Here is a 72,089-nt window from a genome sequence, read left to right as displayed (position 1 = left end):
ACAATCGGATGAACCAAAAGCGTCCAAAAAAAAGCCAATATTTAAAAAAAATTGGATTTTTGACTTTTTCTTAACTGCAGTAATAAGCTCTGATCGAGAGGTTTTCTACGATATATCGTAAGCGGTACTTGTTTTCATCGGTTCCAGAGTTATAGCCCCCAATAAAATTTTAATTAATGAAAGAAAGCGACCCCACGCACTCGTGGGTAAGATTACCCTTTGCGGGCCCAGTTAAGGGTTAAATTAAAAAGTTGATTATATATTTAATAATGTGTACATCACGCGAATTTATTTTATTTGTTTTTCCGATTTACATTTAAATTACGGGTTCGTTTATTAACTTCATGTAGTTTTTAACTCTTAAGTAATTAACCGTTTAAAACAATATCTTTTTCACGTGTAAAGAAGGATATATTTTAGGTAAGAGGGCCGTATTAAAACCACGTGTTTTCGCGTCCCTCAGTTTTCTGTTTTTATTAAATATTTATTAATTAAATATTTACTCTATTAGTATTAGGACATAGAGTATATTTCTGTGAACATTTTCAAGTGATTTGATCAATTTTAGGACGATTCTGTGATTTATTGTAGAATTTTACGGTTTTTAATTTTAATATTAATTTTTAATAGCCATTTAAATGTTTATAATAAATGACGTATAGCTACTTCGATGACGCCATCTTTCTCGTTAAGTGTGTGTGTGTGTGTGTGTGTGTGCTGCCAGGCCTAGCTGCGCTTCCCTACTCTGTTGCTATTGGTGCAGAGGGGACACGTGATGCGCCATGCTGCTCTGCGCATCTCAGTCACTGCTATGTAGTTAGTGCAAGAATTATATAAAAATAAAAAACCTAGACTTTAACGTAATATCTGTTAGAATTACTACCATTCCAGGAATACGCTTGCATATGCTAAATACTAACTCCTCCTTCACCCAAAAATACCCGGGAGCTGCTGATTACAATACAACACATAAATACGAGCCTTATAAAAATTTAATTCGCTAACGTCTAAAAATCTGGATTCCTGCAACTCTTTCTTGCGTAAAGTAGTGGGTTATTTCTATATAAAATTTTACTATTATTGGGGTCGATGAGATAGGTTCCTATTCCTTAAAGTCTTTTCGTTATCGTTTCCTGATGGTCTGATCGGGTAGCGGTTACGTAAGATAAAAGAAAAACATAATAAATCGCTTAAACGCTATTTAAAGTTTGTTAAATTTATAATTATATACCAGACGCAAGAAGAGTTTACGCGTCAACTATAATAAAGGAAAACAATACGGTAAATAACATTTACGCTACAAGAACAGAAGACTAAACAGAAAATATTACACTCTGCATCGAATACAATTACATTCGCAAATACAAAAATAATAAAATCTAATTTTACCTTTTTTTATTATATTCCGGCAATCCAGAAACAGCCGCGAACCGTAAGTAAGAATTAAATAAAATATTTATATAACGTAAATCTTGTAAAGAGCATAGCGCAATGATTTATCGATAACAAAACATTTACACTGCACAACCGACGCTTACGTACTCACGAACACAAATGCTCGATAGATTGGTAACATCGTCTTCCCCACCCATATTATTATTAACAATAATCTTGCGTGTGTAATTCGTTGGTAAGTTCACGTTTGTTGACAAATTCTAGCCGGTATTGCGAAATCGACAAAACTGCTGTCTGCGACGTGTGTCCTTGACCACAAAATCTAATAATTTTTATTTTTTCCTTTTGCGGCACACTTGACAAAAAATACTGTATCTCTGTTATATCCGTTTAATTAAATTTTCATTAACATCTAAAGAAACATATTTACAATTCTTATTTGTATCGCTAGATTAAATAATAAATCTTCACAATTTATTTCTCGATCGATATTATTTCAAATGAGCATAAATATTTCCATTACTTTTTGTTAACACTAGACTAGATAGGGAATCTTGGAGAACTGCATCAAACCAGTCAAATGACTGAAGACAAAAAAAACTTGTTTTTCCTTATTCTAATTTTTGTCGATACTATTCCAGTCGCATAAAATATCAGTTACATATTATTCATACAGTCGATAATCCTACTCTGTTAGCCCTACTTTTTCTAAATAAGATACATCCCATATATCGTTTATTTTTTGAATTTTTAGAACTCAAAATCGTATTTTGAAATTTTAAAAATTAACTGAGATTACTAATTTTCCCTACTCCATACCCTGATGTTAGAATATTCCTGATCTGTGCTTTTCCCCTTATCGACCTAGTATCTATTAACTCTCTCTCCTGATCGAGCGATTTTTCATCCGCGTGTTTGTTACCGATGTACTGAAGCTTCATTTCTTCAAAATTTTCTGTTCGTTTTCGTTGCGGTACATCATTATGGCCGATAATGATATTTTTCTGTCGATTATCGTTTCACCTTGGACGATCTTAACTTTGCCGTTCTTCATTTTTCTATTAATTTTATTTCAAAATATCTATATACAGTACATCGCCCGTAAATTTTTAAGTATAATATAACGAATTATATGAAATCAAAGAGCGATTAAACGATCGCCAACAAAAAACAAATAAACGAAATGACGATCAGCTCCGACTTGGCAAGAATATTGTGCGACAATATCAGAAGAGTAATGAACTAAAAGATACAAATTTTTGCACCTTATTAAAGATCGGGCATGCATGTCTCAGTGTATATGTTGTTCTTATGAGGGTCTATTTTTCAGTCAGTCTGTAATTAACTTTAATTAATGTAAATAAAATTAAACAGAAATTAACGTAGAAAATCCAAAAATAATACGATTATAAATTATAATTTTCAATTAATATTAAATAATCAGACACTTCACCAAATCTATTAGATATACACGTTTTTAAAATTCCATAAAATTTTATTTCACTAATAACTTCTGATTTTTTATCATATATATATATATATTATTATTGAATTGTAATTTATTGTATTTATTATTGTAATTTTTTTTTTTTTTTTTAAATAATGGGTTAATATATTAAAGCAATATATTTAACCTAAAAAAAATGAAAGTTAAAAAAATAAATAAAAAATTAAAATAAAAAAACGTATGAAGTTTGATTGGAATCGATGAGCCTTTCCTTTAAGATCCAAACATTTCATAAATTAAAATATTATTTTAATTTCGATCGCAATCGAAAAGTGTGGTCCACAATTAATGTTACAACAGCCCTAATCTAAAATTTCAACATCCTCCGGCTAATCGTAGGATTCGTTATAAATACCGAACATTTTCGGGTAACCCATCTTTTTCTTTCTTTTTCCTGTTTAGCCTCCGGGAATTACCGTCCAGGTATTACTTCAGAGAGATATGTATCTGTAAATGAGGTATTTGTACAGTCTCAATTCGACCGTTCCTGAGATGCGTGGTTAATTGAAATTCAACCGCAAAAGAACACCGGTATCCACGATCTAGTATTCAAATCCGTATAAAAGTAACTGATTTTACTAGGACTTGAACGCTGGAACTCTCGACTTCCAAATCGGCTGATTTAGGAAGACGCGTTCACCACTAGACCGATTCGGTGGGTTAGTAAACATCACTGCGTTGTGATGTTAGTGTCCATGTCTGGTTCTTCGAACGTAAAAATTATAATTAATCTTAACGTCAAGCCTATCTAGGAAATATATTTAATGTAAATATAGTCTTATGAAAGCAAATAATACGAGGAGTATTTTCTCCTCCTTTTAGGTAATTAGTTATAAAGGAGGTAATCTCCTAACTCAAAATTTGTGTTAAGATTAACCTTCTCGGCCGTCCCTCTACCGAAGATTTATGACTTATTGTTAAATCGTCATAGCTATTACGATAATAAAGGAATTACTTAAAACCGATTACGGTCACACATTACTGACATCAGATATTCTTTATTTCTCTGTTATAACATCCATAGAAATGTAGTCCCTACTCCAAATTATAGAACGTAGGAAACCCCCTTAGTTCTTTTGCTTTTCTTAACCGCCTATTAATAATCTGCCTCAAAATGTTATCGTTAATTTTAACCCTCTTCGCAGAATTTTCTGTAAAAAAAATAATGTGACGAGTAAGAAAAATCACCTAAATGTATCGATTAAAATTTATTTCATTCCTTTTTCATCAAAATGAAAGGCTTTCAAGAAACAAATGTATCCTGTGTGCTCTTTATTTTGCGCTCGTAAGTAACAAACATCTTTACCGTTGTACGATCAATTCTAATTTATCCTTGTATTTTTATTTAACATCACACTATTCGGTAGTCACTTATTCTAAAGAGAAAAAAAACAAAATTACCTGTATTTTATCGAATCGGGCTATAGAACAGTTTACTTGTTCTTTGGAGTACAAGAAAGGAGTTAATTATTTTTCTGCTGTTGTTCTTAATAAGATCTAGTTAAATCTTTTTCCCCGTTAATTTAATTAAAATATTCTCTTTTACAGAAAAAAATAATATTCCGTTTTCAATGATTTTTTAATTCGTTTTTTTCATCGCTGTGTAATATGCGCTCAATGCCTTTTAGCTGTTTATTTTTTTGAATTTTATTTAATCTACCGATCATCGATGCAGATATTTAATATTTCTAAGAACTAATATAGACTCACCGCATCCGATTTTATTTTATATGTCGCTCTAATTAAAGTTTTACCTCTATTTTCTTTGATTTATCCGGTATAATAAGAGTTATTTTTTTATCGATGTATTTCCATCCTTAACCTTTCTTGATATTAATTGTTTTATGCATTATCAGTGCAAAATATTTGTAGATTTAATACAGGTCTGTTGTCCTGTCACCGTCTGAAATAATTTTACCGTCTAGACGAAAACAACTTTATACTTAATTACATCGGGATAGGTACAGAACTTCTTAGGCGCACTCTTTGATTTTACATAATCGGTGTTATGCTAAATATATGCTGTAATTTTTTTCTCTAAAACAACCGCTTTAATGTAATTTAGTTAATTAGCGAATTCTTCGTTAAATACTAGCTAAAATAAAAAATGATAACTAATTGCAAACTTCAAGTTAATTTCTAGCGATTTCAATTTATAAATTTCTTCTGTATGAAATGAAGCGCGTCAAAACAGAGGTACTGGAATTTCTGATGAAAGATGCTATATTTCATCGGAAATTAAATACTATAGATTAAATAATATACATTATCTATGTAGATTATTTGTAAATTCATTTCTACATTAAATAAATCGTGACCGATTATTTTTTCGATTATATTTCATTAAACTAAAAAACCCGTCCCCTATATCTCCCAAATTTTGAAAAATTTGTTACTATGTCGATAAGAAGATTATTCCGCTATTTGTTTTGTACTTATTATTCTGGTGAATTTACTACGTCGATACTACTCTCGATTCTACTTTCAAGATTTTATTATTTTTTTAGTCGATAAATTAATTAGCTATATAAGCGTGAAAATAAACGATTGAAATTTTATACGAAAAAAAAAATCGATCCTGACCGGAATTTGAATTCAGTACTTTCCAAACGAAAAGCTGAGATATTCATTATCTTTCTGTTACGGAAGTCAAGTTTGAGACGCATTTTGTTATCTTATTTCATCAGACAGCAGATCTAAAGATTTCAGATTCGTTGTTAATTTGTCTTTTTCTTCAATTTCACATTTGAAATCTCCTAAGCCTCTTTTTTTTTCTTAGTCTCGGTGTTTCATCCGTACTTACGCATACTCCAAACATAACTTTACATATGATGCTTCTATAACTCTAATATCTTCTTACGTAAGTACAGTTTCTGTTAAATAATATGCGTGTTTCTAAAAGATCATCCGATTTTGAAATTTCATAACTATTTAGCTTTTAGTCCGTTTTGATCGAGCAAAGTACCGTTAGAAAGCGGGAACTCTCGAATTTCACGAGGTTGCCGCCGGGTAGCTCCAGAACTTCGTTCGCTTCAACGTTAGAAAAAATGGCGACTTCACGACAGAAATCACGCTTGTTCTCGCACAGCGTGAGTTCGTATTTACTGTTCGGTGTGATTTCCATAGCGAGTACGGCGCTGAACGTCCTTCCGCTAAGAGAATTAGGCTCGTATAGACGATTTAAAGACACGGGTTGTCTACGTAAGGGAAATCAAGCGGACTACTCCGTGTGTCAGACCAATATATGGAACGAATCCGTCTGACTTTCTCAAGCAGCCCCCGAAAATAAACTCGCCGTGCCGGTAGAAAAGTAAACGTTCTCAGAAAGTCTATCCGGTTTGTTTTGTGTGTCGTTTTCTTACGAAACCGTACAGGATTCGGTTAGCGCAATCTCTTTATGGAGGTGACACCAAAAACACCGAATTTTGTGAATTCGTCCTTAATAAGGCGGAGGAAGAAGATGACTATTTTGTAACGCGCTTAGTGTTTAATGACGATGCTACTTTTCATTTAAGCGGGAAGGTGAACCGCTACGATCGATATTAGAATGACGGGGTACGGAAAGATGCCGCGTGAATTTGGACAGCATGAGAGAGACTCTTCCAAAGTTATATTTTTTGTGCGGTTTCGGGGGAAAAGGTGTACGGTCAATATTTTTTTCTTAGAGAACACTTTTGTGGGAACAACGTGTCTCGATACGCTTGAAAACCGACTTTTCCCTCTACTAGAGGTCGATTCGGATAAGTTATAACGGAAGGGGGAACATGTAGCGTGGTAAGTGCCACAACACGAAAAGTCTGAGTCTGAGGACTGCAGGTAAAGGCTTTTTTTTCTATTCGATAAAGCAACCGGAAACTACTTCACACCTTATTATCTTGATAATGATTGTTTCAGCGATGATTTTTATTTCACGTAAAATCGCGTATACATTTCTGATAATATTTATTATTTTATACTTTATATTTACTTAAAGCAGACGTCAAATATTTACAATCGATGCGATGTTTGATGAAAATTTATTTAGTTTGAAAAAAGAGAAAGACGATTTTAATTATTGAAATCTATCTAGTAAAGAAGGATAAATATAAGTAAAGCAACGTACATGGAATTTGTTAAGTAGGTATTTGGAAATATCCCTTGGAAGAAGACTGAAAAACTTGTAAAGAATATAAAGTTAAAATATAGAGAATTTAAAATTATTTATAATCTGAACAAAACTCAGGTAGCTTGGGTTTAAAATAAAAGACCGAAAAGAAAATCTGCAAAACAGTTAAGAAGCGAGACGAGAATGCAGTGTCCATCTCCAGTACTTTTATAAAAAAAATAATAAAACACTCATTTTATATATATATATATATATATATATTATTTGGACAGTAAAATTTCAACCGGTGAAAGGATGTAAGGTGGCGTGGGCACAAACATTGACAATAAGAAAGCAAGTAAGCCAAAAATATCGTTTTTAAATTGTGTTAGAAAATGAATTGAAAATTAACCGGTTCGACTAAATGCGAAAGAAAGCGATATAAAATAAATCGAAGATGAAAGAAGCCGATAGTAATTTTTGAGCAAAAACGGTCGACTTTCCGTTTAAGGTTCCCAGAATCGGTAATTTATATTGTAAGTAAATATCGAAGGTAAAAACCTTAGACGATCGCACGACCAGAATACATGAAGCAAATACCAAACCGATGATATTCACGGCAGGACCCTGGGACGTCCCTGATTCAAATCCTGATTAAATACAGTATATTTCACATGCTATAGAGTTTTCCGTTTTTTATTCAGATTTACAAACAAGCTTTCTAGTTAACGAGTTGTTTTTATTATCGACCTAGGAAAAAACCGGCAAGATTACAAAATTCGAAGTCGATAGTTCCAGCGTTCAAGTCCTAGTAAAGCCAGTTATTTTTATACGGATTTGAACAGTTCGTAGATACCGGTGTTCTTTGGCGGTCGGGTTTCAATTAACCACACATCTCAGGAACAGTCGAACTGAGAATGTACAAGACTACACTTCATTCACACTGATACATATCACCCTCTGAAGTATTATCTAAACGGTAGTTACCGGAGGCTAAACAGGAAAAAGAAAGAAAGAGATAAGGTGGCATCAAACGTAAAAAGGTTTACGGTTAAAGACGTAAAAGAATCGGTATTAAACGCGTTAAAAAAATATTACCGTTTGAGGCTGGAAAAAGTATATTAATCGTGCCGAAAAACTCCACGAGCAGCACTTGACGAATATGTCGTAACTGAGTGACGTACAACCTTTTATACCGAATGTAGATGAAATGACAGCCATAGTTCTCGTGATAGTAAAGGATTTTAATCGTAATTAATTTTACGTAAGAGTTTTAATGTCATATGACAATGAAATTTCTGTTGTTTTAAAGTAAATATTTTTATGACGAAATGTTTATTTCTGTTCATATTAGAGGTGTGTACGATTTTTTTTTCTCGTTTATATAGGTTAAGTGTTTTTTTTTTTAATTTCCTATTCCAAAAACCTAATATTCTTTTGAGCTTTGTAGGCCTACAAAAGTACAAAATAAAAATATTAAATTGTACAACAAAATACAAAAATAAATAGCTCTAATGAAACCTGAGTAAAAGCAAAATACGAAAAAAAAACAATTAAATTATAAACCGTACGGTAAGAGTCTCGCAGATACCATTTCTTCCGCCTAAAAAAACAAAAATTTCTGAAATATAAATAAAATTGTTTTTAACAAAACGATACCGATATTGATTGTATAATTTCTCTAAATGTGATATGTATTATTCGTTGTTTAATAAATAAAATCGGGCCGGTAAGAGTTTTCTAACAAATTGTTCTATTTTTTGCTTATTATATAGAACGCTTAAACATTGTTTGTTATCTATTGTGTACATCTGTCGTCTATTACAAATATTTAACTTTTTTTAAAACAAAATTCTAAATTAATAACAGATTTTGATAATAGAAATGTAGCGTCTTACCTTTTTTGATATCGGTATCGTTTTGTTAAAAACAGTTTTATTTATATTACAGAAATTTTTCTTTTTTGAGCGGAATAAATGGTATCTGCGAGACTCTTACCGTACGGTTTACAATAAAATTGTAATTTTTTTGGGATATCACTGCGTTTTGTTAAGATTATTCTTTTATTATTTTTACGAATTACTATTATTATCTAACGGGTTCATTATTAAAATTGGTCGCCTTTCTAGAACAATATACATTTATTGATTTTCTCGGCCAATTTTTTTTTTGACACTTCATACCGTATTTTTCCTTTTTTAATAAAATTTGTATAATCTCTCGTAAACTTATACTTTTTTTTTAAAGAAGCGATTGGAATTATAAAAATTGTTTCACCTTCAGTACTTTCATTAAAGTAACAGCATTTACTATTAAAACAAGCTGTAGTATATTTTCTTTTAAATTTTATTTTTTCCAGTACATTGTCAAGTTTTTGTACGCTATCTAGTACTATCAAGTACTGCTATATAACGGCGCGATTGTAAAGTCACCTTAAAAAATGAAAAAAATGACATATCGAGTCCCGTGGCGGTTGTCAAATGAAAAAATAAATTGTCTGACAAAATTCGAGGTACATTTTGAAAGTATTCTTTGTTATAAATCTAATTGAACTGAAATATAATGTTTTCGTGCTTATTTTTTAATTTTTCCCCCCGTTTTTACTTCGCTTTTAGGTCAGGTCACGTTTAGAACCGTAAACGTAGTTCGTCGACTTCGTCGTCTGCGGACTCTTACCGGCGTGGAAGTCGAGAGTTCCAGCGTTCAAGTCTTGGTAAAGGCGGTTACTTATATACGGATTTGAATACTAGATCGTGGATACCGGTGTTCTTTGACGGTTGGGTTTCAATTAACCACACATCTCAGGAACGGTCGAACTGAGATTGTACAAGATTACACTTCATTTACACTCATGCATATCATCCTCATTCATAATCTGAAGAATTATCTAAACGGTAGTTACCGGAGGCTAAACAGGGAAAAAGAAAAAAGAAATTCATAATTTAAGTGCCTGTAAAAGTTACTGAATTCCATTTCTGCAAATCAACAGCAAAAATAACTTTAAAATTAGCGATACGTTTAACTGAACTGAGATATATATATATTAAAGAAAAATATCGGCTCGACTCAAATATTCAAATATATATCTGAAATGTAATATTATTTTAGTAGCTAGCCACCATCCCGTACTTTTTTCTCGCATTTCTTGACTCCGAAGTTAAAGGTATTCAAATTTACTTTTTTTTCTTCGGTGTTAGTATTTTCACGGACGTATCTGCTTCGTCAGAATATTTTATAAGTATTACTGTTTCTTTAAAAGATTCATCATGTTCAAATTTTATTTGTATGCGTAGAGAACTTGAAAAATTTGGAATAGTTTCTTAGTAATTATGTGTGGGCTGTTGATCTCAAGATTTATCGCCGTTCAAATTTCCTGATAAAGTAAAATGTTAGGTAAGATTCAGATTCCCGAATTCAAATTTTTAATGCGTTCTGAACGACGTTGAAGTTATTCAAGAACTCAAAAACCGATTTAAACTTAATATATTTCTCAAAGCTTGCATTTGATTTTGAGCCGAGCGTATGCGTTGCATTTCAAGTCTTTGAGAACGTTCTTGCGTAGATTTTACGTTGCCTGCGATTTTAAATTTTAGTAGCCCTACAAGTTTTTTTTCTATTTGTGACGTAGGCGTTATTGAAAGTCGAATCTATGCCGATTACGGGTATGGCTTACCCTGATATAAATTTTTAGTTCAGGAACTAAAAATATTCAGTCTTACTCTGTACAGTCGTAAATTTGTAAACGGTCACAGTCGTCATTTCCTATAATTTTATTTTAAATTAATTTATTTTTACCTATATTATGATATCGATATAAAATAATATTTTATAGACGATGAATTAAATTTAGTAAAAAACATAATTGTTTTCTGACGAAGTCGATATTAACATAGACAACGACATTTTTATTTATAAGCTTTTTTATTATACGATTTACATAGTAGTGAGATAGATGAGATTTTAACTGCGGTTAACTTTCCAGGTGTCATAAGAAAGTTAAGGTAAAATTTTTTTATTCCGGTTCAGCAATTTTGCGGTTATCGGGAACTAACGAAAAAAATGCCGTCAATATAATAGAATTGTGGTTAGTTTTTTTTCTTTTATTTATATTTTTCAACAGTAAAGAATTTTAATTTTTTGCTATTTATTTAAAAATTTCCTTGATATTTTACTTCAAAGTAGGTAATTATTTTTTTCCTAATGTGTCGGAATATATATATATATATATATATTTATTTATATTATTTCATTTTCAACAATTCTGTAAATGATTCTAAAAACGGTTTATTTGTTATATCGTTTTTTTTTTTTAATAATTTTTGTCTTCAAATTATATTTTTTAAACATTACATATAATTTAAATATATTAGAATTAAGATTCATTATTAATTATTTTACCGGTTTTTTAATTATTATTATTATTATTATTATTATTTTTTTAGTTTTAAAATCGATTTTATAATTAGTTAAATGTATTTTATTTGAAAAATGTATTCACGTCGGTATAAATTGAATGTAAAATATTCAGTGGAATATAAAAATTCGTAAATTAATTATGAGCACAGGTCAGTTCATTTTTTATCGGCTACTGAAATAACAAATATACAGCTCTCTATTATATTTATAATTAGATCATACGTACGGTGCTGGGGGACGTAATCGCCGAACTCTAGAACCGATTCAGTGGCGCCAAAAGGAGCAAAAACGTTCATGTCGACACAAGTCCTATATTGCCTTGTTTGCCTTCTGGACGCCATTCTGTGATTTTCAACAAAAAAATTATTTTTCAGGAGCGGTAAACCTGCATTAATTAAATTTAGAAAACTTAATTTTTTATTCTAAAAAATAAATTATTCTGAAAACGTCACGTCAAAAATTCCAAAACGGAGGCTATTTTAATTATTTATTCTTCAATGTCTGTAATTATTTCTTTGATAAAATGTTTAATTATTAAAAGATTTATTAAGGATTTTATGTTGAACAAAATGATACCCCATTTTTAAAACTCCGTTGACAAACAATCGAGTTATTGCAAACAAGTAACCCGATATACGTACACATTTGCACCGTAATGCAAGGTGATAACTTTTGCTTGTTTTTGTTTCCTCAATTAAACGTAATAAATATTGTTAATAAAAAATAATAAGAGTAAATTAATTAAAATTAGCGGTTTTTAATATTTTATCCCTTCTACGTTGTACGCTTGGAAATGCGAAATTTTTAAAAAGATTTAATCAAGACACATTTATAAAATTATATTCGTATAGTATTAAAATAATTATAATAGTCCTTTCCTTTAAACTCTGCTGTCTAAACATTTTATTTGCTTTGCTTACGCGCGTGCGTGTGTTTGTATAGAAGCAGAATGACACACAATTAGATCGCATAGACAAAACCGAAAGGGAAGAATAAAATAAGAGAACAGATTTCTTAGTTATATGTAATAAATCCTTTATGTCGAGAAACAGCGCTCTCACTCCTCTCTCTTTCTCTCTACAGATATATTTATTAAAACGTATGACACATGTACGTGATATACGAAACTTTTAACCTTGACTTTTTTTAATATTACACTGGACAACTGTCATTGTTTTGTCTACTATAAAAAGAGATCGATACATTGCTTTAATGTCTCTCTTCCGGTTACAGTTTTTTTTTTTTTTTATACAACCGGTCGAGTAAATTAAATAAAATTAGAAAATTAATTTTTACAGTTGTTAAAGAGTTTTTAACGTTTGTAATTTATTTTAATTTTATTGTAAAATATTACTGTATAATAACCAAAGAAGTAGTAATTAATAATCGCGGCAAAGTACATTTAATCGGCGTAAATGTATAATCACGCCGATTAAAGTTGTAAAACGTTTTCTGTACATTTTGTGTCTGACGAGTCAGAAATTACGGTATACTTGTCGCATAACATCTGATGATACATTTAAAGCCGACTTCTTTGCTTCGTTGACCAACATTTTAGTACTGTAACAATATTTTTGTAGCAATCGATCTATAAAAAGAGAGAAAATGAAACTAAATTTTGTAGTAATTATACGATAAAACTAAAATAAATTACGAATGTTAAAAACCTTTAATAAGAAAACTTATTACCTGTAATATATAAGTTTTAAACCGGTCTTACGTACTTTTTTCTTACCTTTCTTTCTTTTTCCTGTTTAGCCTCCGGTAACTACCGTTTAGATAATTCTTCAGAGGATGAATGAGGATGATATGTACGAGTGTAAAGGAAGTGTAAGTCTTGTACATTCTCAGTTCGACTATTCCTGAGATGTGTGGTTAATTTTGAAACCCGACCGCCAAAGAACACCGGTATCCACGATCTAGTATTCAAATCCGTGTAAAAATAACTGGCTTTACTAGGACTTGAACGCTGGAACTCTCGACTTCCAAATCAGCTGATTTGGGAAGACGCGTTCACCACTAGACCGACCCGGTGGGTACTTTTTTCTTACCTGTAATAAGAAATAATCTTAAAATAAGTTATAAACGTTAAAAATCGATTTAACTATTCGGTTTTCCATTAAACAATTTTTTTATTTAGATTAATATTTTAGAAATTTTTTAATACGATTATTCATAGTTAATTTCTTTTTATTAGTATTTTTATAACAGCCGTATAATCATTTTAATATACTGTAATAAAAGTGTATTCTTACAAGAAAGCTGAGAGGGATTAAATAACAGCCGATTAAACAAGATTGTAAGATGTATATGATATTTATTAATGTGAATATCAATCGTTACATTTCATTGTACCTCTTTGTTTTTGTTTTGGACATAATGGACTACGTTATTTTAACAGATTCACTTTTTTCTCCCCAGCTCCCTCGTAATTTCCCTGATATATATATATATATGCGATATGATGTTTTTTATTCCGATAAAAATGTCGCGAGAAAGTTTGCAACAAGTTTGTACTTTGCCAAATGCCGAGTTTATACTTTGGCATAAAATGTAAATTATTTATTTATTAAATACTTTTTCTCTTTTTTACATTTTAATTTTCTCGTAACGGTACCGCGTAAAAAAGTACAAAAATTAAAGTTATATTTATAATGTAATTTAATTATTATTATAAAAAATATCTTATAAGATGTATTCCTAAGCTGAAAATCGTGAAAAATATTTTAAGTGCGGTGAGACGCGACGAATTTCACCGGTTACGTCAGTTATGCTAGATTTTATCATCATCGTAATGTACGTCAAATATCCAAAGAAAAATTTTGAAAAAAAAATCTAATTTTTTTATATTTTTTTTTAGGAAGGGGATAAAGTCACCCCTAGATATAAAGTCTTTAAAAAAAATCGGGTGGAGCTGAGTCGGGGCGTACGGCTGTTGGTTTAATGTGAAACATTACAGACCTTGGATGAAGTTCCTCCGAGTTACAGACCGACCGATAGGAGAGCCACCGTCGTATCTTTTGAATAAAACTGAAAGACTCCGATGGAAAATTTTAGTCCCTTCGTTTGGCCGACTCTACAGATAAATTAGTCGGTCTGTATGTCAGCGAGTCGCTTTTAGTGTATCGGATCGAAACAAAAACGAGGAGACATCGATTGCGTACTAAATTGAATTTTAACATGAAACAGACGCTAAATGTTACACGATATTTATTTCGATTAATATTCGACGACAATTTTGTTCAACATCGGTGTGTGATATGAGAAGTAAGAAGCATAACGTATAATAAGCAGCGGTAGAGGTGCTCGCGCCGTCGGCGTCGTTCACTGAGCGCGCCGTGTCGGCTTTGCGACGTTCCCGAAACAGTTTAGCTTTCTCAGTACCGGACACTGGGGTACCTGTGCGCGGTACCTTTCCGACGATATGCGTAATTTATATTTCCGACTGGCTTTTGCGCGGGCTGAGGCTGACATATTGAATTTTTGTACTTTTTTACACGTTAATATTGTCCAAAATACACTTATTATTACATAAATCGATCTATCTCGAAAAACTCTAAACGCAGACACACGAATCACCGCGCTATCACATCTAAATCGTCAGGACTTTTGCGTAGGAGTTCATCCATGCCGTTCATCGTTCCTTCTAAATTCTTTTTACTCTCGGCTAGAATTAGTATATCATCAGCAGATTGTAGCATCTTTATCTTTTCACCTTATACTGTTACTCCGGATCTAAATTGTTCTTTAACATCATTAACTGCTAGTCCCACGTAAAGATTACAAAGTAACGGGGATAGCGAACATCTTTGTCGGACTCCCTTTCTTACTACGGCTTCTTTCTTCTGTCCATTATTACTGTTGCTGTTTGGTTCCTGTAAGTGTTTGCAATCATTCTTCTATCTCTGTATTTGAACCCTAATTTTTTTAAAATGCTGAAGATTTTATTCCAGTCTACGTTATCGAATGTATTTTCTTGTCTATAAATGCCAAGTATTTTGGATTTTTTTCTTTAATCTTCCTTCCACTATTAATCTGAGCGCTAAAATTGCTTCCCTTGTCCCTGTACTTTTCCTGAAACCAAATTGCTCTTCTCCTAACACTTCTTCCACTCTCCACTCAATTCTGTATAGATTTCTAGTTAAGATTTTTGATGCGTGACTAGTTAAACTAATTGTTCTGTATTCTTAAAATTTATCTGCTCCTGCTTTCTTTGGTATCATAACTATAACACTCTTTTTGAAGTCTGACGGAATTTCCCTTTTTTCGATAATATTACACACCAGTTTTTATAATCTATCTATCGCTTCCTCGCCTGCACTGCGCAGTAATTCACAATTCCATCTGTTTTAGGAGTCTTTCTGCCATTCAAATCTTTTAATGCTCTCTTAAATTCAGAACTCAGTATTGTTTCTCCCGACTTCTTCTTCTCCCTATATAATTCATTTCGTCCATATAACTCTTCAATATATTCCACCCACCTATCGACTATGCCTTTCGTATTATATATCGGTGTACCATCTTTGTTTAACACATTATTAGATTTTAATTGATGTACCCTAAAACTTTCCTGTATGCTCTGTCTATTTTATGAATTTTCATTTTTCTTTCCACTTTTGAACACTTTTCTTTAATTCACTCTTCTTTTGCTAGTTTGCACTTCCTGTTTATAGTATTTGTTAATTGTCGATAGTTCCTTTTAATTTCATCATCACTAGCGTTCTTATATTTTGTACGTTCATCCATCAGCTGCAATATATCGTTTGAAATCCAAGGTTTTCTACCAGTTCTCTTTGTTCCGCCTTAGTTCGCTTCTGCCGATTTAAGAATTTCCTTTGTAACATTCTTCCATTCTTCTTCTACATTTTCTACCCGAAATTTTTTGCTCAGACCTCTTGCGATATTCTCCTCAAAAATCTTTACCGCCGTCTTCATCAAGCTTCTCTAAATTCCACTGATCATCTGACACCTTTTCTTCAGGTTTTTAAACCCCCAATCTACATTTCATTTTAACTAATTTACGGTCGCTATCAATGTCTGTTCCAGGGTAAGTTTTGCAATCGACGAGTCGATTTCTAAATCTTTGTTTAACCGTGATATAATCTATCTGATACCTTCCGGTATCACCTTGCTTTTTCCATGTGTGTATTCTTCTATTATGATTTTTAAATCAGGTGTTGGCAATTGTTAATTATACTTTGTGCAAAACTCTATTAGTCGGTCCCCTCTTTCATTCCTTTTGCCCAGCCCGTATTCACCCACTATATTTCCTTCCTTGCTTTTTCCAATGCTTGCATTCCAATCTCCAACTATTATTAAATTTTCATCTCCTTTTACGTGTTTAATTGCTTCATCAATCTCTTCGTATACACACTGTACCTCATCATCATCATCATGGGCGCTTGTAGGCATATAGACGTTAACAATCGTTATCGGTTTAGGTTTTGATTTTATCCTTATTACAATGATTCTATCGCTATGCGTTTTGAAATACTCTACTCTCTTCCATACCTTCTTGTTCATTATCAAACCTACTCCTGCCTACCAATTATTTGAAGCTGAGTTAATTATTCGAAAATCGCCTGACCAAAAGTCGCCTTCCTCTTCCCACCGAACCTCACTAATTCCTATTTTAATTGTAATTATAATTATTTTTGTATTCTATTACACAAGCCAGCGATGAGTTATGTTTTTAGTTTTTAATAATTGATTCTTATGTATTTTCTACCGCTGAATCCGAAAATAACCTTCTTTTTTCCCATTACGTCTGGCTTTTTTGCAAATCGTGAATTTCAAGATTTGTAAAAAGTTGACAAATTGTGAAAATGTGATACAAGAAAATAGATATAAAACTTTTTTTTTATAATAAATTAATGTAATATATTCACTTTTATGGCTTATACTATGCATTCTTATAGTTGAACAATTGAGTGGTTGAAGAGGTTGGTAGGGCAGTCACTGACCCCTTTGTTTCTAATGAAAATTTCCACAAAATAAGCCTAATTTCTATTATAGTTCATTTTAAATTAATTTATTTTTATTTGTTTATTTAATTCATTTTTATGAGGTAACTCATGCCTTTGGAAAATATTCCCCCCTCATCACCCACACTGTTAATGATGAAGTATACACTATTCCTTCTATTCACCCTCCCTTAATAATGAAGCATGTAAAATACTTACATTTCTATTCCATGTGTCGAAGTTTATTTGGATGGCTTACACTTTGCTTGGCACTTTTCCTTCTATGTTCCCTGTAGGGTTCATCCCTGTATAACATCGAGCAATAGTCTGCCATCATCGTAGTAATACTTTCCTTGATACCTTCTTTCAATTTCTTTCATGTCCTGATGAAATCTCTCACCCATCGCTTCACTAACGACACCCAGCTTTTTAGGAAAATAGTCCTAGTCCACAAGTGAATTTAGGAAGTGAAACTTCAAGCTCATGGAACATCCTAAATTTTTGTACTTCTACAGCAAGTTTTCAATGATTGATTTGAAGTTCAAATTCTTCTTATTGCCCGGAGACTTGATTACTACATCTTTAAAGGCTCCACAGGTTTCTTTATCTGCAACTTTCATTTGTTTCTCAAATTACCATCTTTAAGAAGTTTTCTAATGTCAGGACAAGTAAACACACCCTCTCTTAGTTTGGCGGTTGATGGACTGTAAATTTGTCACAGATATATTTAAAACATTTACCTTCTTTTGGTAAGGCGTTGACAAATTGCTTCATCAACCTTAACTTGATATGCAGAGATTGAAGAAGAACTCTATTCAGATATATGAAAACTTTTCAGAGCAAATTTTGGTTCCAGGTTCTAATGAAGTTCTATTTGACCAATCTTTCCTTATCCAATCATTTTCATTGTCTTTGCTACCCTATTCACACATAAAACAAGGAAACTTTGTGTATCCTCCTTGCTGTTGTAAGAGCATCGATATTATTTTGAGATTGTCGCACGTAATCCTTAACACAAACACAATCATTTAATTTTATTGAAAATGAATTCCAAATCATTGTAATCCTCTTTTAAATGGACAGAACGTTTGACTGGTATTGACGGACACGTATTCACATTGTGAGGAAAGATAACTTTGAAGCTTCTTTTGGATGAATCTATGAACACTCTCCAACCACTACTTTTGTAAGGAATGTTACATAAATTAAAAGTTCACTATATCAATGCAGAAGACTAATTTTCCTTCTTCCAAAACATATGGTAGAAAATCCTTTTTTCTGTACGTGAATCAGGAAAACGAGGTGCTGACTGCTAGCAGGTTCTTCTCTTTAAGCATCAAACCAAGCAATTCTGAATTTTCTTTGATCAGATGTATACATAGACTGTGAATAAAGCTATGGTGTGCAGCTATCTCCAGATTTGTACTCTTCAATGTTATCTTAATTTAAATCAGTTATGGAACCATCTATTTCAGGTAAATTTTCTGGTGGAATTGACACTGGTACGTCTAGACCATAAGGAACCGGGTGTAAAGCAAATGGCATATTTGGATAGATGATTCTTTTTTTATTCTTCAAATTAAAACTGTGAACACCAGTCAAACAGAAGTAAAAATCATTGGTGTGATTTCATGGCTCTGGCTCCTACCATACCATTGGAACTCGAAATCTGAACACTTCTTTTTCACCCTTTGACCACCATCTAAGTCCTTAAACGCATGGGTAGCAAACATAATGGGATGCTCAAGTTTTGTCTTGATCTCTTATTTTCACTCCGAATTATGTGAGGTACACTTGTCGAAAGAAACTTTTTATATCTTTTTTCCACCATTAACTCGCTACAAATTAAGAAAAAGAATCTGCAGAATTTTTGCAGTCTGTTGAAGCTTTTTTGAAAACAGAAATTTGCTTTATGGCCTGAAACTATGTTTTCCGTTAACAAAAACACATTTATAATCATGGAGGATGGAAAAAACTTGATTTGAGCTCACTGATGGTTGAAACAGCACTGATAGTAGATGCATAGTGCATGAGTGGTGCAGATAGCTGCCAATAAACATGTTACATGTTGTTAAGTCTTGTCACAACCTGTCAACCGAGCTCCTCCCACCATCTCATCGCCATCAACCCAAACCACTTCCTGACCCACCTCTTCTGACCATTCAACAGTTTAGTTATAAGAATGGACAGTATAAGCCAAGAAAGTGAATTTATTATTAAAAAACGTTTTATGTCTATGTTATAGTATCACAGTTTCACAATTTTTCAACATTTTACAAATTTTGAAATTTGCGATTTGCAAAAACTTCTGACGTGATGGAAAAAAGTGAAGGTTATTTTCTGATTCAGTGCTAAAATATACATAGAAATCAGTCATTAAAATGTTAAGAAAACATTACACAACCCAAATTTTGCAGGCTTGTGTTATTTAAGAAGTTTCTCAATATTTGAAAAGTCATAACTAAAAATCTGAGGGTGATGAAGAAAAACTGATTTCATTTTTAAGATTCAGCATAAAAATACATTCTAATTCACCTACTTTTATCTCAGTTCCAAATTTTTTTTTGTTCTGTTGTGTTAAATGATTTATAAATTATTAAGTTATTCTGTTTTATTTTGAAAAACCAATAAATAATAATTTTTTATGATAAGGAGAAAATATGAAAATTTGTTTTGCCTAAACAGTAAAGAAACATTCAAAATTTCTTAAACATCATAAACATGTTGAACATAAATCTATCACAAACATGCTGACAAGATATCAAAAAGTTAAAACAGGACCACTTGTTTAAAAAACATTACATTTAACATCAGGATCAAACGTTGAAAATCACGTATTACAGGTTCAAAACTAATGAACAAAGATATTAACCGTAACAGGAAACTTAACAAATAGAATGTTATTGTAATTGCAAATATGATGGAACAGAATGGAATTTAAAATTGCACTAATTTTAACAAATACAACATATTATACAAAGTGACATAATGCGGACTAAATAAACTATTTGACTACATATTAAGGGGGTTCCAGACCACTTTTAAGATAGGTAACATCATAACAGTGGTGACTTTTACTTAACTTTTTAGACTTTTATTTTCTTTTATTTAAATTCATTTTATCACCTTCTATGATGTCAAGATTTATTTTTTGTCTTGAGTTCACTAAGCTCAAAAAAGGAACTAATTAATGTCAACATGCAAATTCTGTATTTATTATCAACTGAATTATTAATTATCATTTACTTTACACTCCCAGTTGTAAATTGTCAACTCTTTAATTTCCACAAAAAGAAGTTTTTTTTAAGCGTAACTAAAACAGTTATAATAAAATGTTTAGTGGAATTTGTTTGATTAGTACTGTCCCTTAATAAATTACAAGTTGAGTTACAAAACTGAGTTATTCTTTTGATAATTGTTCTTAATCAACCAATCTTATATTAATCAATGCAAGACAGTTCCAAATTGAATGAGATTAATTTATGTTAGTAAAGTGATATTAATGTATAAAAAAAAGGAAATTTTTTTTTAAAATGGATTTGAATTAAATTTTTACTATGAGGGACGCAATTGACCTGGTTCTTTTTCAGGCGGACACAACTGACCGACGTCCTCTAAAACTCTATGAAAATTTTTATTTTAATCAATCATCATTGTTAGATACCGAAAATTAATTTTTAAAAGCCCAAACAATAGAAATAAAAGATGAATTACAAACGAATAATAATAATAAACAAAATATTCTTTACAAAACATTCCATTGTTTCTGTTTCTATAAAATAAAAATTCTTGTTGACTAAAACTATTGTTGTATCGTTTTAGAAGATCTTTATTGTAAATGAAAAAAAAACAGGTCAAACCACTCAAACTCTCTACTAGGATTGCCCACCGTGGCTTAAACACGTCCCCTTATGTAGAGTTAAATAAGATAAAAGTTTACCGTAAAAAATGCATAAACCTAGATGCATGAAACTCTAACCGCTCAAATAAATAACTGTTTAGTATTCATATACAATAGAAAACTTTTACAGAAAGATAGGTCTCGTATGTTATTCAACAATAAAGTTTCGGTGCAATTTTCGATAAAGCAAGTTTCTCAGTTATCTAATATATGTATTTACTATGAAAAAAAAGTATCCGTTAATTAAATTCTAGATTAAAAGCTGTGCATTGTAGTTTTGGGCAATCCCAGTCGAAAGAGTAAAGTTATCTCAAAAAGAGAATAACCGTTGAAACGTTGTCCATTACGACGTAATGCACGCTGCCTAGCGATTGAATAACCCTCGAGATAGATTTTTAATCGATCAAAAAGGATATCCCCTTGCCATGAACACAATTTAATAGAAGGGGTAACCTTCTATAACTCTTATTTAAGAAACGTCTTAAATAATGTGATACAGAGGCATGTGTTGACACACAGACAGGTATATGGGACGTTTGCTATACTAAGGTTAGTGTTAACAGAGGGAGATTCCGTGTAATGCAGTACAGAATTATGTGGCTCTACGGTGTCTCCCCAGTATCTTCACATTTTTAAAGAAGCCGGTTCACAAAATAGTATATGGTATTCCACAAGGGTAGCCGGTTCAGTAGGAATAAACAGACGATATACAGTGTGTTCAAAAGATGACACAGCCTTATGGAAGAATGTGTCCTTTTGTAGCAAGTTGAATTGAGGAAAATGGATTACACAATACAGCAGAAAATATTCATCGTCTCTCAATATATTAGATGTGTTATGCCCAGACCCAGAATGCCTTCATAGAAAATTATGGCGCGGGTGCACCAAACAAGTTCTCCATCAAGCTACTGTACGACAAGTTTCAAGAGGCAGGGAATGTAGCAGATGCAGCCAAAAGTGGTCGACCGAAGTGTTAACACCAGAAAGGTTGATCGCAAGCTGCATATTCTGTTATTCCCAAGAAATACGTGTGACGCCTATGTAGCCAATCTGGTAGGTAGGCGGTAGATAAGTATAGTCTGACAGATATGGTATCTAACTCTGTACTTCGTTGGTAATGCCCACACGGCATTGCGCAAGTGTTTAGAGATGCATCCGTACAGAATTCGTGTTGTTCACGAGTTGTTACCTGGAAAACGTGTATCTTTCTGTCAACGGTTCATGTCATCTGTAATACCAGATGTGATAGAACTCGATGATCGGTTTTAGTCTGACGAGGCATGTTTCCACCTTGATGCACAGAATTCACTTGTTTGGTGCACGGAATTCCGCATCAGTTGTACGAGTCTCCTCTGAGTCTGTCTGCACTATACCTGCAGACCGGCTAGAGTGCACGTGGTTTCAGCAAGACAATGTTACGGCTCATACAACCAATAACACTATGACTTTCTTAAATCAGTGTTTTCATGAACAAGTGATTTCAAAGGGGTTGTGGCCCCTTCTGTCTCCTGAATTATTCCCTTCTTTCTGTTTCTTGTGGGATACCTTAAGGATGCTGCTTGCAAAACTCATCCTCACACCATTCCTGAATTGCTAAATGAAATTGAATGATGTGTAGCTACTATTCCTCGGCAAACGTTACAACGTGTTTAAGAGCTTTTTTTACCTCCGGATCCACAGTTAGGCATTCTTCAGAAGATGAGATGAATGATTTGTAGCGTGTATGAAAAATTGCATGCCTGACCGGGATTCGAACCCGGGACCTCCGGATAAAAGGCCGAGACGCTACCACTCGCGCTACGGAGGCCATAAGGTTGCGTCGCTTTTTGAACATCTGTATATGTTGCGCGCCACAATTTCATTTTTTACTTTTTTTTTTTTGTATACTTTATTTTTTACTTACTATTTATGAGTTCCATTTTATCTTATTTATAATGTTTACATAGTTTTAAAAAATTATTTAAAAAACGAACAGATTGGTTAGTCATCTTGAAAAAAGTAATGAAAAATTTTGACATGGAGATATTTGTTAAGTAATTCGCGATGATAATGCCCAGAAAAATAATTTGATTGCAAAGTATTTTAAACTACTTAGAAATTCTTTAGTAAGATAAAAAAACTTGATAAACGCACAAAAAACGTAGAAGAATCACGAGAAGAAACGGTAGATTGAAAATTTCAGTACGGGAACAGCGGAAGAATCGAGGGTTCAATGATGAATAGAAGGTGGGTGTGACGCCAGAGACGCTGGTTTTTCCAACTGGACGTGCCGGCTATCAAAATCCGACACTGGCCGGTATTCACTGGCATGATTTGTTAGTTTAATTCGACTCTACATAATACTGACGTTAATTACAGTAAACAATGATAATGTCTAGCTTTATTGGTGTAATAGTAATAATAGTAGCAGCTCTTTTTTGCGCGTTTTTATATGATATAGTGGCGTACGAATGCGTGGAAGTTATTAAGTAATTAACCGTAATAGAGACATATGGTGACAAATGAAGAGGTATTGCGGCAAATAGATGAAGAAAGTAGCATTTGGAAAAATATAGTTAAAAGAAGAGACAGACTTATAGGCCACATACTAAGGCATCCTGGAATAGTCGCTTTAATATTGGAAGGACAGGTAGAAGGGAAAAATTGTGTAGGCAGGCCACGTTTGGAGTATGTAAAACAAATTGTTGGGGATGTAGGATGTAGAGGGTATACTGAAATGAAACGACTAGCACTAGATAGGGAATCTTGGAGAGCTGCATCAAACCAGTCAAATGACTGAAGACACGGTGGTTGAAGGCGGAAACGCAGAATGCCTTACAATCGATACTAGCGCGCAATCAAGGATTTTTTTTAGTTGTCCTGACTTAATAGTTTAGATTATATATTTTTATTGTTTCAGAACCAGAGAAAACTTTGTAAAAATTTTTATTTCTTTAAAAGTCAAAAGAAGACGAGCTGAACAAAGTTTATGAGAATTTTAAAGCTCGCATCACATCGCTTGAGTCGCGTTTGACATGTATTTTTCAAACTTGGGACCAATAATTCCACCTACTTTTTTATGCTACTCGCTTACAGAGTAGCTCTTTTTTTTTGAAATTGTTAAAAATAATTTTATTTTCTTAGAGACTTCTTTTATAATGAAATATAATCACTTATCAGATATTTAAGACGACAATTAGTTTGTATGGATTCTAACAGTTATGTTGAAATGAACAATTACTGTTAAAGATTAACAGGTATCGGTTATTGAGAATCGCATCATATTTGCCAATCGGCTGAAAGATGTCGAAATAAAACTCTTTTTATAATGTATGTTGGCAAAAAATTATTTATAAAATATAAATTTAACATCATTCTTTGACCTTTCGACTTTTACCTTACCTTAAAACCAATGTCTAACAGCGGGAGGCATTTATAGTTGCAATTCATCGATCCGGACCGGACCACCTTCCACGGTCAGCAACCGTACAGATAGGATGAGAAATCTGTAACGTATAAATGATCGGTACGGGTCTATAACAGAAGTAAGAATTGAAGGTCAGCTAGTTATTACAGTATTATTAGCGTACTACTTTTAGATTATATGTCTCTGGTTCGATTCCTGGTAAGGGGTTGTATTTTTTTTTAACTTTCATTCTTCCTATTTACTTTGTTAAATACATTAAAAATACGTGTACAGCATATCCGAGATCATAATACTAAAATTAAAAAATAAATAAATTAGTGATTTTGTAAGCAGCAGACATTCATTTCCGACTGAAAGTCGACTTGTCGACTTGTCGATCGGTCGACAATTCGACATTCACAATAACCTTTCACGATCGACTTGTTTGCGGAAGGTTTAGCCAGTACGTAAGAGAAAATATAATAGTTACTATTTCCAGGAACGATATCATTATTGACTGATGAATGTCTAGGCGATATTTGCATTATACTTCCACGTATTTTTCTCACTACCTTCATACTTATATCTCAGATCATCTTGGTTATAGATGATATATACAGTAGTCCCCCTGTTATCCGTCCCCCGTTTAACCGACTTTTCGGGTTAACCGTCGAACCCTTTAAAATTGCTGTTTAACGACCCTCTAATTTTTTATAAAATAATTAATTTTCAAACTTATTTTTTATAATTTTATTTGTATGATTTAATGTAATTAGCTCCTACACAAGTACAGTACTGTATTGGTTATGCGGGATAATAATTAGGCCTGCATGCAGAGGAAACATTTTTATGAAATGTAAAATGCGGTACACAAGTAGACTTTATACACTACTGTATGACATCGTGTCTGACTCGTATATTTCCTCAGCTAGCCTAAACATAAACAGACAATTTACGCTGTTAACTCTCGCATTAATTTCACAACATCGATACATTAACCCAGTGATTCCCAAACTGTGCGCCGCGGCGCCCCGGACAGCCGTGGTCTCTTCACAGGGCGCCGCGAAATATTGTAAAAGCTTCATAATTAATTGAACCGAGACATTTATATTAATTATTAATTTAATGTTAATAAAGAAAAAAATAATGAACATACACGAATTTTATTTATTTTTACTTCTTACTTACGAATAGTCATACTTAGGATAGGGCGCCATGGAAAAATTTTAATTGAAAAAGGGCGCCGCGACTCGGAAAAGTTTGGGAAGCACAGCGTTAAGCGGTTTTATTTAAAAACCTTTTCAGTATGATGATAACATAACTGCGTTATAATCTTGCATAAATCATCACATCGGTGTAGTTTTGAATGGTATGATGTAAAGTGGCGTCTATATAGTGAAAAGTTATTATAGCGATTGCGAAAAATAACCGTCTTTTAAGTAACGGACTTACAGTGCGTAGGTTATTTAGTACGCGTACATTAAATTTTAGTTTAAATTCAGTACAGTACAGTAATTTTTAAGATTCCTTTTTATTTTCGTCTATTTTTGTGTCTACTCAGTATAATGTAATGTTTCTTACGTACCGATAGCTGCAATTTTTTTAGTTTCAGGTAACCTTTAAAATTCCGTACAGTTTACTTTTTATTTGTACTTGCAGTTATGAGTTGTGAAAGAAAACGTGTGGTAGTTTCGATTGAAATTAAACTGAAAGCGTTAGAACAATTAGATAAAGGTCAATCGGTAAAATCAGTGGCATTAGGTTTAGGTGTTGGTGAAACAACGGTTAAAGATCTGGTAAAACCCGTTAACAGATCGAAGCTTATTGCACGCAGCAAGGCCAGTCAAGTGGCTCTTCAGTCGAGGTGCACCTTAATAAACTTGTCTTAGATTTACTAGACGAGGCGCTTTGGATGCGGTTCCTTCAAGAAAAAGGAACATCTATCGGTGGACCTCTGTTAAAAGAAAAAGCCATTATTATTCTGAATGGAAAAATCGTTTCACCGAACGGTTCTGGCAGCAGCAGTACTACTTTACAGCAAGTGAAGGATGGTTACATCGTTGGTAAAACATAAATTGTTGGTCAAATTTGGTGAAAAATTATCTGCAGACCACGCCGCAGCAGAAAAATTTATGAACTCATAAAAAAGAATTCATAGATGAAGAAAAAAAAGTCAATGAGGCGGGACTTTATATAAGTTGCTGCCCAATAAAACGATGGCCGTTCGTGATGAACACGTTGCTCCAGGATATAAGAAATCAAAAGACCGGATAGCTGCCTGCTGTAATGCAAGTGGTACTCGTAAATTACCACTTTTTTAGTAGGATAGTCTAAAAATCCGAGAGCGCTGAAAAACATTAATAAAAAGACGTTACCAGTGTATTATACAGCACAAAAAAATGCACGGATGAGTTCTTCGTTATTTAAAGAATGGTTTCATCACGAATTCGTTTCTAAAGTAAAACGACAAATAAGAAAATTAAATTTACCTAAAAAGCTATGCTATTCCTAGACGATCGATACTTTGTGTCATCTTTCTTACGACGAGCTTGCAGAAATAACTTTAAGGCTCAGTTTCTATTGCCTAGTGTAACACCGTTGACCTCTTGATCAAGGGGTTATAGAATTATTAAAGAGGCGGTACCGGAAGAGATTTTTATCTTTAATTGTAGAAGAAAAAGAAGACGCTAATGTAACTTTGCCTAATTTAATTTAAAAAATTAAAATTAGTGACGCAGTTTACAACGTAGCCGTTGCCGGAATGAAATATTATCCGCGACAATAAGTAAGGGCTGGAAACGTCTACAGAAATTCATGGCGCGTGTAGCAGTAGTGATGCGGATGAGACGTATAATCCTGATCCTGAAGATATTGGAAATTTTAAACGATTTGAGGGAGCTAAACATGGAAAGTGCAGCGTTATTAGATACGAATGACGTGAACGAATGTATATGCAGTGACGAGAGAACGAAATTATTAACGACGATGATATTATTGAAGTTTTAACAAGAGAAAAGCAACCTAATGAGGAAGACGAAGAAGAAGAATGGCATGTAGACGAAGACGATACAACAAAACCAGTGGCGGGTCGCGTATAGGCACTGGAACTGCAGCATCCCATATTTAAACTTGATATTATCGATAACATTTAATATGAGTCCTTTTTTCTTTAATTCTTTCTTTATACTTGTACAATATATAATCCTTAAGCTTAATGCCACTACCCATCCCCCAGTTTATGAAAAAGCTACTAAAATCTTAGTATGGAACTGTGCGCTTCACATTTCCAACGGCGTGGTGTTAGCTGTTCTGCGAATGTGCACATAGGAAGCTGCACGCGAGGCTGCGAGGGAAAAGGCACTGTCACTCCCGCAGTGCCGACCCTGGCGTGCTGGTGGAAGGTACATTTTTCTTACTCCGTGTGTGTATGGAACGTTCCTTGTTCGTTCCCTTTTCTAGTTTAGTCGGTGGAAAGAATATAAAAGTGGTTTAGTTGTTTTTTTTTTCAGTAGTGATCAAAAGATGACGGAAGCAAAAGGCTCTTTGCCAAATCTGTTCAAAAAACACGCTGGAAGGGCGAAAGAGAAGATAATTAGTAAAAACTAATTATGTATTTGTTTCTGTGTACATAAAAATTTAAATTAAGTAACATTGGAGTATAGAGTTTTTAAGCGGACATTTTATTAAAAATATTATCTGTATTGACATATATTATTTTTTCGGTTGAACCGAATACAGTTTTTAAGTGCAATGTCACAAACCGTGTACCATATTTTTTAATGTGATAAAATGTAGAACCAAATTATCATCCTGCCTCCAGCTATTGTATCGATTCATTTTTTCGGTTCTTTTATTTTACAGAAAACTTTAACTGTGGCCTTGAAAAGGCTCAGCAAAACATTTTCTTGTGTAGCACCCCCCAACTAATTTTAGCTCCGAGCCGCCATTGAACAGAACAGCATACGGAATTAGAAAAGGTTTTTTATGTGGCTATGATGCTTTACGTCGAACAAGAACTTAATGGCACACATTACGACGTTCTACAAATGAAAAAATGAAGAGATTCATAATGTTGTAGTTAAAATCGGAGGTATAACAGTGTCCAATATCTATAAACCACCAGCTGTATCATAGCCAACGTCGGTAATCCAAATACGACCTCATCCTGCGGTCTACTTGGTGATTTTAATAGCCACCAAGAGCAATGGAAATATAAGGATTGTGATGCGAACGGTGAGGCTCTGGTGAGATGGGCTGAGGATGAGAATTTTGGTCTTGTCTTTGATGCTAAAGACCGATTTACTTTTAAATCAGCGGCTTGGAGGCGGGAGTATAACCCGGATCTATGTTTCACCTCGAATGACAGCACAAGTCAGCCGCTGCTAGTCACCCGAAAAGATCTCTGCAACTTTCCCCACAGCCAGCACCGTCCAGTTATTATAGAGGCAGGTAGTCGGATTTCTCTCGTGATCTCTGTACCCCGCCCTAGATGGAACTTCAAAAAGGCTAATTGGGAAAATTTTTCTAGGAATCTGGATAAATGCCTAGGCTGGAAACCACCGATAGGCAAAAACTATAGCAGATTTATTGGAGCGGTAACAAGTACCGCTAAGAAGTGCATCCCTAGAGGGTTTCGCAGAGAATATATCCCAGGGTGGTCCCAAAATAGCGAAGTTCTCTACCGAAGCTTCCTCGAGACGGGCGATTAAGAGGTGGCAGACGAGCTTCTCCATAGCCTCGATGCTGCAAGACAACAGAAATGGTCGGAAACGGTGGGAAGCCTGAACTTTCAGGCTTCGAGTCGTCGTGCATGGACTCTGTTAGGAAAATTAGGAAGCGGATCTCCTATTCAGAGACCAAAAGCAGGTGTCTCCCAAACACCGTGGCATCCCACATAGTGGCAACATCCAGAGCACCAAGAGACAGGGCGCACACAGTTGAGATAAAACGCGAACTAAGGAACTTGAGGAGGAAGGCAGGAGAGACTGAGTATGCTCGCCCTTTTACGCTTGAAGAGATTGAGTCGGCGCTCAAAGGTGTTGCTCCAGGGAAAGCACCAGGGTTCGATGGTATCAATCCGGAATTTTTATTAAACTGCGGAAAATACGCAAAACTTTGGCTGGCCAGATTCTTCACTGACATAATGCAGACCTGTAGCGTGCCTAGAGAGTTCAAGCGATCGAAAGTAGTAGCCATTTTGAAACAGGGGAAACCAGCAAACTTACCTAAGAGCTATAGGTCTATAGCATTGCTATCAGTGACATGTAAATTACTAGAAAGGCTTATCTACAACAGAATCTGTCAGAGGATATATGATGTTATACCGATTGAACAAGCAGGTTTTAGGCCAAAACGAAGTTGCACCGACCAGGTTCTCTCGCTCACAACGTACATTGAAGCGGGGTTCCAAAGAAATGTTAAAACCTCTGCTGCGTTCGTTGATTTATCAGCTGCTTACGACACTGTCTGGATAGAAGGCATGATTTCTAAGTTCCTCGGTGTAATCCCATGCAAACTAACAGTTCTCCTCCTTAATAACATGTTGAACGACAAAATGTTCTGTTATCATGGGATCCGATATAAGCTCACCTAGGAAACTCAAGAATGGCCTGCCACAAGGGTCGGTACTTGCGCCTCTCCTTTTCAGCCTCTATGTTGCGGACATGCCAGAGTCGAGATCTAAAAAAGCATGGCTACGCCGATGACTGGGTGCTAACAATAAAATGTAGATCATTTGAAGAGTCGGAGGAGGTCCTGATGGCTGACCTGGAGAAACTGGGGAGGTACTTCTGGAGATGGCGCCTCCAACCGAATGCTAGTAAAACAGAGGTGTCATGCTTCCATCTGAGTAACAAGTTTGCTAATAGGGAGCTTAAAATTCTATTTGAGGATACGTGGCTCTTTCACAATAGCACACCGAAATACCTAGGTGACACTTGATAGAACGCTTTCATTTAAGGAGCACCTAATGAAAGCTGTAGGGAAATTGAGAGCGAGAAACAACATCATACATAGCTCTGTGGAATGACGTGGGGAGCATCGGCTTCCACTTTGCGCACATCGGCTTGGAGCCTGGTCTTCTCGGCTGCTTAACAGCCCTTATTTTCATAGAATTGATGATCAACTTAATGACACTATGAGAATGATTGCCGGGGTTATCAGGTCTACTCCCGTGGAATGGCTCTCGGTATTGAGCCACATACCACCCCCGAACCTGCGCCGTATGAACGCTCTTGTAAGAGAGCACAAGAAGATTATGGATAATCAAAACCTGCCAATACATGAGGACATTGAGGATGCCAATCGGGGTCGCCTTCGGTCTAGAAAGCCACCTATCAAAACAGCAATTGGTGTCACAGAGGACGGATTTGACTTAACTGACGCCTGGTGTCGAGAATGGACCACAAAGCAGAATAACCAAATCCCATGTACTACTCAAAGGAATACAGACTCAGCATGGTAGGTGGGTCTATTTCCTGTATAAATGGGGTAAAATGCTCGTGAATTTTTACTGATGTTACTGCTGACTTTTCTTCTTTTTTATTAGGCAGGCCCTATTAAAGTGTGTTGAATTTAGAATGGATCTGTTCATTTAGTATAAAAATTGCTATATGTTTGTATATTTCCTAATGTTCAAGTCTGTTAAGAAGTAAAATTTTGTGCATGTGTAGAATATCAAGGTTGTTGTCAATGTTTGTGGGGTTTGGTTAGCAAAACCTCACATAAACTAAAAAACAAATAAAGTACAGTATCCTTGATTGAAAACAAAGATAACTGAAAATGTTCTGAAGTTAGTTTTTTAGAAATGTTTTATTATTCAATTCAGTAAAGTGTATTTTTTACAAAAAGTTTAAATTTCAAATTAATATGTATATTACTTTTAAATTAATTATATATATGAACACTAGTCTAGCCAAGAGATGGAGCCACTTAGACCCCCATGGCCTAGGTCAGCCCAAGTGAGCCCTGGAGCCAACCCAGGGTTACAGAGCTTGCCTTGCTCGCCACTCCCATCTAGTAAGGGACAGATCCTCCTGGATCCCCACCCTGTTCGTTACCCTCATGGTTAGGAGAATAATACTGATAAATAACAATTAAAGTATTCAGACTTCATAAAAACCTGAAAAAGAAACTAAAGTTCATGTACCTTTGATGCCAAAAAAATTCATATTATTTCTATTGCGATGGTGACAGAAATAATATAATAATGAAGTAAAAGGATTAATCTTTTTTTTTTCTTTAATAAATATTTTTACTTCAAAACTACACCTCTAAGGAGTCTATGGTCTTGGTCTATGACTTAAAACCTTGCTCGGGATAACAAGAATGTATCCTACAAATTTTAAAGCAATCAGTCTGGTTGGTTCTCATCTGATATGGTTTCCAAATAGCCACGATCTGGTTGATCTACAGCATACCTAATGTATATAATAGTTAGCCTCAATGCACTATCACATTCCCTGTTTGAATTGTGAAAATTGGATGAACCTTACAGTATATGTTTTAAGAGCATCCCAGTACACAAACCCAAATGGCCAAATTGAAAAATCAGGCTTATTGCAATGTGCTCGGCTAAATGGAAAATGAAATATAATATATCTGCATTATTGCTTATAATTAGAAATATAATCTAACCAAACTACACTCACTTTGCTTGCTAACTTAACTAGAGAACAAAGGTTAGCTAACATAGATTAAGTTTGGTTAGATTAAAATTATAATTTACAAATTGCCAGGTGCATTGCATAAACCTGATTTTTTCAATTTGCCTACAACATATATAACTAAAAATGTAATAATGCATTTGCTTTACTGTTCAGGTAATTTACATTGCATTTTATAACCGATTGGAAAAAAACAATTACATTTGCATCATATACTGAAATTACATCATATATGAATTACATCATATAATGAAAGATTACTAGTATTATTGTATGTATGATAATTTTCAAGATTACTACAATATTTATAAAAATTTAATTATAATTACATTTATAGAATGAATAATTCTTTTTTCATTTATGTGCAAGTGAAATGTTGAAGTATAGTATGTTTTGCATTAGTCAGCAAAATGAAATAAACTATAATTGAAAATTTAGCTAATTAAAAAATTTAGCTGTTATTAAAAAAAAATAATATATTTCGTTTTCTAAGAAAAAAATACATCAAGCACCAATTGTAAATTACCTTATAAAAATTATGTAAAACAATGAATTTAGACTTTTATGTATTATTCATGTTTTATGTTCGTATTGAATTGATTTAGTATACTATAAACTGATATTTGCATAATTTAAATAAATAAGGCAAGATATAATAAACATTTCTTAATAGAAATAAAACCTCTAGTAAAGGTCTGGCCAAACAATGTATAATTCAGTTTATACTTTTACAACCGCACAATCTCAGGGATGGCATGGTTGTTGCTTTATAAACTCTATTTCTATTCTTTGATTTCTGTTTATTACAGAAAAAAAGAGTTTTATTTTGATCATATATTAAAAGTTTAGAGATGCAAAATCATTGATTATTGATCAATGATGCTTTCATAATGCATTGATGCAGTGCTTTCATCTGGATAAGCATGCCCCCAATCCCACCAGGTTGGTCTAGTGGTGAACTCATCATTGCAGATCAGTTGGTTTCAAAGTCAAGAGTTCTAAGGTTCAAGTCCTAGTAAAGGCAGTTTTTTATATGGATTTGAGTACTAGATCATGGATACCGGTGTTCTTTGGTGGTTGAATTTCAATTAACCATACATCTCAGGAATGGTCGACCTGAGACTGTACAAGACTACACTTCATTTATATTCATACATATCATTCTCATTCTTCCTCGAAGTAATACTTTATGGTGGTCCAGAGGCGAAACAGAAAAAGAGAGATATGGAGTATGTGCCATCTGTGGATTATCTTACCCTTGGGAAATTTTGTGGACTGGAAACATATCTTGAACAATTGCCATGAATGTTCTGGTAGTGTGAGCTGTTGCCCCATTCTGATGGAAACTACACTACATTGAAGATGATATGTCTTTTGTAAAAGGTAGTCATAAAAGTTTGAAGTTAGGATGGTTGCAAAGGTTAAATGAATGGTATGAGATAAATCTACACATCAGGTTGATGTGTAAAAAAATTTGATTTTAAAAATCAAAATTTCTATATTTGATGCATTCATTTGAATTTAAATATTTTATATTATTTTACTGGTAAATATGAGCTAACACAGACGATGGTAATTCATTAACTCTGCACTAGTATTTTTGGATCTTTTTTAGGAGCTACAAAACACTCCTGTTACTTTGTTGTATTCTGTTGATATATTCTAACTTATTACTTTTTATGTGTATTAACAAAATGTTAGTAGGTTTCCTGGTAGGCAACATTTAGAATATCTTTTATAATTTTGTACTTTGTACTTTTAAAATCCTCATCAAAATGTATTAATAGAGCCTGAAACATTTCTAGGTAAAAGAGAAAAGTAACTTTTAGTAATACCTTTGCTGTTTTTTCAGTTACGCTAATGTTTATGTGGTATCTTATGTTTTGCATTTTATATTTTTCATAATTTTTTTTTCTTTGATATGGAAGTTTAACTTATGTTCTATTTATCAAACTGTTATTCATAATATTCTAAGTTAAGCTCTTATTATTAACCGTATTGTAATATATAAAACAAATTTATCTTATCATTGTAATAAAATAATGTACCTAACAAACAATTTTATTTTTTTGCGATAACAATTTCCTTAAATTTTTCATGTTATTTATGACGTGTTTATCTGTTCAGAAAATAGCTAAAAACTTTTATTATTATTTTTTTTAAATTTATTGATAGAATATAAAGAACCTAATGTTGCTGTACTGAATTGAGGCAGTGTATGTATTGATTGTTTTTTTTAAAGGCATAAATTAAATGCATTAATGTACTGATTTACAATATTTGTTTCTGTTTTTTTTTCTTTTTTGCTGTGATTCATAATATACCTAAGGTATAAAGATGCACCATTCTCGATTACTTTGAGGTTAGACAGCGTCATTCTGCTGTTTTTATCGCTTTCAGGTCCTTCTTTTTTCAATACCCATTTATTACTAGGACACAACTTTATTACTATTGTTGTTTCTTGCAATATAATGACTTGCAATTCTTTTTCTAATTCTACTGAACATTAATATGTATTTCTTTTCTTTTAAATAAATTTTAATGGTTTTCTGAGGAAAAGAAATTATGACTATTAAAAAAATAATCAGGTATACTTAACTTTGTTGCTTTACAAGTTTACAAGCTGTTAACTGCCACCTTGACTGGAATTAAGTAGCGTTTAATGGTTTTGTAGTCTAGGAACTCTTTATAACCTTATTTGAAAATATATAATTTCACATAATAAGTAAATATCCTCGATGAATCGGGAACTAAAAAAAAAAAAAAAATTAATTGGTTCTGAAACTTCTTCAAAATTTGTTGGAAAACAAAATGTTAAATTTTTCAGTAAACAAAACCTATCCATATTTAATTTATTCTGTAGTAAAAAGATTACTTAAATAATGACAATCTACCATCGTTTACGCTGTACTAAATATTTTACGATTCCATTTCAGTGTTTCCGATATGTATGTCCGCTATAGACTAAAAAAGCTACTGGACCGATTTAAGCGCGGGGAAAAAGGAAGAAAGAGAAGAATAGGAAAAGGGAAACAGGGAAAAATCGGAAAAGGAAAAAATCAAAAAAAGGGGACAACGGGAAAAGAAAATTGAAAGGAGTAAAAGAAAAGTAGAAAGAGGAAGGGGAGGGAAATAAGGGAAAGATAAACGGGGTAAATGGAAAAACAACGTGATAAAATGAAAATGGGGAAGGGAAGGGGAAAAGGATAAAATGGAAAGGTTAAATTTTGTGAAGTTCCATAATGGTCATTTTATTAATGCTTTAATCTAACTTTCAATTGTGTTCAATTTAATCTATATTTACTCAAATCTAGCATAGTGAAGCATGCGAGTCTGCTAGTTCAAATTATTAAATTATTTAAGATAAAATACATAAAGAATATTTGTTTTAATAATACGTGATGAAAATAAAAGTTGTTGCCGTGTTGTTTAGCCAGCGTGTCGTTGCTGACACAGTTATTTTGTAAACATTCCTCACTCCAACGGACTACGACGTTCAAGGTTAACAGAGTCTATCACTTTTATAGATCCCTTACGCAATAGCAGGATTGACTGTTATCTTATAAAACAAATTAAATAAAGACAAAAATATAAAATAAAACATGCAACTTTACACTGTACTTTCACTTTTAACCGTCTGATGGTTTTTATTTATTTTTGAATTTGTTGTCGCCTTAAGAATTATTTTTATGTGCAAACTAAGAATGAAATATTAAAAAAACCATCTAATTCAAAGCGGAACCCAGTATCTTCAGTTTTTTTAATCTGATTAACCTTTTTATTTTTTTTTGTTTAACCTCCGGGACTACCGTCAGGTATTGCTTTAGAGGATGAAACGAATTATTTGTAGCGTGTGTTAAAACGGCATGCCTGACCGGGATTCGAACCCGGGACCTCCAGATGAAAGGCGGAGACGCTACCACTCGCGCCACGGAGGCCGACAATGAGGCTAGTTAACCTTTTTTTTTTGTAGCGTGTGTGAAAAATGCCATGCCTGACCGGGATTCGAACCCGGGACCTCCGGGTGAAAGGCCGAGACGCTACCACTCGCGCCTCGGAGGCCGGCAGACTGGTTAACCTGTAGATTTATAAGATTACGTCTAAATTGAAAAACGAGCCCCAGACTTCCAGCGTGGTTCTTTTTACAATTTTTTTATTATCAAATTATTTACAGATGATTCTTACGTAAGTAAAATTTAACTGTGTGAGGAATAAATCGAGTCCGTTTCTAGTATTTATATGAATATAAGCGATCTGAAACAGAAGCATTACGCAAGTAATTCTGTGCGTCAATTTATTAGTTGACGCAGTCAACCGTTATGAACAATGTTTTTTTTTTCTAAAATGATACTCGCGTAACCATATTATGCTACGAAGCTGCGACCTTTCTCCAAGCTGAGTAAAACTCTTCAGACTATGATTAACGTTTTTTAATTGACAATACCCAAATAAGCATTTAACATATGAGCTAGCGTCCATGCCAAGAATCGAACCCAAAACTCTCAGTATATGATTCGGTTGTTCTATTACGGAGGTGACAAAATAGATTAAAAAAACCCCAACAAAATCCGAGATCCGACAAAATTTAATTCCATGTCACTTAATGACTTTCAATATAATTTTTGGATTAAATTGTTTCATTCATTGAGAGCCAAGTATTATTTAAAAACAACGAAATATATTTTAAAAGATCTAAATAAAGTTAAATTAGGCTTTACATGTATAATAAAGTGCATTAATAAATAGATCTGTGGGTGTACAACATACATTTGATTTGAATATTATAGACGGGCTTAACCGTAAAATATGGAGGTCGACTAGATATAACTTTGAAATTTAGATATAATACTAATTATTACCTCCTTACATACCATTCCTGGTTTCTATAATCTATGTCATAAAAAATGTGGGTGGGGTGGCTCTGTTATTTACCTTTTCCTACTGATGACTATTAAAGTCATAAAGGACTGCGTTGTTACAAAATTTTCCAGATCCTAACCGGGTAACGAATTCGAAACTTTTAGTCTGGCAAGTAAGAAGCTACCTCTGTAACAGCGTGGAGGTCATGTTACATCTAAAAAAATTAATATATATTTTTTTTAATCCCTGATTTGATATTTAAACAAATAGAGTAATAATTACACAATTGTATATGCGCGCGCATATATACAATTGCGGGTCTGTATTTACATGTACTATATTTTGACCTTGATTACGTATATAAACTGATTATTAGATGTAATTTAAACTGATTTAATTTAAGCTGATTTGGAAGTCGAGAGTTACAGCGTTCAAGTCCTAGTAAAGCCAGCTATTTTTACACGGATTTGAATACTAGATCGTGGATACCGGTGTTCTTTGGTGGTTGGTTTCAATTAACTACACATTTCAGGAATGGTCGAACTGAGACTGTACAAGACTACACTTCATTCACACTCATACATATCATCCTCTGAAGAATTATCTAAACAGTAGTTACCGGAGGCTAAACAGGAAAAAGAAAGTAAAGATGTAATTTAAAAAAAATTGAAAATTTCGTTTTAAGTTCTTTGTGTATGGTTGGCTGTAATAATAATAATAATAATAATACATCCATTTATAGTTTAAGTGAAAATTTATTCTCTTTAATATTTTATATAATTATAATTTGTGCAGAATTAATAATAAATTTAAAAAATCTGACGTGGACACCGCATGACTTCCTTGTACGCCTATTAAATTGCATATACACATTTTTTGCTGCACTTCATATAAAGTTATTTCATTTGAAAGTGAGTACGATCCTCTAATTTATTAATGAAGTGTTACACAATTGCTGAAATATTCGTTTTTATTCACATCAAATATTCATACAATTATTAATTCAACAATCTTACATGAAATAGTAGGACAGAGTAAAATTCCTTTTATTATTCGTATTACTACATCAGTGTTATTCGTATCTTCGTGAGTTGCTGATTAACAAAAGTTTTAGATTTCTGTTGTGTCGTATAAACAAAAGTTAATAATAATTAAACTATTCCGTTTAGTGAACTCCTGTATACCGGTTACAAATGTTAATTTCGACCTAGCTGTGTAAAATATTCACATTTTATTATTGAATTGTTTGCTGAATAATAAAAAATGAAAAAGAAATAATCATACAGGAAAAAGAAAGATAACATGAAGAAATATATCTCAAAAAAAGAGGAAGAAAATGAATATGAAGGGGAAGAAAATGTTTAGAATACGGGAAGAATAACAAAAATTAGGAGAAGATGAAAGATATAAAGAGGAAGAAAATGTTAAAACTAAAGAAACAATAAAAAAAAAAAAAAGATTGAGAGATGGTAAATATGAAGAGGAAGAAAATGTTAAGACAAGGAAAGAATAAAAATATTAAGAGGGATGATGAATATAGAGAGAAAATTTGAAAAATAGAGAACGTGTACGCTAATTAAGAGCGGAAAAATTATATAAAACGAAAGCAAGATTAAATGATTGGCAACAAAAAACAATTAAACGAAATGATGATCAACTCCGACTTAAGGAGAATATTGTCCGATAATATAAGAGTAATGAACTAAAAAATTAGAATTATTTGCAATTTATTAAAGATCGGACACGTATGCCTCAGTGTATATGTTGTTCTTGTGTGGGACTATTTTTCAGTCACTCTGTAGTTAACTTTAATGTGGATAAAATTAAACAGAAAATTCCAGAATAATTAAACAGAAATTAAACTAGAAAATCCAAAAAATAATACGATTTTAAATTATAATTTTCAATTAATATTAAATAATCAGATGTTTCATCAACATCTATTACATATACAAATACAAGTAATGTGTATATATTTTTTTTTTTTTGTCTTCAGTCATTTGACTGGTTTGATGCAGCTCTCCAAGATTCCCTATCTAGTGCTAGTCGTTTCATTTCAGTATACCCTCTACATCCTACATCCCCAACAATTTGTATATATACGTATACATATACGTATATATACGTATACGTATAATGTGTACGTATACGTATGTATACGTACGTATGTGTATACGTATACGTATACGTATAATGTGTATATATACGTATACGTATACATGTATATATATCGTATGTAATTCTTATTAAATTATATTTATACTTTTTTAAAGTAACATTTTATTTCACTAATTATTTTTGTCACTTTTTATTTATTATCACTGAATTATTATGTATTGTAATTTTTTTTTACAATCACGGGTTAATTATATATTAAATCAATATATTTAAATTAAAAAAAAAAAAGGTAAAATAAACAAATGGAGATGAAGTCTGATTGAAACCGATGTGCCTTCCCTTTAAGATCAAAATATTTTATTAATTAAAATTTTATTTTTAATTTCGATTGCAATCAAAAAGGGAGGTGCACAACTAGATGTTACAACAGTGCTAAATCCAAAATTTCAACATCCTATGGCTAATCGTTTTTGAGTTATGTGATATACAATCGCACATACATACGCCACGACGAAACTAGTCAAAATGGATTCAGGGATGGTTAAAATGGATATGTACGTTGAAATCTGAAAACCGAAACGTATCGCAATTACAATACTTCTTTTACTTCGTAAAATAAAGTAAAAATAATTTAATATTAGACAACGTATAATGGATGGTCTAATGTAAAAAAAAAAAAAAAACTGATGGTGATTGAAACAGTTTGCGAACCAAATTTTAAATGGAATAATTTTTCATGATAATTTTGTTGTATAAAAGTAGCGGTGGAAGAAGTCTGTCGCTGACGATCGTTGCCGTAGTGAGGCGAAGCATCATGAGAGAAAAAATTAATGAAATCCGGCAACACTGTTGCACTTGTCGGCGGGAAGTCATGGTAGATTACTTATACGCAGTACAATTAGTGCTTCGATGTAACAGTTGTTTAACCTAAACTAATCCCACTTGTATGTCGTCGAATTTGCATATTTCTATTGAGATATTTGTTATTACTGATTAAGGTGAGTTTTATTTTATATTTTTAATATTATTAATTTTTATATTATTACAATTTTTTATACTATAATTTGCATTTGTTTTATCCTTTGTTTGTATTATTCAAATAATATACGAGTAAATTAAATAATCTTTTTAACAGAAATTCTTTAGTAAAAAGATTAGAATTACTGAAAAGAAACATACTTCAATATAACGTAAATGTAATTCAAGCTACCTTAAATAAAATTTCAGACTCCCAAGATTTTATTAAGTGCAATATTACATCCGAAAACCGTATTTATTCCGTTCTTTTACACACAATAAATAAACTGCATGTCATTGTACTTACTGAATTAATGTCTACTCAAATATTCTGTTTTTAAAATATTTATTAGATTAAAAATGTTAGAACCCAGTTTACACTCATTTGTACAATGAGATATATACAACAAATAATTCATTATGAGTTTTTATATTGTATCATTTTCCATATTTAATTTATCTGTTTTTAAGAATTAAAAAGAAAATCATAAAATTGTTGAAAATGTATATCGATATTTTTTTAGAGGAAAATGATTTTTAAGAAAAATTTAATGACCTTCCTTAGATCGTTCGGTTGGTAAATTAATCGACTGATATACCGCTAATTCTGGGTTGGAATCCCAGCATCATTCGGCATTCCTTATCAGTCACAAAATATCTCATAACTACTCATAAGTAATAATGTAAACAGAAATTACTCGTAAATTATACGAAGATTAATTTTTCCTTTAAAATATTCGGAACGAGCGTTAAAATATTTAAAATTTTATTCGTAACATTTAAAAAATATTTACCTATAATTTTTTTAATTGAATTTTCCTTTTAAAGTGTATTATAAGGCACAAAAAAATCGCTTCAGTAGGTAACTGGATCAAACAACCTGCTAACATGTCGAAGGTTCTGGTTTGATTCCAGACACGGGTTCAATAATTCTTCTTATCAGCCGTGATTCATCTAGTTAATTATGTGTTTAAGAAGGAATTATACATCGCAAATATATATGAAAAAACTGTTTTTCATTTTGAGGCATTCTGACCGCACTATTAGGTTTTATAGAAAATCTAAAATTATGAAGGATTCTGTGTGATCGGCCTGTTAGATCTTGAGATTATCCAGTATAAACTAATTGTGTAAATTATAATGGTGTAAATTAAATTTAAATCTATGTAGACTGAAATTTTTTTTATTATACATTGTTCGTTATGATTTTTTAAATGAATCTAACAGAAAAAAATCACATTAGTAGTTGGGTTCTATAACGATCGACTGATGTACTGAAGGTCCTGTACTGAAGTTCGATTCTGAACTTGGGTTAGGCATTTTTATATGATTACCATTTCATCTCATTCATTACTTACAGTAATAAACGACGCGAAATAAAGAAATTACAAAAAACGATGTTTCTTTAGCTGATCAAAGGAGCACTGAAATTAAAAAAAAATTAAGTAGCAAAATTTATCGATGTACTCTTATTTTCTAAATAAAATTCTATATGTTTAATTTTTTATTACTAAAAACGATTTTTCCCCTTAAAAACAAATTTAAGCGAAAAGGACGATTACAGTGGTAGTTCAATTGCTAGAAAACGACTAAAATACTGAAGGTTCTCGGTTTGATTCCAAGCATAGGTTTGCCTTTCCTCAACAAATCAAGATCTATATAAATAATTACGCGTAAGTAAATACTTTCACAGGAGTTATAAATTTAAAAAGTACGTAATTTCAACAGAGGATTGGAGACCTTGTTTTCAGTTCGATTCCCAGCTTGTGTTCTTTTTTTGCGGCTATTTATCACATTGGATCTCATTAACTACGCAGAAATAAAATTTAACTTTTTTTTTTTTTTTAATAATAAATGGGTATAAAAAAGACTAGATCGCTGAAGGGAGATTTGCAGAATACTGAAATTCCGATATTAGAAATAAATTATTTTTATTTAAAAAAAAATAAATTAAAGAATAATTTTCGATTAAAAAAGAAGGTATGTTTTTCGCAAAAAGAAAATTAGAGACCGGATCCTGGGTTCGAATTCAGCTTGTGTTCATTAACTACTCAAAGTCATCGTGTTATTATAATAAAGTCTGTAGAAAGCGTAGGATCACTAAAAAAGGGTATACTATAATAAATAAATTTTAAGGTACTGCATTTCTGAATCAGATAATGAACTATTTTCTAGAAATAAGTGAATTAATATTATAATGTTCAGGTCATTGCTTTAAAATTAAACGAATCGGGAAGGTATGAATAATCGATTATAAAATATATATTTATTTCCAAAATAATTACTTCCATCCAAACATTTAAACGAAATTTTGGTTAATAAAAATAGCTTTCTTTTTAGATAATTACAATTACTTAGGAATAGAAAACAACTCTAGTATTCGGACAAATGAGAATTAGGAGTGCGGTTAATTGGGGCACCTAATTAAATATTATAATTAATTGAATCTCGTGCATTAAAAGTGATTAAATACGATGTCTGGAGTTTGCCATTTAAAAAAAATTATTTTTGTCCAGATAAATGTTTTTGTGTGTAGTTGCACAGCTTGGGTTATTAATCCAAGGATATCAGATTCGAATCCTAATCGTATTCATTAAAAATGATTTATATTAATGTACATGTATAATTTACAATTTTTAGCTATATCTACGTATACCGCTCTCTACCCGTCTCGATCGAAAAATAAAGCTAATCAGCAAACCGGTTAATTAAAATACTTATCGATTCCTCTACTGTTCCGTTCACAAATGTTTTTTCTGTATTTATCCCCGTAGGCTGCTCCTTAATAAAAATAAAAATTATAGGAAAGTAATTTGGAAGTCATAAAGGTTTTATAGGCATTTTACTAAAAATGAATTAAACTTTCAAAATTAATGATGCCTCTGTCAATAGCATTTTATGGAGACTGATGCATATCATTTTATTAGCATCTTCAAAAATTATATTTTATACATTTTTTATTATTTTCATTTGAAATAAAAAAAAAAATAAATTGTACTTAATCGTATTATTTTTTATCTCTATATCTATCCAAGGTATGATTAGGCATAAATGTGCCGCAGGGTTGAACATAGAGCAACCCCGTGCGAAGTTAGGACGGTAACTAATTGTCTTAGACTGCATCTTAAACGAGCGCGGGAACGCATGCGCAGGTAAGGAGTATTTCAGACCTGTTTACTTCCTTGTACAAAGTAAAGGAAGTATTGTAATCACGAAAAATTTCAGTTTTCAGATTTCAACGGAAATATCCATTTTGACCGTCCCTGAATCCATTTTGACTAGTTTCGTCGTGACGTCTGAACGTACATATATATCTCGCATAACTCAAAAACGATTAGCCGTAGGATGTTGAGATTTTGGATTTAGGACTGTTGTAACATCTAGATGTGCACTTACCCTTTTGATTGCAAACAACTGAACCGAAAGTGTCCAAAAAAGCCCAAAATCCAAAGAAATTTGGATTTTGGACATTTTCTTAACTGTAATAATAAGCCCTCATTGAGAGCTTTTCAATGACATATCATAAGTGGTACTTATTTTTATTGGTTCCAGAGTTATAGTTAAATAAAGGTTTAATTAGTGACATATTTGGATCTTACAAGGGGAAGGCACATCGGTTCGAATCAGACTTCATCTCCCTTTTTTTAATTTCTTTTTATTTAAATATATTGATTTATTAATAATTATTAACCACTATGATTGTGATTATTAACACAGTGATTATAAATAAAAAAAAATTACAATAAATAATTCAATAATAACAAAAAATATATATATATGAAAAAAAATCAAAAAATTCTTTATTAAAGAATTAGAGGATCGTATCTCACTTTCAAACGAAATAAGTTTAAATAAAATGCAGCAAAAAATGTGTATATGTAATTTAATAGACGTGAAAGGAAGTCACGTTGTGTCCACATCAGATTTATTTTTTAAATATGACACTGAGGTAGTTTAATATTTTCGTACGTAAAAATTAACTGAATTCGGATCCAGAACCTTTTGGATATAAGTCAATTTCGTGATACATTTAATCTGATTAAGTAAAATGAAATGTACATTGTTTTGTCAACCAGAACGGTAGTAATAAAAAATAACCAGAAAATTGAGTCCTGCTGCCATTTCAATATGTATTATTCGTTGATTGTTAGTTAAGCATGTCAATTGACCTGACAATTTCTAATGCAGTAAATTTTCTCTAAAAAAAGTATTCTTCCCGTACATTTTTTGGGTCGGTGAAATCAAAGAATGGATCTGTGATGTACAAAAAGTATTTTGTTAAGTTTTTGGAGGGCGCGCGCACACACAATATTTTTAATGTAACTCTTACTCGTATTTATTGTTAAAACAGTGAGGGTGGCGTTGCATCTGAAGTTCGTCTGAATTCCGTTCTTTTTATACATTAAATAATTCTAGGTTCGATTTCCGGTTACGCTTGGCATTTATTATCAAAATTCATAACATGAAAAAATAAAAATAAAAAAAAACAATGTAAAAAAATGCGTGATAGTAACTGACGTTTGTCGGCCTCCGTAGCGCGAGTGATCGTGTCTCGGCCTTTTATCCGGAGGTCCCGGGTTCGAATCCCGGTTAGGTATGTCATTTTCACACGCTACAAAATTGCCATTTGATCTCATCCTGTGAAGCAATACATAACGGATGCCCTGAGTAATGAAAAAAAAAATCTATACTTTGTATGTTGTCAATACGAGTAAAATAAATTAATAAAAAAAAAAAAAAAATACTAGTTATAAATATTCGTTTAATTTAGTGAGAGATAACTTTTTAAATCATACTGCAATCTTCGACATAACTGCTCGCCGACGCGCTGTCTACAATTCCCGCCTTGACATGACACGTTTAACCTTGAACTGAGTTCAAGGTTAAACTACAATGCCGTCCCGTACACCACTGCGTAAAACACATTTTAACTATAATAATTATTTACGAGTTATAACGCTGAATAAAATAAACCGTTCGATTCATTTCTTTCTCATACGCCGGCTTTTTATTTATTTATTTATTTTCTTAATTTTTATTTATTTTTTTTATAAATTTTTATTTATTTATTTTTAAAAATTTTTATTTATTTATTTTATATTTTAAATACACGTATAAGCAGCGTGGATGTAAGATGTGTCGAAGCCGATAATATCGAACCTTGGTTCTTCAATATGTTTTTTTTTTTTTTTTAAGTAGGTTTAAATAAATTTAACTGTTTGGAGACCAAATTGATTCCAAACGACGTGTTTTATAAATATTACAAATGCGATTGTTTTTTTGAAATTTGATTATGATATGAAAGCCGAACCCAGGATCTTCCACTTAAGATTTTTTTAATAGTGATACTCGGATATTCATTACGAATAGAACTACAGCCTTCTGTAGATATACAGCCTTCGCTGCGGTGAAAGAAGTGAAGGTGTCATTTGTACGACTGAACATCATTTCCGTTTCCGTAGGTTAGTACATTGTTACGCGACAACATATATTAGCTAAGTAAAGAATCTAACGGAAAACGGCTTCTTCCTAATTCTCCTTAGCGAATTCACTAGCCGTAACTCGATAACAAACTGTTTTTTCGGATATATGTTTGTACGAACCTTTCTTCTTAATTTCAAGCTCTCGTATCGGTTCCCAAACTATTTCTGTTTCCTCCTAAATCATCTTGTGTATAAATATATATATTTAATTGCATAAATTAAAATATAAAAAAAAAATTACACGATGCGACGATGAATTTGAACGTTTAAAAAATTGAGATGGGATTACTCTCCTCTCACAGTGAAAAATATAATTTTTGTTATTTTATGAAATAATTTCATAGAATCGTACATAAAAAATATATCAGAGATTAAAATTTAGTTTGATTTGTCTATATTTATTCCTTATAATATTTAAAAGAACTATGATTAGGTAGTTATAAATATGCTGGAGGTTGGAAATTGAAAGCACCCTTGAGAAGTTAGGTCCGATAACGAAATTATTACTACAGTGCATCTTCGGTAAGGAATTTCATGATGTTTCTACCCCTCAAAATTTTCGCGCGCCCATATGCACCCAAGAGAGAGGGAGAGAGAGAGAATTCTCACGCTGTTTGAGGTAGACTGAGGTTTAAAAGAGGGGATGCTTTGCGATGTTACATTTATTTTTCAAGAGCGACTCCTATTTTTATAATTGTGTTCTCTAAATAAGTTTTCATACTAAATTCTTACAGTATTTTGTATTTAATTTTATTCTCTTGTGAAATATTAAATTTCGTTATTTTAATTTCATCCACTTCATATTTCTCGCTCGTTAAAATGCACGTGTAGGATATTACGAGGTCGTATTGTAAATAAAATTGGAAAAATTTGATCTGTTTATTTAATATTATAATGTTTGTTTATATATTACTTTACAAAACGGATAAACGTTATCGTAATATTTTTATTATACCTATTAAAATTAAAGGAAATTAATTATTATTTTAATAAAATGTAATTCCTATAAAATAATGGACTAATCTTTATTTAATTTAATTATGTCAGATGTATATATAAGAAAAAAGGACTACATAATTATTAACTCTCATACCAATAATGACCGTTATGTTAAGGGTTATATTTGAATTGTCCGACAATAGACGCGAAGGAAGACAGCTGGCCGTTCTGTTCACCACCCCCCTCTCTTGACTCACACCATCTTCGCATTAGTCATCGACTGACAAATCTTTTAACTTGACACGTCATGCAGCTACCACAAAAAATAAAAAATAATTACCTCTAAAATTTTTCTTTACAAAATACTCCTCCATCAGCGTATGATCCATACAATTTTATAAATTATCATATTTGTCATCGGCTATTGAAGTATTTTTTTGTATTTATTAAAATATTTATTACTATAAAAAAAATATTTTATTTATTTAAATTATTTATTTTATTTAAATTTTTATTTATCATTAAACAATTTGTTTTAATCACAATCTTATTATTTTTTTTAAATTAGCGCAAATGATGTATTTTCAATAAATTAAATAAAATTCTACCTTCAAAACACAAGAGAGTGATGAAGCTTTCTATTATTTAATCAAATGTAATGTTTCATCTTGATAGAACTATACGTGTACATGTCTTCATCAGTAATGCAAGAATTCACACGTACACGTACATGCAGCGCGCAAAGGGAGAAATCTGTTACCAGATAATTACAATTTTTACTTTTTAATTTTTATTAAAATAACGTTTATTTCTTAGCAAATGTTATATATTCATAAATATATGCATGGAAACATCAGAATATTTTAGTATATTTTTTTACCTTTTCAAGTAATCACAAAACATAGTATTATATTTTAGACAAGATATACATAAAGGTAATAAATGATAACGATGATACAAGATTAGCATTTTATTAAAACAGACTCGCTTGTAAATGAAATCGGTTTAGTCATCTCATGAAAATTTGCTACGTAATTAGACGGTTCAAACATTTTACATAATGTACAACAGAAAATGTTACTATTAAAGGGAATAATATTTATGTAATTAGCAATGTTATTTCTTACTGAGAAGTGGATCGCACAAACTTTAACCATATTTAAAGCTAAAGTTAGGATTTGCATGGCGGGTCGGTAACTTTATGTAAGAATTCAATTTTCACGATGAGGTTTACAAAGTTTTATTCTGTTTTGCTTGATCTGTCTGAAAATTGTCCGGAGTGCTAGGTGGAAGAGACCACCCAACATGTATTGTTTTTCCGCGCGATTCTCCATAGAGCGTAGAGAGATGCTCGGCAACCTGAGACGTGAGTACATGTTCCGCCCTAGGTGGAGGTTAGTCGGTAGTGCGCAGGAATACATACGCCCTTGCATGATGAATGTAACAAGGTGTAGCATTGCGCACAGTATTCGGCGCGCATGCGTATATTCTACCGGGTTATTTGAACATATAAGTAAGGGATTTTGGGACAAAAGTTTTTAGTTGTACACAAATTTTACAAAATTTTAAATACATGATAATGATTAAACGAGCTAACAATCGAATATTTATTTATGATTATTCACTTTCAATATGAATTAGTATTATTTGGTACTGATAAACTTGTAATATTTATTAAAAATAATAAAAAATTTTTTTTTAATAATCCTTAATAAAAATAAATATTTTATACAAGTCTATTGATTCTTAAGAGTATTGAAATTGATTGTTAATTAAGATAAAATTCAAAATAGTGAATGAAAACCTAAACAAACAAACAGGGGACATCTTATGAAGTGCAACTGACACTTACTCTTCTTGTAGCGTGTGTGGCTCTATGGTAACGACTCCTTTTGCTATTCATGGGGTTCGGTATCGAATCACCGATAATTTTTTTTTATGCTCATAAAATATTTTTTTTACTAATATTATTTTCCATTTATTATGTGAAACTATTTAATGCTGTTAAAATGGAAAATCAACTAAATGGGAGATAACTTATTTCAAAATGTTATAACTAAAGATCCGATATTATATATTTTGGTCGATCTTCGGAATTTGATGATTTTTTAGTTTAATTAAAATTATTATCGCAAAACAATTTTTGAAAGAAATTGCTTTTAATAATCTAATTTACACGGGAAAATGAGATATTACTTATTTTTTTACGGATACCAAAATGAATATTACTTTATAATACTGAAATAAAAATAAAATAAAAAGTTGTTTAGTGAAAAATAATTTTATATTCGATAAACATATTTTTCTAATGAGTCAAATGAAATGCAAGGGATTTTCTAGGTAAACCATTTTAAACGCGTGCAATAAAAAGAACAATTGCAAAAGGGTCGGTTTTGGTTTTTATGTTAATAAAAACTATTTTATTTTCTATTTCATATAAAATGTTTCCATTATATTTTCATTTTGAATTAAATTTTTTTTTTTGTCTTCAGTCATTTGACTGGTTTGATGCAGCTCTCCAATATTCCCTATCTAATGCTAGTCGTTTCATTTCAGTATACCCTCTACATCCTACATCCCTAACAATTTGTTTTACATATTCCAAACGTGGCCTGCCTACACAATTTTTTCCTTCTCCTGTCCTTCCAATATTAAAGCGACTATTCCAGGATGCCTTAGTATGTGGCCTATAAGTCTGTCTCTTCTTTTAACTATATTTTTCCAAATGCTTCTTTCTTCATCTATTTGCCGCAACACATCTTCATTTGTCACTTTATCCACCCATCTGATTTTATAACATTCTCCTATAGCACCGCATTTCAAAAATCTTTTCCTGACATTTAAATTAATTTTTGATGTAAACAAATTATATTTCTTACTGAAGGCTCGTTTAGCTTGTGCTATTCGGCATTTTATATCGCTCCTGCTTCGTCCATCTTTAGTAATTCTACTTCCCAAATAACAAAATTCTTCTACCTCCATAATCTTTTCTCCTCCTATTTTCACATTCAGCGGTCCATCTTTGTTATTTTTACTACATTTCATTACTTTTGTTATGTTCTTGTTTATTTTCATGCGGTAGTTCTTGCGTAGGACTTCATCTATGCCGTTCATTGTTTCTTCTAAGTCCTTTTTACTCTCGGCTAGAATTACTATATCATCAGCAAATCGTAGCATCTTTATCTTTTCACCTTGTACTGTTACTCCGAATCTAAATTGTTCTTTAACATCATTAACTGCTAGTTCCATGTAAAAATTAAAAAGTAACGGAGATAGGGAACGTCCTTGTCGGACTCCCTTTCTTATTACGGCTTCTTTCTTATGTTCTTCAATTGTTACTGTTGCTGTTTGGTTCCTGTACATGTTAGCAATTGTTCTTCTATCTCTGTATTTGAACCCTAATTTTTTTTTAAATGCTGAAGATTTTATTCCAGTCTACGTTATCGAATGCTTTTTCTAGGTCTATAAACGCCAAGTATGTCGGTTTGTTTTTCTTTAATCTTCCTTTTACTATTGATCTGAGGCCTAAAATTGCTTCCCTTGTCCCTATACTTTTCCTGAAACCAAATTGGTCTTCTCCTAACACTTCTTCCACTCTCCTCTCAATTCTTCTGTATAGAATTCTAGTTGAGATTTTTGATGCACGACTAGTTAAACTAATTGTTCTGTATTCTTCACATTTATCTGCCTCTGCTTTCTTTGGTATCATGACTATAACACTTTTTGACTATGACTCATGACTATAACACTGAATTAAAATAATTAAAGTTAATTATCTTGTGAACCGCTCTGTATCTAATAGTACATTAATAATTAATTCAAGGTAAATTGTTTATTAAGAAAAATTATTATATTGTTAAGAAATAAACGAAATTAATCATTCAGATCATAATTCTCGACTCCACATACAGTCAATTAAATTTTTTTACAAAATAAACAAAAAAACCTACACTCCATATTTATTTGGAAGTGCGTGTACACGCACACGTGAGTTTGGCACTTCCTATTTATAAATATTAGAGTAAAAATCCACATTTCGACGCCAATTTTCATATACGTCAATAAATTTTATATTTTTTTGTTTCAAAAGTTTGTTTATTTTTGATAATTCTGCCTTTAATTACATTGATGTATTGCTTCTGTTTCTGCGCCAACCGCATAAACGAATTTAAACATCATGGCGGGAAAAGGATTTTGGGACGAGCCACTGCGCAACGCTAGGTGTGCGACACTTTGTTACTTTCATCATGCGCCCTTGTTTGTAACTGGGGGAACCTGTTAGCGAGCCCGACACTGCTTAGGCGCCCGTAAATGGGGTTCCTACACGACTAATCATTAATTAGTCGTGCTTAGTGCGTATCGTAAGTTGGTTAATTTGTATCTATAATTATAAGCGGTAAACGTTTTTGTTATTATTTATATCACCCGATATTACCATTTCCATTTATTTATTATACAAATATACTCATAATTTAACCAAATTTAACCTACGCTCGCTTTGCTCGCTAACCTTGATTAATTAACAGAGTAATATTTTTTTGTGTATTTAAACAAAAATTAGAGTATAGGTTATTGGTTTTTAATATCTGAATAGATTTTAAATACATTCAAATGTTAAAATAGGTCTAGATTCGATTAATTATCGATTTGAAATTTTTTTCAAACTGCGGTACCACCGAAAGTGCGCAAGTGCCAATTTACTTTTGTAATTTTTTAAGTTACAATGAAATACTTACTTTTAGTAACACTTTACAATGTTACTGATCATATTAGACCGTTTTATTTTTTCTCTTACAGATGCAAGAGGACTGCCACGATTTCCTACATGTAATCGCAGCACGATTTTTGGTGAAGATTATGTTCGGAAATTTCACGATTTATTCTATTTATCTAAATTCTATTCTTCCCTTAAAAAGGCGAAGGCTTAAGAATTAACAGTACCAAGGTAAGCAGTTTACAGTTAAAATCTCATTCAGACAGCTAAAAAGTTAATGATGCGTCAACAAAGATTTTTAAATGCGGTTACGAATTACTAAATTGTTGTAAATAACTTTTTAAAAACGTGAAGAAATCTTAGAAAACAAAGGCGGAGATAGACAAATTTGAAACACCAGTAAAAGAAGTATTATTCATTTTTTAGGTACTTTTTCGTTTATTCCCCTCCCCCCCCAAAAAAAAACGTTTCCAAGTTTTTCCCCTGGAAATAACTCAAAATAACACGAAATATTAACAACCAGGTTGGAGAAATAATACAATATAACCATTTATATGTATTTATTTTATAAATATAATCTAACCAAAGTTCTTTTACTGGTTTTTTTTTTATATGAATGCAAATTAGCTTGACAGACGGGACTCTGCCCATTTGACACCCGGTAGTATCGGACCCCTAATCTAACCAAAGTTAACCTAGGCAAACTTCACTTGTTAACCTTGACTAATTAACAGCAATGTTTTCAGTATTTAAATAATAAATTCTGTAAATATTGCAATTATTTATGATAATCAAATCATTACTGTTAATTAGTCAAGGTTAGCGTGCAAAGCGAGCGTTCGTTAAGTTTGTAGTATGTTAAGTTGAAATATAGGTCCTTTTTCGGTAAGTGGGTACCACATTTTTCCTTTTTTTACTTCCTTGTACGAAGTAGAGGTAGTATTGTGATAGCGAAAAATTTCGGTTTTCAGATTTTAACGGAAATATCTATTTTGATCATCCCTGAATCCATTTTGACTAGTTACCGCGTGACGTCTGTTCATATGTATTTATTTCGCATAACTCAAAAACGGTTAGCCGTAGGATGTTGAAATTTTGGATTTAGGACTGTTGTAATATCTAGTTGCGCAATTTCACTTTTGATTGCAATCGACTGAACCAGTAATAAGCCCTCATTGAGAGCCTTTCAACGATATATCATAAGTGGTACTAACTTTTATTGGTTCCACAGTTATAGTCAAATAAATTTTTTATTAATGACATATTTGGATCTTACAAGGGGAAAGCACATCGGGATGAATCCCACTTCATATATATATATATATATATGTATGTATATATATTTTAACTTTTTTTTAATTTAAATATTTTGATTTATAATAATTATTAACCTCTGATTGTAAAAAAAAATTACGATAAATAATAATTCAATAATAGTAATAAAAAAAATATATCAGCAGTTATGAATGAAATAAAAACTTATGTACTTTTCATTAAAAAAAAAAAAAAAATGTGCATATGTGATTTAGTAAGCGTACAAGGAAGTCATGTGGTGCCCAGATCAGATTTTTTGTACGATGTTTGTTATCTCGCATAACTCAAAACGATTAGCCGTAGTATGTTGAAATTTTAAATTTAGGACTGTTGTAACATCTAGTTGTGCACCTCCCATTTTTATTGCAATCGACCGGACCAAAAGTGGCCAAAAAATTCAAAGTTTTTGGATTTTGGGCTTTACTTAACTGCATTAATAAGCCTTCATTGAGAGATTTTCAACTAATATACAGGGTTTCCCATATAAAACGCAACCCAACCTTATATTGGTAGGTATTGACATAATAAAAAGGCATGTGTAAATGTAAATGTAATTTTTATTATTACCATCCATTACCTTACATTTAGAGTAAATGTTGGAAGTGGCTGCCATCTTCTTGAATACAAGCTTCAATTCTTTTTACAGCGTTTCTTGCAACTTTTTTCAAAGTTTGTGGCCGGATATTTAATACAGCTTGTTCAATATAGACTTTCAATCGTTCAAGTGTTAGTGGTTTGTTGCTGTAGGCTTTTTCTTTGAGGTAACCCCGTAGAAAAAAATCCGCCGCGGTCAAATCTGGAGATCTTGGTGGCCACAAGCCTCGACCGATAACACGATTACCAAAGAATTCCTCGACGAAATCAGAAGTTGAACCTGCGTAGTGCGATGTCGCACCGTCATGTTGTAGCCAGCAGTGTCTGTCTTCCTTTTCCTAGAGTGCGATGAACTGAAATAAAATATCCTGATATCGTTCTGCATTAATGGTGTACTCGAAAAAAAATAGGACCGATTATTTTCTTCCGCGATATCGCGCACACACGCCCGACTTCTGCGTGTGTAATTGTTTTTCGTCATAAACGTGGGGATTTTCAGCGCTCCAAATTATACTGTTTTGGCTGTTTACGTAGCCATCCGAATGAAACCGTGTTTCATCTATGAAAAATAACGAATCCATAACATTAATTCCCTCACGCAGAAATCGACGGAACCGTTGACAATATTGTAGCCGTTTTTCTTTGTCGGGCTCAAGAAGTCGATGAACCGTTTGAATGCGATAAGGTCGTAATTGTTTGGTCGCCCGATGAACGGTTGATTTAGACAAATTAATTTCAGCAGACAAACGTCTGATCGATTTATTTGGCGAGTCGAGTAATCGGTCTTTGATTTCAGCGACTGTATCTGTATTCAACACTGACGCAGATCTTTTGTGTTCCTTGTTATTAACAGAACCGGTTTCTCTCAATTTTCCAACTAACCTTAATACTGATGTTTTGTTAGGAGCCGGTTTATCCGGGTACTTATGGCGAAACAAATCTTGCATTGCAATCGCTGATTTCGTACTGAAGTACGACTCAACAATGAAAACACGTTCATCTAGCGAAAACACCATCTTGTGTCTAGCAATACACTGAACGTTATGATTGCATTGTTATTACTGTCGGTAGTTTTCTATTGCGTCGCCGCGATGTTCAGATGTTGGACGAGTACATTTCAGTAACGAGTAAGGGAGTAAGCTTGACTTTTGAAATTTCATAGATGAGTGATTGATGGGTTGCGTTTTATATGGGACACCCTGCAGTATGGGTAATGTAACGCCCCTTTTTCAATGTTGTTGAAAATCAGGCCGAACCTAAATATACATAAAAAATATTTTCATAAACAGGTTTTAAAGATATCAGAAAAAACTGTTTAGAAATAATGTTGGATATATTCCTGCTTTTAAATCCCATCGATTTTAAGCAATGAAGTTTTAAATCACGTAAAGACTTTCATCGTACTTAAAGCTTAATTTTCTACGATCGCTTACATAATTGTTGAGTTTGACTGCATCAATTGCTTAATACTGCTACTTGCCATCAACCTGTTTTGATACCGTTACGTGGTTTTGGAGCTATGTTCACAAAAAAGAAAATTATGAAATTATCTCAAAACGATTAAAATTTCAAAACTGTTTTTTTTGTTGACACTAACCCCTTTTCTTCATATCAGATCACATTTTGGATTATTATGAAATTAAAATATTATAGCGATACTAGCATATGACAGTGCTTGGAAAAATTTGATTTTGGCTTCAAACATTTTTTTTTTATATTTATAAAAAATTTTATAAAAAGACTGGTTTGATGTAGCTCTCCAAAATTCCCTATCTAGTGCTAGTCGTTTCATTTCGTTATACCCTCTACATCCTATATCCCTAACAATTTGTTTTACATATTCTAAACGTAGCCTGCCTACACAATGTTTTCTTCTACCTGTCCCTCCAATATTAAAGCGACTATTCCAGGATGCCTTAATATGTGGCCTATATGTCTGTCTCTTCTTTTAGCTATATTTTTCCAAATGCTTCTTTCTTCATCAATTTGCCGCAACACCTCTTCATTTGTCACTTTATCCACCCATCTGATTTTTAACATTCTCTTATAGGATCGCATTTCTAAAGCTTCTAATCTTTTCTTCTCAGATACTTCAATCGTCCAAGTTTCACTTCCATATAAAGCTACGCTTCAAACATATACTTTCAAAAATGTTTTCCTGATGTTTAAATTAATTTTTGATGTAAACAAATTATATTTCTGACTGAAGGCTCGTTTCGCCTGTGCTATACTGCATTTTATATCACTCCTGCTTCGTCCGTTTTTAGTAATTCTACTTTCCAAATAACAAAATTCTTCTACCTCCATAATCTTTTCTGTTCCTATTTTCACATACAGTGGTCTATATTCGTTATTTCTACTACATCTTGTTACTTTCGTTTTGTTCTTGTTTATTTTCATGCGGTAGTTCTTGCGTAGGACTTCATCCATGCCGTTCATTGTTCCTTCTAAATCATTTTTACTCTCAGCTAGAATTACTATATCACAAAATCGTATCATCTTTATCTTTTTACCTTGTACTGTTACTCCGAATCTAAATTGTTCTTTAACATCATTAACTGCTAGTTCCATGTAAAAATTAAAAAGTAACGGAGATAGGGAACATCCTTGTCGGACTCCCTTTCTTATTACGGCTTCTTTCTTATCTTCTTCAATTATTACTGTTGCTGTTTGGTTCCTGTAAATGTTAGCAATTGTTCTTCTATCTCTGTATTTGAACCCTAATTTTTTAAAAATACTGATCCTTTTATTCCAGTCTACGTTATCGAAAGCCTTTTCTAGGTCTATAAATGTCAAGTATGTTGGTTTGTTTTTCTTTAAACAAACCGTTTTTGCTTCAATCATATATTTTGAATATGAATCGTACAATATTATTTCGCACTACGTAGTGCTTACAGAAATCTAATTCTGCCTTTCTATATAACAAATTACCCTTCAAATTACAACGTGAAAACCTTGAAAATATTTAAAAACGTACCCAAAAACCAATTTTGGTTCCTCTAACTCCGGTTTATGATAACCGATTCGCCTGAAAATCATTAGGGATCTATTTCCAACAGGTTTACATCACCCCCATCAAGTATCATAAAAATTGGTTTAAATTTTCGTATGGTAGAGCGGATGAAAAAATCTTATAACTGTATATAAACGTTGCAGAATTGTTTTCAGGAGACTCCAAATCGTACAGAAAAGTTTGTTTCCTTTCACCCACCGACATTCTCTTAGAAAATCTGAGCAGTAGCAGTACTGCAATAACAGTAGCAATAGCGATTTCTATAAATTCTTGGTAAATCCGCTATTTTCAAGTTCTCCGTAGTAGGGTTTGTAAAAGTAGATGCGGGATGCGTTTTTCCATTATTATACGATCGTCAGTGATAAAGCAAAAATTAATAAATGTACTAATAAGTATAAAAACACATATCCGAAAACATTATCTAAATTGTAATTAAAAAAAAAATTGATTGATTTTTTGATATGTGCAGATTAATATATGCACGTATCAAATGTAACAATATATTCAAGGATACGTATACAGGCTACAATTTGTTTCCAGAAGAATAGTTTTTTTTTATAAAAATATGGTAGCATAATTTTTTTATGTGAATTACATTTATTTTCTATTGTAAATTATCGAATAGATTATCAATTTTTACAACTACAGTCGCTTCTGTGTTTCCTTTAAAGCAAAGTCTTTTGATCTGTTGCTCTCTCTCTCTCTCTCTCTCTCTCTGTGTGTGTATGTTTGTATGTGAGAGGGATAAAAACAAAAAAAGAAAGGCAGCTGCAGTATAGTTGTTAATTTTACTTTTATAATTACAGAAAAAAAACATGTCTTATCCTATGGTCAAGAGTATAAAATAAAATCTGTGTTGTTTTGATGGTAATATTTAAAACAAAAAATGCCGTTTAGTTAATGTTCAAGGACAAAAATGAGTACGTGCTATAACAAATAAGATACACACACCACAGCTTACAATAAAAAACATAATGTTGGAGGGGAGGGGGTAAAATGACAAACGAATAAGTGGGAGATAGACAGACAGACGTGACTCAATAGACACTCGTTTAATCTTTTTAACTGTTTTACTGTATTGTTCAGCTTTGTAAGGAAGAAATAAATCAATCCTCGTTTTATATTATTTTAAAAGTTGGCGTACACGAGTGCACGTATTATTACTCACATGCACACGTATTATTAAATAAATTAAAAACTGTCCCATTACAATAAAAAAAAGATTATCAGTAAATCAAATAAATATTTACGCACGGTTTTAACTTTATCTTTCAACAGCGATCAACAGCTGACTGCTAAAACCATACTAAGCGAATTTGAATTTTTCGAATTTCTTCAAATGTTTTAATAAAGTGTATTTTATGAATAATATATTCTAAGGTATTCAATTAAAATAAAAAAATAAAAAATAAAATATTATGTCTGGAAAATAATTTATAACCAAATTCATTTTATATTTACCAATTTTAATTGATATTAATTGATCAAATAATACCGTTTTCCGTCTTAGAGAACATAAATTATTCTCTTTATTAAATTTTCTTTCTTACTTTTTCTAATTGAAAATATAAATATCGGTGTATAAAACGAAAGTTCAGTTCTGTAAATTACTATTCAAAAAACAAATTTGTTAATTTTTAACTAGATTAGCAATTCTGATGACGTAATGTTTTTATTAAATAATATTTTAATGTAGGTAAAAAGTAAATAAAATCATATTGAAATTAGATTCTAATTTTTATTTTAAAGTATATATTTCAAATTCAAATTTATATTTTAAACAAGGGGTTTAGTCACGAGGGAGTTGTTAGAGCGAGTAAACAGTTGTAATACTAATAACTAATAACCACTCATTGTAATACTAATAACCACTCAGAAACACCGAAAAGTAATTAAATTATTTTTGAATTATTTTAAACTCGCACCAAATCCCTCAAACGAGTCGCTCGAGTCTCGAGCAAGTAAACTCCTCTAATATCACCGACCAATCAGAAACACAGAAAAGTAATAAACTTGTTTGTAAATCTTATAACGTCGTGCCAGTTAAGAGACATCTCTCAGTCTCGTCAAAATAGCTTACCTTTATGCGTGTCGTTTGTTTGATAACTGAACAATTGTCTAGAAAGGAAAAACCACACAGTCTAGGACATTATTTTAAAGTGAGGAACATTTATTTTATTGTATGCAACATAGTTTTTTTTTTTAATATATCGGTTTAAAATTAAATATTTATTTTTTCATTTATTGTTTGATGAAAACTAAATTAAAATTTCAACATGGTTTTTAATAGCACGTTGCTAGAATTTATATGATCAACTTTTTTTAAATGTAATCTCGTTTTTAATGACGTTTTTAAATTTAAAATCTATTCTAGTTAAATAATAAACTTCCAGTTTACAAAATTTGTTCTAATCAAAAAAAGAAGGGTGATTTGATTTTTTTATTTTTTATTTGATGTGATACATCAATATGGAGAAATTTTTGTATAAAAATAATTTATCAATTTTATGTATGAACTAAAATGAATTTTATAAAGGATAGGAGTATAAAATGTCTTTCATGTTTTCTATAATTTTATAGGAATTGCCTAATTTTTATATTACATCTAAGATACATTATTTGTATAAATAGTAAATATAATTTATGTGTATTGAATAGGTCTGTTTTTCTTTTGGCTACCATTAGTGGCCTACTGAAAATAAGTACAAATATCTTTATATAATGACTATCTCACAGGAACTATCTTAATTTTACTGTTTTATGGATTGAATATTATAATTATTATTCCTGAAATAGGAAATATTTTTTTAAAAACTGTATTAAAAGAGAAAAATGTATTTTAATTCCTTTTTAATTAGGAAAACAACAGTAATGTGCAGTTCTATATCATATTTAAAATACACTCATTCTTTTTTAGTTAGTATACTTTATTTACATTTTATTTTACACAGTAAAAAAGGTAAATAAGTTTAGAAATGCTAGTAACTGATCATGAACACCAGATCCAGTGGAATGTTGCCTAATGTAGCCCTTGAGAATGTGGGTGTCTTGTTCATTAGGTTAATGAATTATTTGGAATTATTGCTACATAAAATTAATCATAGTTGAAGTTTTAATTTTGTATAATTTGTTATTTTATCTTTCTTTTCAGATTATAAAAATTGTCTTTCCCCGCTAGAAAAATCAGAATCTTTTTTTAAACAAAATTGTTGAACCAAATATTACTAGACATTCACACATTTTCAGATCTACAACATTCAATTTCTTTCTTCTATGATTCTCTAGAAAATTCTAGAAATAAATGCCAATTATCTTTTGTACTAATATTTGTCATTATTGCAGATATATTCATTTATTTCTCAAGATTTTATAATGATAAGCAATTATCTTGGGTATCATGGGTTATATGACCAACACTATAAATATCTGTCCATGTTCGGTTATGAAATAACCAAATAAATATACATATATATTTATTATTATAAGACCCACCAAACTTAGCCTACACTTGTTATGCTCGCTAACATTGACTAGCAAGTGAAGCGAGTGTAGGTTAAGTTAGGTTAGATTATATTTCTACTTAACGCATGAGACCTATTATCTTTTATTTTAATTAAAGATAATTTCAAATTTATTTTTGTTTCTTATGTTACTTTCTTATGTTTCTTTTTGTTTCTTATGTTACCGGATCTGATCTCCAAGGTTAGTAGCCCTGGAGTGGGTGTGTACCCCAGCGGCTAGCCTTGCTACAGAAAGGATAATTTCAAATGAATACACTTGAACACCAATCGTGGCAGAGGGTGCACGTAAATACCCTCGTTTAGAAACCTTCGATTCGCCTCAAGCAAAGAGGAAAAAGAGTAAGGAGTCAGATAAAATCAAGAAAGATGCTGACAGAATCAGTAGAGAATTGAGAAACTTGTTGTTTGGAAACAATGTTCCCAAACTAAGATTTTTAATTAAAGGAGAATGGAAACTTCCAAAAGGTCAGTCCATTCTTAATCGCTAGAGAGATTGCTAATTGTGCTGATGGTCCCGTTAAAGAAATCCGGAAGACTTTTAATGGATTGCACGTCGAAACTATTAACGACAGTCAATGCCAGAAAGTCCAGGCATTGAAGAAGATCGGTGAATTTGCTGTATCTATGTAACCGCATAGCACCCTTAACACATGCAGAGGAGTTGTTGTTTGCCGCGATCTTCTAAACTGTACAGAAGAAGAAATAGTACAGGAAATGTCGAGTCAAGGAGTGATTCAGTGTCACTAATGACCAAAGTAGTCGATGCCCCTAAAAACCTTAAAAAAAAAAAAATAATAATGTAATTAATAACTCTTAAATCGATTACACCTTGAGGAGTTAAATGTAATCGTATTGTATTTCTGTTTATCGCTGCCACTCTCTATGAATGCTGAATCAGTTTCCATGAAATATTTATTAAATTATTCTTACTGTGTTTATGTCACCAATGGGGATCATGATTTGAAACAAAACAAAGTAGCAGTCATTTGGTTGCAAGTTTTCCCTGTTACACGCATCAAAAACTTTATTTTGACATTTGTAGCTTACTTCTATCTTTACTACTTATTTGAACCTATGTTCCTAATTTTTATGTCAAGATCAGTGACTAGTATGATTTACAGGCAGTTAGAAATCTAAAGGCACGTATCTGTGCTTCAACAACTCTTATAAAGAATGTTTGAAATGGCTCATCTTTTGTATTCTTGCCCCTTAAACCTTCTACTTTCTGTAATGACTGTATCCAAATATATGCATTCCTTTTACATTGCACCAATTTGTATACACTATTAGCTTGAATATATTTGTACTAATTTCTATATTCCAGATGTCCAGTACCCCTTGATTTTCACAGTGTCCATATTATGAAGCCAGTAGCAAGTAATGTTCAAGATGGTATTTCTTCCTTATCTTTTTGCTTCAATCTTTTTCTTATATCATCCATAGCTGTTAAAATAGCAACAAAGTTTACTATTTATAAGGTGTGGAATATTACTCTCCTGGACTAAAGTTTGTGAAATCCAAAACTATTCAGTTTGAAATAAATATTTTCCTGTCTTTATTTTTATATCCATTTAATTATAATTTTTTTCCTAATTTTCTTTTTTTGGTCTTTTAAGAATAACATTTACTTGGGCTACAATTATAAACAGCTCCCTCACAAAAGTTAAATTATATTTTTCACAAAACTACAGATGAAATAAAAATTTTTAAATGTTGTAAATTTTGAAAATTTCATCATTTAAGTAACTGAAAATTTTGTCTGATATTAGAAGTCAGAAATTTAAATCTGCAAGTACAATGTCAGTATACAAAAGGAAAAAGGTTAGCTAAAGAACTGTTATACAGGTGTTATTTAAAGGGGCTACTACAGGACAAATTCCTTGCCCAAAGTGGATGTTATAGAACTTATTTACTTTCATTCATTTTAATGTAGCATTTTAAAACCGTTATTGTAATATATCTAAAAATACTTTGTGCAAATAAAAGCCATTAAATTATTTGTCTGTTGTTAAAACTGCTGCTTAATCTAAAAGTGCCCAATTGTTTATTTTTTAATAAATTCCGTTAGAAATACGATTTATTTGTACTGATTCATCTTTGTAAACACAACTGTTATATTTACGTTTGTATGCATAGAAGTGCACAGTGAATTTGATAAACATTGCATTGGCACTATTTCTTTTTCAGCTTTTCAAATGAAAGGAACGTTACAACATAAAAGAGCATAGCGTTCATTATTCTATTGCTGAATAATTATATGTAAAGTTATATTATAATAATAAAAGACATACATTATTTTCTTTTATTTTAATTAATTCAATGAATCAATGAAGAAAGTATTGTAATGTTCCTTAAACAGATCAGATATACATGTGAGTTAATATGATGAAGAGTAGTTAATTGAATGTAGCCCACCAGGCTGGTCTAGTAACCCACCTGGTCTAGTGGTGAACGCGTCTTCCCAAATCAGCTGATTTGGAAGCCGAGAGTTCCAGCATTCAAGTCCTAGTAAAGCCAGTTATTTTTACACGGATTTGAATACTAGATCGTGGATACCGGTGTTCTTTGGTGGTTGGGTTTCAATTAACCGCACATCTCAGGAATGGTCGAACTGAGAATGTACAAGACTACACTTCATTTACACTCATACATATCATCCTCATTCATCCTCTGAAGTATTATCTAAACGGTAGTTACCGGAGGCTAAACGGGAAAAAAGAGAGAGGCTGGTCTAGTGGTTAACTTGTCACAAATCAGCTGATTTCAAAGTTAAGAGTGTTAAATTTAAATCCTAGTAAACTCGGTTACTTTTGTATGGATTTGAATACTAGATTGTGGATACAAGTGTTCTTTGGTGGTTGGGTTTTAATTAACCACATCTCAGGAAGGGTCGACCTAAGACTGCAAACTACACTTCATTTACATTCATATATATCATCCTGATATAAATGAATCAGGATGATATATCCTGACTCAGGATATATATAGGTGGTTCCACTGTAATAAGGTGGAACCACCTTGCAATGGTTCCAGAGGCTAAACAGAAGAGAAAGAGAGAGTTAATTGAATCTGTGATATAAGTTGTAATCATCTACCTGTAAGGTAAAAATCTAGTATGTAAAAAACACAAATGATTCTTTGATTTGAAAAATGACTTGAACTTTTCACCAAGTTAAATGATTATGTCAAGGATGTTGGAAGTTTGTCAATTATGACAAATGAATAAAATATAGCAGAATAAAGTGAATTCTTAAACATAAAAGGGATTAATTTAGTGGTTGTTTTAACATGTTCTTCAACAGGATGCTAAGTTTGAAAGCTAAACAGATTATTATTTTCACAACTCATCATGATTTTCATACTTGTCTGATATATGGCCCTTGCACCATGCATGATTCTTATTGCTTTATATTTTCAACAAAAAATTTTAGTTCTTTGTAGATCCAACTTCTTTTAATTTTTATCATTCTTGATCTTTTAGGCCTCTCTTCTTTTCACCTTCTGCTGATCCTTCTAGCAATGTTTTAGTCAATCCTTCTCCCCACGATATCTCTTGGACAATTAGGTTTCCTATTCTGAATTAAGCCTGTCCATAATCTATTCAAGATTCTAAATTTGTTCACTCTCCTCATTTCATTACTTTTTTATTTTCTGATTGATGCTCCTACTTCATCCTGTTACATTTGTACTTGATCTTTTACAGGAAGATTATGTGGTTTTCTATAAGATCAGTACAATTCTACTGTATACGTCTTCCACCATTTAAGTATATCCGTTTCCTTTTCCTTTTTTTTACACGTAGTTCATATTATCCATTTCTTTCTAAATGTTCTCTATGTGATAATTCATCTGCAAGACATTTCTCATTTGCTTTTTGAATTTTATTGATTCATTATTCAATTTCCTGTAGAACATCTCAACTTCTTCAACCTTGCTGTTTTTTTTTTTAATTGCCTTTTTTCTTACATTTTTAGCTCTAGAAGCTAGTTGGGACACTGGCTGCTAAATGTTTTGAGGCTCAGTAGCTGTTTGTGGCACAGACATTCAGTCTTAAGCTTTAAGGCGACCAAATGTGGTGGTGGTGGTGGTGGGGGAAATGCCAAGCAAACCAAATTCTCTCTTATCCAATTGATGCAATTTGTTCCACCCTCCATTTAGTTAATTTCTCAGCTCTTTTAACTAACTCCCTTTAATATTACTTTTATTACTACTTCCATAATTACAGTACATTTGTCAAGTTACTGTGCACTGGAATTATGGGAGTGTAATAAACAAACTTTCTTAACTATTACTTTGCATGTTTATTTCATTATTTTAAAGTAATGGATATTACAATAACTGAAATAGTTTATAAAAGGTGTTGAAAATGACCTCTTCAAACATTAATACAACGTTGCACATGTTTCAGTTTGTTTTCCTACACATTAACTAACTGATGTACTGGAATGTCTCGTATGCTGTTATTGTAGTTTTTAGTTTGTCAATTGTGTGTGTTCTGTTGCGATACACTGTTATTTTTACTGCCTCCATAGAAAGTAATATGGGGTAGTCTGACTAGGCAATTGTGCAGGCCAAAAACCCCTCAAAATGGTTTGTTTACCAATGATATTTCATAAAAAATCATTGACCTCTTAGCTGTGGCACTATCTTGTTGGGATAGCCATGATTAATTTCCACTTCTGTTAACTGATTAATGAAAGTTATTAAAACAGTTCAATAATGACCACTATCAACTGTATCTTCAAAAACAATTGAACTCGCAATGCGCATTCTGTTCACATCACACCAGTCTGCAATTTTTGCGTCATATAAAGATTGTTCATGCAATTCATAAGAGGTTAGTAGTCAACCACAGTTGTATATTTTGTAATTTAATATATCCTCCCAGTTGAAACCTCTCTTTCTGTAAAAAACCTAACCTTCAGTATACCTATGCAATTTTGGTCAATAAAATGTTTAAACTATTTACAATAATTTAGTCTTTTGGCATGATCTGTTGGTTTCAGTTCTTGAATACACATTACTTTGTAGGAAAAGAGTTTCACATCTTTTCTTACACCTTTATGTGTGTTAGCATGTCTGATATCTTGCTGCTTCGCTAACTTACGCATTAGCTTTGATGGACTTTCTGCCATAGCATCTGAAATATCTGTTTGTTAATTTAGGTGGTCTTCCACTTTGATCAGCATCTTCAGCAGAGCCTGTTGTTCGAAATTTTTCGATAAGAGTTTGAAATCCATTGCATTTAGGAACAGCAAGTATCTGAAAACTTTTCAGAAAAATTGCGCTTCACTAATTCAGTATACTTGTCACCTTCTTGAAAGGCATGTTCAGTGTCTTTCGTGAAAAGCGTATTCCTATATTAAAAGAATCATTTCTTTTCTCACAACTGTTGATTCTGATAAACGAAACAACACAAAATGAAAAAAGGAATATTCAATAAATCACATCTAATGTCTTAGTTTAGCACTGAGCAATACCCAATGAACCACGGGCAACCAACCTAACATAAAAAGACCAGAATGCACCACATGATTCTAAAATATAGAGTGACTTTTTGAACGCACTGTTATGATCACTATCAATAAAAGCACCTGGCAGTCTACATATCTGATTCATTGCATTTCTCAATTTCTCTTCTGAAAATAAATAGTCAGTTTTTTATCTGTTTTCATCTCCAGCAGATTTCTAAAAAACTACCAAAGAAGTTGGAGATTTTGAAATCTCCAGCCTTCTTTTGTAGGTTTTTTACTAGCCTTATATTATTACCATTATTATTAGTATATTTTGTAGTATTTATTATCCTTCCTCCACTTTCATTACATGTTCTCAGTTGTTTCCTTTCGCTTGTTCATCCCTCCAAAGTACTTTTGGGTGCCTTACAGCACCAGTTTCCATATTATTATTCTATAACAATATTTATATTACTCTTCCATAATTTTCTCTTTCTCTTAATACAGTACTTCAATTGTACCATCTTCATATTGATTAGTTGGTATATAAACTTTTATTGAAAGCAGGTTCCTGGGTTTATTCTCATTCTGACTGCACTTTTCCTATCATTAGTAAAAACTATCCTAGTAAACTAAATTTCTTTTTTTTAGAATTATTCCTACATCACTTCTACTTTTTTACTTCCTGAATTGTAACATCATCTTCTAATAACTTCATCCTTTCTCATTTCACTTTATTTACTCCAGTTCCATTACTTCTATGTTTACGTTCATCGCTCTTTTAAAATTTTCTAACTTCTTTGTTTGCAAAAATGTTTCTACATTTAATGTACCTGTACGTATTTCCTTTCCATCTTTTTCTGACTTCCAATTGCTGATTACGTAAACCAGGTTGATAAAACATAATATTTAAAGTTATTAATTTTAATTCATTAAAATTCATTATCGCATTTAAAAGTTACACAAAAAAACATCAGGAAAAACATATCCTTATTTATAATTTGTTAAAAATTCCTTTTTGCGCTCTATAGTATATGTGATTTCTAATATTCTGGCTCTCACAAAGTGTTATTTTCTTGAAAACACTGCATAAACCACTCTAAATTCACATGTATTAGTGAGTATAAAAATCTTCAATAATTTAAAAAGGGAATATAATCTTTAACTTTCAGGCAAGTAATACAAAAAGTACATCGTAATATTAAATGCTATCATTGAATATTTATACTTCCTTCCTCTTCATCCACCAGTTGACCTTCATTAAATAGTTAATTCCTTTTTCCACGACCACTTTCAGTTCTCTTCAGTATCCTCTTTAAAACCTCCCTTATTATATACCCTAGCATCCGTTATGACTTATCAGCACTGTCCTTGCCACTTAACTGCAGTTTTAATTTATCGATCAGGCAAACACTGTTCTATTCACTGATAAACAATCACTGACAAAAAACATACTAAACGATCCGTTATCAATACTTTCTTTTGGAGCTATAATTTCTTAATCTCTTCCTACATGTTCTACAAGAAAGACCTTCTTGCCATGTATCTGGATAAAAGTCATTATGGGTTATTTAATTGTTATTTGAATAATTCAAACCACCATCTGAATTGCATATGAGAGATATACTAAATCTGTTACTTTAGCAGCTCCCAAACCATGCACATGGATATCAAGAGCCTCTTAAATTTTTTGACAGGAATTGTGCACAATAGATGTATAAGTAGCATCATTCATGTTATAGTAAACCTTTTAAATATTAAGTTGCTTACGTGTACGTTTATTTTCGAATTCATTAATGCGATCTTCTTTGAATTGAATTCATTAATGCACTACGCTATTCTGTTATTATCCTGTTCCAGCATATTTACTAATACAACTGGTTTTGTTATTTTTTGTTTCCCATAACAGTTCTGAAGGACTGCGGGAGTTGTTTCTTTTCCCAGAATTTATTTATAATTCATACCGCATAGATAAATCGGTACCTATGTTGTGAGTAAATTGCAATTTACTCGCAACATATATTTTATTACAATTCTTAATAGTCACAAATAAAATCAATAATTTTATTGTAATACCACATAAATGGAGGAATGAAAAAGTACTAAACTTTACCGACCAAATTCTAATTAATACGCTACTATATCTACATCAATGTTTATCGAGTGACAATGGATTAAAGAAAATTTGAAAATGTATCGACTGGTTTTTTGAAACAATAGGACACTGTGGTTCAATGTAACTACAAAACGTGATTTAAAGATCACCACAATTACGGCCTGTGAATAGCATTGGAAACTGTCGAACATATGAAAGGTTTGAAGGGAAAAAAGTTGAATTAGCATAAGAAGTACTTATTATTTCATTATTATTTAAGGACTTATATAGTCGACACAAGTCAACGCAACAAGCAGCACCTGAATTAAACATTCCTCGTTCAATTACTCATAATGTGTTAAGGAACCTTTTAAAATTTGTTCTTGTCAAATAGTGCCACCGATCGCACAACAAGATAGGATTAATTGTAAGAATTCTGTTTGATTGTTTGATGATGACAATTATCTTAATCGAAATAACTCGATCTTACGAGGCTACTTTTCATTTACTTTTAAAGGTAAATAAAACATCAGATTCTGGGGTTCAGAAAACCCCCATTACAATGCTGAGCGCATCAGGACAGTTTGAAAATTAATGTGTGACAAGTGACATTGGTGAGATTACTTCATTTTTTCTTTTATGAACATTTACCTCGATATATCGGAAAGTTTTTCTTTTCCTCATCTACAACATTTACAACTTATATTCCAGCAATTTGGACCCTGCTACTGCCACGAGTATAACCGTTCAGTAATTAATAAGTGGTTAAACGGTCGGGTCAATTTGAAATATTATTTATTTGAATATAGCTTCAAATTTAATAATCTTAAAAATTAATAATGGTTTTTTCCAAAGTAAATAATTTTTATAAAATAAAATAAAAAATTAAAACAGCTGCAGGCTTTAGCTAAAATATTACAGCAGCTTTTTAACTTTATTCGACAAATAAATTTTTGGACTGAACAAATATACATCAGGATAGACAAATGTTAAAGTTATGGGGAAAATAAAAAGGTTTTGTGTTTTTTTTTTTTAATTTTGACCATTTTCATATATAGGTGACTATATAAATAAAATAGTTTAATAAACGGTAAACTTTTTACACACAATATATTTAAATACTTTTACACAAAATATACACTGTAAATCATTACAAGCAAAACTTTTGTTGTAATGCTATTAACCATAAAGAACCACTAATTAGATATTTCAGAACTTACATATGCGTGAATATTTTGATGTTGCAAACAGTACCTAAGACCAATACATTCAGGGTTTGAAGATGTAGATTCTTTAAACTGATAACCACTGACGGTGAAGTTTAATATTTTGTATTGTAAAATATTTTTGTTTAAAAATACCTACAACTGAATAGTTTTATATATTAGAAATAAATAATTAAAGGATATTTACATAAACATAAATTAAGTTATTAAATAAGGCACCTAAAAAAAATAACGGTCATGGGAATTAATAAAATAAATAAATACATTCTTTAAACAATCGGTGCATTTGATGTAATAATTTATGACTGCATACAACAAAGTTGTGTTTATAAAATACACACACACACTATATATATATATATATATATATATATATATATATATATGTAAGTAATGTGTGTTTAATTAAGGACCCTACAGTCCTAGTTTGAGATACTACAACTACAAAGTATGTTAAAGAGTCACGGATAGATCCATAGTCAAAGATGTACTGATCAAATCCCAAAAACCAGGATACATCAACTCAAGCTGATCCTCATAGTGTCCTTGGTTTGGATCTAACAGGCTGGCTGAACACTAGATTGAGAAGTTCTCACGTTGACCACAATACAAGCTCATTCAAAAATCTTATGCATTATTTATTTAATGTTTTGACCACCTCAAATATATGCTTTTTTTCTAGATACTAAGGAATCGGCTGAGGACTGGTTTCGGCTTCATGAAGAATTTTAGAACTACATAAACTGAATATAAACTACTTAACCAAACGCTAAATGTAGCAGTATGTTTATTAAATACGGTTGCGAGATAAAGTTATCAAAGAAAGTAGATAGAGAAAATGAAATCCAACTAGAATTAGTACTATTAAACATTAGTCGGTACTTTGATATTTGAAATTAAAACAGAATAAAATTTGTTCTTAATAAATAAGGGTTTAAAATATTACTTTAATACTACCATAAAATTAGATTTATGTAGTAACCTGTTATATTATTTTCTATCTCATTTAATACACGAATCTTTTCAAGACATCCTCATTCACTGTTTACAAAACATCTGATACTATTACTTTATTTATAAAAAATAAACCTCCGGGAACAGGATGGCAAGTGCAGTTGAATAATAACATAAGCAGTAGCCAGGATTTTCTCCAGGGGGAAAATATGAAAATGTTTTTTGTTAAAAAATGGTTTTATTTGAACATCTTAAAACGCCAAAAGTAATAATTGGAATGCTATTCGAAACTATCTAAATCATAACTCAGCACTGCCCTATGAGAGTTCTGTGTTAATCCTGACAAAATTTCTTTCTCAAATTTATTTTTAGCTTCCAGAACACTCTTTTTATGCACACTTATCATGCAAAGACCGACAAGCCGATTTTCTGTCATTGCTGACTGTAACCAAGTTTTTGTCCTGCATAAGGTGCTGAAGGATCATTCGATAGTAAACGTTGTGCAAGTGAGATAAGTAGGGTCCATGTACGGATGGGTAGAACAATCGGGTTTCTTTAACTACTGCAACTAATACTACCTCCTTCAGTTCGGCATTTGGCACATTTTTTCCTTTCTATTGGTTGTACTAAAGTACACCTTCACCGAGGAAATCATTAGTAACAAAATAAGATCGGTCAGAATACTGACTTTTCCGTGTCAAGTCAAGTAAATTAACGAATTTCATTCCAAAACTGTATTCCTTACTAAACTACGTATCGTAGATAAAAAAAAAATATATTTCATATGTTGTTCCCGAGTGACCCACTGTCATAATAAAATCACGGTAAACAAATTGAACAGTCGCCGAGCATTACTGATATATTCAAGAAAGTGTTATTTTCTATTCAAACAGTTAACATCACATTAATATAGTTATATAAAATGCGTGATTATACTGAAATGATGTGGAGTTTGTTTTTAATAAAATGATATCACTTTTCTTTTCCTGTTTAGCCTCCGGTAACTACCGTTTAGATAATTCTTCAAAGGATGATATGCGTGAGTGTAAATTAAGTGTAGTCTTGTACATTCTCAGTTCGACAATTCCTGAGATGTGTGGTTAATTGAAACCCGACCGCCAAAGAACACCGGTATCCACGATCTAGTATTAAAAATAACTGGCTTTACTAGGACTGCTAGGAATGCTGGAACTCTCGGCTTCCAAATCAGCTGATTTGGGAAGATGCGTTAACCACTAGACCAACCCGGTGGGGAAAAAAAAAATGATATCACTGTCAGACACGTTTTTAACCTGTTTGATTGCTGAAATAGCAATATATTTGTGGTAACGATTGTTAAAGTGTAAGGTATTCTGCTCGCTCCAGTTAAGAGCAGGCTTGGCTTTGACAGATAGTATATCTACATTTTTTAATATTTTTCATTTCCTGGCTATATACTTGAACTGTTTACCTATAATAGCATACGAGTCATAACATTATTACAACTAATAATAACAGCATTTGGTGTTGCATTATACAATGCATGTGAATGTTTGATAATCTGGTTAAATGTTACTTCTCGGAGTTTTGGCAGATCACGACATTTCAAAAACAAAAAAAAATATCTATAATTTTAGCATTCAAAATTCTCAGAAAGATTTACATACACATGTATAAATGTTTTTTTTTATTTATTTCATTTGTTTTACTTTTTTTTTGTTGATATCTTTAAATCGGAGGGAGGGATTTGGATGAAATCTGTGAGAATGGTTTTGTATATGGAGCATTGATGCCAATTCATTTTAGCACAGTAACTCAGGGTCGTGGAGAGATACGATCACCTTAAGTTCCATTTCTCTAAATTTTACTCAAAGAGTAGAATGATTTTTATACATAAATATTCTTTACATTCATCTTCACATATTTCAATGTTATACTTCAATTTCCTCCTTTTTTTTTTGTCTTCAGTCATTTGACTGGTTTGATGCAGCTTTCCAAGATTCCCTATCTAGTGCTAGTCGTTTCATTTCAGTATACCCTCTACATCCTACATCCTCAACAATTTGTTTTACATACTCCAAACGTGGCCTGCCTACACAATTTTTCCTTTCTACCTGTCCTTCCAATATTAAAGCGGCTATTCCAGGATGCCTTAGTATGTGGCCTATAAGTCTGTCTCTTCTTTTAACTATATTTTTCCAAATGCTACTTTCTTCATCTATTTGCCGCAATACCTCTTCATTTGTCACTTTATCCACCCATCTGATTTTTAACATTCTCCTATAGCACCGCATTTCAAAAGCTTCTAATCTTTTCTTCTCAGATACTCCGATCGTCCAAGTTTCACTTCCATATAAAGCGACACTCCAAACATACACTTTCAAAAATCTTTTCCTGACATTTAAATTCATTTTTGATGTAAACAAATTATATTTCTTACTGAAGGCTCGTTTAGCTTGTGCTATTCGGCATTTTATATCGCTCCTGCTTCGTC

General features: G+C 32.0%; 1 long non-coding RNA gene across 1 annotated transcript; it reads left to right on the top strand.

Annotated features, from left to right (window-relative positions):
• Positions 1–39,993: 39,993 nt before the first annotated feature.
• LOC142331098 (uncharacterized) lies at positions 39,994–69,501 on the top strand. Its single transcript, XR_012757887.1, has 3 exons — positions 39,994–40,291; positions 51,530–51,677; positions 69,345–69,501. It is a non-coding gene; the product is annotated as an uncharacterized LOC142331098 (long non-coding RNA).
• The last annotated feature ends 2,588 nt before the right edge of the window (positions 69,502–72,089 follow it).

Source organism: Lycorma delicatula, chromosome 10 (genome assembly GCF_047948215.1).
Source record: "Lycorma delicatula isolate Av1 chromosome 10, ASM4794821v1, whole genome shotgun sequence".
NCBI lineage: Eukaryota > Metazoa > Arthropoda > Insecta > Hemiptera > Fulgoridae > Lycorma > Lycorma delicatula.
Note: the sequence above shows the minus strand (reverse complement) of the source record. Positions and strands in the feature narration are given on the sequence as shown.